Here is a 72,089-nt window from a genome sequence, read left to right as displayed (position 1 = left end):
ATTAACGTATTGAAGTTTACGGAAGACCATTCTCTTTTCTCTTGGATTACTCGGAAGCATTCTCTTACTAGTACTCAACCTCGGGGTTGGTATGACAACTTTCTCTTGTACAGACAACATCGGGTTGTCTAGGAATATTCTCTTTACATGGTCTTACATTCTTTCTGCATTCTCTTTACCTTTTTAGTCAAATAAACAATAACATACACGCATTAATACAAGATCTAACACAAACACACTAAACAGTTTTCAGAAAATATCGGATTTTCTGGTGGTTTTCAAAGTTATACAAATCATTTTCACAAACATGCTTATGAACTCACCAACATTTTTATGTTGACCGTTTTCAAAATAACTTGTATTCTCAGGAAACCGTTGAAGCAGGATGAACGAAACAAACTAATGGATATTGTGTGATATTTTGTTTCATCATACTCTTACTATTTTGGCATGTAATGTTTAAATACAATACTCAATGTAAACAATGAATGTTGTTATATTACATGTGTGATGATGATGATGATGTTATGTTTCAATTATATTCACTGTAATTATATTTCAAGATGAAGTCACGCACAAGCCACGAACGTTTCCGCCATCTGGTTCGGGGGTGTGACAGCATCTCACATATGGAATCATTGCTTCGATTTGAAAGTCAATGAGTTTGGCTTTTCGAAAAGTGAGGATGAGTCCTGTGTATAAGTCACAGCTAGTGGGAGTATAGTTAGCTTTTTTGTACTATATGTGGATGACATACTACTCATAGGAAATGACATCCCAACCTTGTAGGAGGTGAAATCCTGGCTTGGGAAGTGTTTCGCTGTGAAGGACCTTGGAGAAGCTGCCTATATCCTAGGGATTAGGATATTGAGAGACAGGAGTAAGAAACTAATTGGACTTAGTCAAAGTACCTACTTGGATAAAGTGTTGAAAAGGTTCAACATGCATAATTCCATGAAAGGTGACTTACCGATCCAGAGCAATGCCAAACAGATCAAAGCTTAGTGTCCGGGTACAGAGTCTGAGATAGCTGAGATGAGTCGATTACCATATGCTTCCACTGTTGGCCTAGTTATGTATGCTATGACTTGTACTCGCCCGGATGTGGCCTTTGTTTTGAGCATGGTCAACAGATATCAAGGGAATCCTGGCATGGCTCACTAGACTGCGGTGAAAAACATCCTCAAGGACCTGTAGAGGACTAAGCACTAGGTCCTTACCCTCGGTTAGAGTGATGACTTGAGAGTGGTCGGGTATAGTGACGCCATCTTTCAAACTGACTGAGATAATTTCCGCTCTCAGTCAGACTGGGTATTTACCCTTAATGGAGGAGAAATTGCTTGGAAAAGTTCCAAGCAGGAGACTATAGCTGATTCAATATGCGAATCAGAGTACATAGCAGCAAGCGAAGCGAAAAAGGAGGCGATATGTCTGAAAAACTTCATCGGAGATCTTGGAGTTATACCAGCTATAAATGAGCCAACGGAGATCTTTTGTGACTGCGAGAGTGAGGTTGTCTTGGCCAAGGAACCGAGGGGTCATGGCAGGTCGAGACACATCGACAGGAAATATCACTTCATAAGACACAAGATAGAAGAAGGACTCCTCGTGGCAAAGAGGATATCATCAGATGAGAAGGGACTGAGTAGGGTTAAGCATTTACAGCATGCAAGGCGCATTGGGCTGAGGGATGATATTAGTTTTAAGATTAGATAGTATTCGAAACTTGTAATAATTGAAATGTAATTGACATTTGATGCTTAAATAAAAGGTGCTTTTATTTTCTAGTATGGTATTGCCTTGTGTCAATCATTTACTATTGTTTCATTTTGCATGTTTTGACTTCTAGAATAATTATATTATTCAAACTATCCACAGTCGATCATAGGTTGGAAGTAGGTATTGAAGCCATATTGTCATGAATTTGGCTTGTAGATTGTCAGAAATGGTTAGATATTGCTATGACATTCATGAATGCTCATAAGGTCTGAGTATTGGATTAAACCCATGCTCACGTGTATCACTTCATATAATTTATCTCGAGTGATCATGAGACAATAATATCATATAATCTTCAAACCTAGATATATGAGTTGTTGACAATGAGTTGGTCGTACATTGATAGTACGAAAATGCATCGGTAACTCAATGTTATAAAACGTGTTGTTGTGTATGGTTCGGTGAATAGTTAGTAGAAGCATGTACTGTCAAAGTTTATATGTTCCTTTTAGTCCTTGGAGGATTAAAAGCAATATCTTGGGCCCCTAGATGATTCTGTTTTAACTTATGTGTTGGGCCCGGTTAGAACTAAGTTGATGTGTTCGATTAAGTTCAATGTCAAACGAATCAGAAACCGGGAAACAAACTATTGGACAATAAGATTGACTGTTTTCCATGTCTTTGTTCTGCTGATATCTTGAGAACAGAGGATTCTATGATCACTTATCTAAAATGGTATGTCTAAGTTCGACAAAGGCATTTAAGAGCCACGATTGCTAGTCAGATCCTGAAGTTATACTTACAACTATAGTTATTAGACTTATCCAAGTGGGAGACTGCTGGATAATGTGTCTAAGTCCATACCTATATTTGGTATGTACTTGACCCGAGAGTAGCATGGTCCATTTGGGTTGCACTTCACCGGGATAATTTGAAGGAAGGGATTTTGAGAAGAGGATAATTAAGATTTATTAATATATTATAAGTTCTAAAATATTAATATGAAATAATATTATTTAATTAGTATTGATCAAGAATTAATTTGGAATTAATTTTTGTGATCAAAAGAGACTAATTAAATATAAGGGGTTGATTTGGTAAATCATTCGTTCTTATAAAGTAGGCTAATGAACCATAGTTCTTTATGTTGGGCTAAACCCATGTGGTGACCCATGGATACTCGATGGAGGTTTTAACCCATAGAGCATGAGGGATATGGAAGGACATTAAGGTTTACATGGTGTAACCCTAGTTTGGCACACTATATAAGAGACCCTAAGGCTACCAAAATTGGCACCTAAGTGATCTTAGAAGAGTGCTAGCATATTTTGTGAAGCAAGGAATTCTCTATCTAGTTCTTCCATTTGTTGGTGGTGATTTGTGGTTCCATTTGAGGCATTCACACTATTGGTGCTAGGATCTTAAAGCTTCAAGATTTTATACTACACTAAAAGGTATGTCATCTAACTAGAATTTTGTAGTATACATACTTCATTGTATGCTAGTTAGGATGATGTTTTGGAATTTTGAAACTTTGCATGTATATTACAGAAAACATAGATCCAAAGCATCTAGGGTTACATGTACACCATAAGAGTGTTAGAATGCTCAAAACCCATCACCTCAAACACTAGCGCTCAATCCGAAGAGGAAACTCCTGTTGAACCGATTGACAAGCCCTTACCTCTTAGACATTCCAGTAGAGTTAGTGTTCCACCCGTGTTATATGGTTTCCATATAACTACTGAGGGTGATACATTTATTAGTGATAGTACACTAATAAATATGGATGAGCGTAAGAACTACAAGGAAGTCGTGGCAAGCCCGGAGTCTAAAAAGTGGAAAGAGGCGATGGACAGTGAGATTCAGTCCATGTATGACAATCAAGTTTGGAAATTGGTTGACAATGTACCACGTCGTAAGATGGTCGGGTGCAACTGGATCTTCAAAAAGAAGACCGACATGGATGGGAAAGTGCACACATTCAAGGAACGAATGGTTGCAAAGGGTTTCACTCAAACTTCGGGAGTTGACTATGACGAGACCTTCTCACCAGTAGCCAAGATCAAGTCTATAAGGGTTATGCTAGCCATAGCTGCGTTTTATGATTATGAAATATGGCAGATGGACGTCAAAACCGCTTTCCTTAATGGAAAGTTGGCTGAGGATGTTTACATGAATCAACCAGAGGTTTTTGTGGATGCAAAGTACCCGAATAGAGTGTGCAAGCTTGAGAAATCCATCTATGGATTGAAACAAGCATCTCGCAGATGGAATCTTTGTTTCGATGAGAAAGTCAAAGAGTTTGGTTTTTTGAGAAGCAAGGATGAGTCATACGTATATGTCAAAGCTAGTGGGAGTATAGTTAGCTTATTGGTATTGTATGTGGATGACATCATACTCATAGGAAACGACATCCCAACCTTGCAGGAGGTTAAGTCCTGGCTTGGGAAGTGTTTCGCTATGAAGGACCTCGGAGAGGCTGCTTATATTCTAGGGATAAGAATATTGAGAAATAGGGTAAGAGACTAATAGGACATAGTCAAAGTACTTACTTGGATAAAGTGCTAAAACGTTTTGGCATGGAGAATTCCAAGAATGGGGAGTTACCAATCCCGCGCAATACCATATTGAGTAAGACTCAAAGCCCAACTACCGATGCTAAGATAGCAAAAATGAGTCGAGTATCATATGCTTCTACCATTGGCTCGATCCTGTACGTTATGACATGAACATGCCCTGATGTGGCTTTTGCTCTGACCATGGTTAGCTGATATCAAGGGAACCCTGGTAGAGCTCACTGGATAGCAGTAAAGAACATTCTTAAGTATCTACAAAGGATGAAGGACTGGGTCCTCGTACTTGGTGGAAGTGAAGACTTGAGAGTGACAGGGTATAGTGATGCTAGTTTTCAGACCGATAGAGATAACTTCCGTTCTCAGTCGGGCTGGGTATTCACCCTGAATTAAGGAGCAGTGACTTGGAAAAGTTCCAAGCAGGAGACTGTAGCTGATTCAACATGCGAATCATAGTACATAGCAACGAGCGAAGCATCAAAGGAGGGAATATGGTTGAAGAACTTCATCGAAGACCTTGGAGTTATATCAGCCATAAAGGAGCCTATGGAGATTTTCTGCGATAACGAAGGAGCAGTTTCCTTGAGCAAGGAACCAAGGGATCATGGGATATCTAGGCACATCGATAGAAAATACCACTTCATCAGACATTGGGTAGAAGAGGGACTCCTCATAGTAAATTGGGTATCGTCAGAGGAGAACCCAACAGATCCCCTCACAAAGGGTCTGAGCAGGGTTAAAAACTTACAACATGCGAGGAGCATTGGTCTGAAGGACGATATTAGTTTTAGTGATTAGATAGTTATTTAGAAACTTGTAATAGATAAAATGTAATTGACATTTGATGATTGAATAAAGGAGTTTTATTAATGAGTAAAGTTACTATCTTGTGTCAATTGTTTACTATTGTTTCACTTTTGCATGTTTTGACTTCCAGAATAATAGGATTATTCAAATTATCCACAGTCAATCATACTTTGGAAGTAGGCTATGAAGTTAGACTGTCACGAATTGGTTTGTAGATTGTCTAAGCATTTGGACATAGAAAAAGTGTGTTGCAACGTTCATGAGTACGCTTGAAATAAGATTTGAGTATTGGATTAAATCCACACTCATATGAATCACTTCATGGAATTTATCTCAAGTGATTTCGAGACGATAATATCGTATAGTCTTTAAACCGATATATATGAATTGTTGTTTACAAGTTGGTTGTGCATTCATAGTGCGTAAACACATCCGTAACTTGATGTTATAAAACGTATTGGTGTGTACGATTTAATAAGTAAATAGTACAAGCATATAAGTCAAATTTTATATGCTCCTTTTATCCTGAGAGGATTAAAAGCGATATCTTGGGCCCCTCGATAATTTTGTGTTGACTTATGTGTCGGGCCCGGTTAGGACTGAACTGATGTGTTCAATTAAGTTCTATGTCAAGCAAATCAGAAATTGGGAAACAAATTGTTGGACAATGAGTATGACTTTATTCCATGTCTTTGTCCATACAATATCTTGAGAATGGAGGACTACATGATCCCTTATCTAAAGTACGCGTTATTGACTAGGTCAGAGTTTTAAGCGACTTTTAAGAGCTACGGTTGCTAATTGGATTTTGAAGTCATACTTGCAGTTATAGTTATTAGACTTATCCAAGTAGGATACTATTGGATTAGGTATCTAAGCCCATAACTATAACTAGTATGTACTTGACCTGATAGTAGCATGGTCCTTTTGGGTTACCTTCATCAAAGCAACTTGACTAGATAAATTATGGAGAAAGAGGTTAATTGTGATTTATTAATATATTATAAGGATAATATATTAATTGAGAAATCATATTATTTAATTAGTATTGATCAGAAATTAATTTGGTGATCAAAAGAAACTGATTGAATTACGGGGACTGGTATTGCAATTATCTAATAGTTGCAAAGTTGGGCTTGTGGATCCCTAAGAAGGGATTAACGAAATTCTATGTGTAGCCCACATAGAACTCGTCCAAAGGGTGTTCTAGAAGGATCTAACATTTTCTTAAGGCCTAAGCAGAGAATTAGAGTTCCAGTCAGAAACCCTAGCAACTCAACTATATAAGAAACCCTTAGGACTCCCAAAATCGGCCATTTGCTTCCAATAAAATACCCTAGCCGATTTTGAGCCTCCTAACCTCTCTTATATTCTTCCAACTTGCTACTTGCTGTTTGTGACTCACTAGATGTGCAACAATTGAGGCACTAAGATCTTGAAGGTCAAGATCTACAAGCTACAAAAGAAAAGGTATACTTCAAACTTTGTTTTATGTTATGATTTCCGAAAATTGCATGCTAGTTAAGGTTCATGCTTTGGATGATTTTTATTTGCATGTATAACTAGATCTGAAGAATTAGGGTTGCATGTACACCATAGGAATATTTTAGTGCTCCAAAACCCAACAGTAAGAACATAGCAACTTGCTCGTCAACTAACATGTTTTTGCTATTTTTCAACCCCCCCCCCCCCTCTTTGTTCAAGCATGTCACATAGTCTCGTAAATGCATTTCTATTCATTCTTATGTCAACCACACTTTTTTTTTTATCACTTTTATAAATTATATCATGAATACTATCACATCCATTATGGTAACTCATTAAATATTTTCCCGTAATATTGTAGCTTTTTCTAAACGATTCATAGTAAAATCATACAACATCCGCCAACGTATCATGACATACATTGCATAAAATGCTCTTTATGACGCATGTCCTAAAAATTTGTCTATTTCATACAATCCATTGTTGCAAAGGTGTTCGTGTCATCTACGTATATACAAACAAGGAAGAGTTGGGACAAAAAAGCCAAAAAATGCTAGAACTATTGAAAGAAAAATCATAACAGCCACTGTTTAGAGCTGCATAACTCAACCAAAACTAAAGCGAATAAGATATTTCTTCAGCCTAACATGTAGACAAGACAGAGTACTACAGTCTGAAAAAAAAATCACCTCATTCCGAGCCGGAATGAAGATTTTATGATGGTTCAAAGTTGGACAAAAAAGCTAAAAAATTGCTGAAACAGTTCACAAATATCCTAACAGCCCATGTTTACGGCTGCATAACTCAACCAAAACTAAGCCAAATAAGCTATTTCTTGATCCTAAAATGTAGACAATACAGAGCACTCCAATTTGGAAAAAAATTCGCCTTATTCCGAGCTTGTATGGACATTTTATGATAGTTCAAAGTTGAACAAAAAAACTAAAAAATGTTGAAACAGTTTACAAAAATCCAAACAACCATTTTTAGGGCTGCATAACTCCCCCAAAACTAAAACAGATAAGCTATTTCTTAAGCCTAAAATGTAGACAATACAGAGCACTCCAATTTGAAAAAAAAAATCGCCTTATTCCGAGCTTGTATGAAGATTTTATGATGGTTCAAAGTTGAACAAAAAACTAAAAAATCCTGAAACAGTTTACAAAAATCCAAACGGCCATGTTTAGGGCTGCATAAATCCCACAAAACTAAACCAAATAAGCTATTTCTTGAGCCTAAAATGTAGAAAAAATAGAGAACTACAATCTGGAAAAAAATCACCTCATTCCAAGCTAGGATGAGGATTTTACGATGGTCCAAAGTTTGACAAAAACACTAAAAAATGCTGAAACAATTTAGAACAATCATAACAGCCCATGTTTAGGGCTATATATCTCAATCATATCTTAATCAATTAAGTTGTTTTTTGAGGATAAAACATAACCAAGATAGAGGACTAAAATCTAGAAAAACAATCTACTCATTCCGAGATCGTATGAAGATCTAATGGCTGTCCAAATTCAAGAAAAAAAATATAAATAAAAAACTGAAATTGTAAAAAAATTGCTTTATACAAACAACTAACCAGATACAAATAGCTATCGATCATCATTCATCATTATCTACAATTATGGTGACAATAAGAATTTAAAATTAGCTATAATCGCATATAATATGGTCACAATTGACCTTTACACAACACAAATACATAACTAAAACATCAAGAACTGAGTTTCAAGATTGCAAGATTGATCGACATACCTTGAATTGGAAGATAGTGGTGACAAAATCGAATAACAGGAGTAACCCAGAAGTGTGAAATCGTGAGTCTATGATCACAAAAGCAGTCGATCATTGGTAGTAGGGAAAACGAAGAAGAAGGGTTGATTGCATGAAATCCATACGCGATTGACTTTTTTTTTGTTGGAGCGCGGGTTTAATTTTGCATGCAAGGGGGTTCGAATGGAGGCGTAATTGAATTTTCCGCTTTTTTGCTGATTCTCGACCCAACATAACACGTTGTTTTCTGTCATTTTCTCTATTTTAATAGGGAATTGTTTTGATGGAAAAGGAATTGATTTATTTCTCAATTCTTTATTTTTTATATCAACCAAACAAGAGAAAAGGAATCAATTCTTTTTCCATGGATTTATTTCTCTGTACCAAACACCCCCTAATCCTTTGCATGGCTGTGAAAGTCCTAAACCGGAAAACTCTCACTCTTTTCTCCCAAAAATGCTCATATCTCATGCATAGGATGGTTTCCAAGACTCCATTTTTATGAATCCACTCCATTAAAAACACTCAAAGGGACAGATATTAGGCTCTGGAGTTCAACAACTCATAAAGCTTCAAGCTTTGGGACCAAAAACCCTAAAATGGACTATATTATGCACAAATCAAAAAGGATGGGAAAGCTTTGAGCTTTATATCTTCAACTGATGCTCCAACCACAGAATAACTCAAATCTAAAGCCTAGATCCAACTTAATTCTCTTCAATGCTCCTTCTTCACTCAAAGAATACCACAAGAACACTAAGAAGCTCATAAATGGACACTCAAGCTCAAGGGAAGAAAATTAGGGATTTAAGAGGGTTGACGGCTGGAACTGGTGGCCAGAAATGAGACTATCATGTTCCTTAAATAGGGACAAACCCCTCAATTAGGGTTTTCACTCTGAGCCTAGTACGGCCAGCATACCCTCTGGTACGCCCAGCATACCAGGTGGCTTCTACGTCCAAATCACGCACATGAGTACGTTGAGCGTATACACACATACGCCCCGCGTACTCAGCTGCCACCTTTTCTCAAATGAAGGGCCAAACTTGACAATTACAGTAAAACAAGGATTTATAAGCTATATCTGGTCTTGGGATGTTACAATTCTCCCCCACTAGAATCAGTCTTAGCCCTCGAAGTCATCTTCTGGAAATGACTTTGGGTACTGCTCGCACATCTCGGACTTCAGTTCCCAAGTCTACTCGGACCCCTTCCGATGTTGCCACTGGACCTGAACCAAGGGAACCTCTTTATTCCTCAACACCTTCACCTTCCTATCTAATATCGCTATCGACCTCTCAATGTAATTCATGCTCGCATCAACCTGAATGTCCTCTAATACCACTGCCGTCTCTTCGGCTACACATTTCCTCAGCTGGGACACGTGGAAGGTGTTATGAATCTGGCTCAACTCTTTAAGTAGCTCCAACTGATAAGCTACTTTCCCCACTCTGACAGTCACTCTGAAAGGACCGATATATCTAGGACCCAACTTTCCTCGCTTCCTGAATTGGATCACCCCTTTCCACGGGGATACCTTCAGGAGGAAAAAATCTCCCACTTGGAAATCAAGCTTGGATCTTCGCCGGTCTGCGCAAATCTTCTGGTGACTTTGGGCCGTCAGTAGCCTCTGTCTAACCTTTTGAATCTGCTCATTCGTCTTGAGCACTATCTCAGTGCCACCCATCACTCTCTGCCCTACCTCACCCCAATAGATGGGAGTCCAACACCTCCTCCCATATAAGAGCTCAAAGGGAGGCATACCAATACTGGAATGGTGGTTGATGTTGTAAGAAAACTCATCCAAGGGAAAATAGGTGTCCCAACTTCCTCCGAAGTCCATAAAACATGCTCGCGGCATGTTCTCAAGCGTCTGAATCGTCCGCTCACTCTGCCCATCTGTCTGTGGGTGGTATGTGGTACTGAAGTGCAACCGAGTACCCAAATCTTCATGAAACTTCTTCGAGAACCTGGAAGTAAAGCGCACATCTCGCTCTGACATTATCGATGTCGACACTCCAAGCCGTGCTACCACCTCTCTCACATTAATCTTGACTAATTTCTTTGCAGAAGAGTTCTCACTGATAGCCAAAAAGTGAGCACTCTTCGTCAGCCGGTCCACAATCACCCATATCGCGTCGACACCTCGTGCGGTTCTCGCTAATTTGGTGATCAAATCCATGGAAATCTACTCCCACTTCCACTGGAGAATCTCTAGAGGCTGTAACTGGCCATGTGGACGCTGGTGCTCCGCCTTACCCGACGAAAGGTCAAGCACCTCTCAACTACCCATGCAACATCCCTCTTCATACAGAGCCACCAATGATCTCTCTTTAGATCCAAATACATCTTAATGGCTCCTGGATGGATCGAGAATCTCGATCTATGGGCCTCCTCCATCAGTATGCGCCGAGCATCACCTGTATAGCGCACCCAAGTCCGCCCATGGAAATTCATAAGCCCCCGACTATCCGTCTCAAACTCGGAAACCTGTCTGATCCCTCGCTCTCTCTTGAGGTTCTCTGGCCTCACAGCCTCCACCTGAGCCTCTCGGATGGTATCTAGGACTGGAGTCATCACCGTCATCCTCATACAAGCGTCTCAAATTGGAGCACTCTCTGCTCTACGACTCAAGGCATCGACTACCACATTAGCCTTTCCCGGGTGATATATGATCTCGTAGTCATAGTCTTTCACTACATCGACCACCTCCTTTGTCTCATATTCAGGTTGGGCTGATCTATGAGGTACTTCAGACTCTTATGGTCCGTGTATATGGTGCACCGAAATCCATACAGATAGTGGCGACAGATCTTGAGGGCGAACACCACCGTCCCCAGCTCCAATTCGTAGGTGGGATAGCTCGTCTCGTGAGGCTTCAACTGCCTCGATGCATATGCTATCACATGCCCCCTCTGCATCAACACCGCACCCAATCCTGATATAGAAGCATCACAATAAAATACAAACTCCTCCACTCCCTCGGGAAGGGCTAACACTGGAGCTGCACACAATCTCTGGCGAAGAGTCTCAAATGAGGCTTGCTGCTCGGGCCCCCAAGCAAAAGTAACACCCTTCATGTAACAAACCGTTATTTCAAACTTATGTAATAATGTAGGTCAAATCGTACTTCTTTTTAATTAAATAAAGAGAAATTTTGGCATACTATGTATATTTACATAATTAACCCTCAAAAATAAATTATTAAATAATCTCAATTGGGATGAACCAAGTGATAGAGATTGTAACAAGGTTTCCAAAAATATAAAGAACACTAAAATTCGAGTTATAACAAAGAAGTTATGACCAATCGAAAATCCACGACAAAACCGGCAAAACATTGTTTAGTGTAAAAACTGAATATTTGATAAAAAGCTTTCTAGCCTTAACAATCTAAATGAAAGTTATAGTTTATGTTAAACCGAGAACTTTCATAAAAAGAACGCCAAAATCTGACTTCGTATGAGGAAGTTATGACTTTTCTAAGTTTCAGTATAACAGTGTACAGCTAAAAACTCGAAATAAAGATCGAGTGGTTTTTAGCCGACACAACCTAAACGAGAATTGAAGGTCTCGTCATTAGTAGTACAACGGTAAAAAGACAGACAAAAACGGACGTCGTATGAAGAAGTTATGAATTTATAACGGATTCATGTCCCGGCCTGTTTAAAATAATAATATTAAAAATAAATTCAAAATTAGCCGACGAAGTCTAAACGAAAGTCGTAGAGTATAATTTTACCTACGCGTGCATATAAAGAATGACAAAAACGGAGTTCGTATGCAAAAGTTATGAATTTTACAAGTTTTGGCAAAAAAAAAAAATAAAGAAAAATAACAAAAACCGGGAAAATTCACATGAACAGTAACTGCCACGTCACCCCTCGCATACGAGCCTCCACGTGGCATCTTCTGATTGGGTTGCAGCCTCGCGTGTCACCTCCTGATTCGACCAACTTCGCGGTCCAATCCTACTCGGACAGCTTCGCAGGAGACACCCCGGAGACACACCTCGGATGCTGCCTTCGCACATGTCTTCTTTCCATTGGACCGAGGGTTAGACGAATCTGAGCCAGCCAGCAGCGAGCCTCCGGTCCGAAGAACTTCCTTCGCCTCGCCACCTGTCACACGCGTGTCATCCTCGCATTGCTTCGGGTCCGAGCCTTCGGGCTATATATAGCATGCGAGGGTTCCGAAGAATTTTCAATTTTCACCCTAAATTTTATCCTCTTTCACCTTTTCCACTCCCTTAAGCTCATATACAACCCCTAAAGCCCCGGTATCAAGACTCGAGCCCGAAGTAAGCCGTGAAGTCCCAAAATTCTCGAGAATTCATCCTCTCTCCTGTCAAAACTCTGCCCAATTTGAGCCGGTTTCTCGACAAATAAACTCCTTTTCGTGAAATGAAACTCTGTCCGAATTACCACCTATCAAGTGAGTTCATACCCCCGTATTTTCATAATTTCTAGTGTTTTAAGGGGGAAATACAAGTATAACACAACAACTTTGTGTTACAAATAAATGATTTCAAATCACGATAAAATGATTTTAAAGCATCAAAAATACTTCAAATATTGAACTCGTTTATAAACTTATATTTTTCCCAAATATACATATTTGTATATATAATTTAATATAAATAAGATTTAAAAGGCTTAGGACTAATAATTCCTTCTAGGTCCTTTTCCTTGTTTGGATGTGGACTTATAGTACCAGTTATTTGTCCGAAGGTCGTTCAAATTTTACTTATATATAAAATTGTATATGTATATAAAATTAAAAGTTATTTCATCAGTTTAATCACCCTTTGTAACATGTTGAGCAAAGGATTACATGCAAAAATAGTTATTTACCAATTCATAAAGTACATATAAATTATAATAGGTAAAATTTATGATACATAGAGCAATAATTCATATGAATACACTGTTTTACATGCAATAAGGGTTTTAATTCAAAACAAATCAAGGGTTTACACTTATCAAATACATGTTCGGGATACTAAGTCAATAACATACTGTCTATCATTTATTTCAAAATGATTGGGTTTTCATAACTAATATACATGTAACATTTATATGCTTTTTATGCTACATTCAATTCAGGTTGTTTAGATTCAGTTTAGACAACCAAGGTAAAGTCCTGACATTATAACCAGAATCTCCAGTCCGGGGATCAAAACAAGTTGTGTGTAGATCTATATCGGGATTGACAACCCCGCACTCAGGCTGCTAGCTACAGTCAGGCATACACGCCAATGAGTGGCAATTGTTATCAACAGTTTAAGCGCTTAGCAGGCATTAGTTTCAGGCGTTCATGTCATAGTATTGTTATAATAACTCATTAAAAAGATATTAACAACACGTTAGTGTATAACAACTAAACGTAAGTATATCTTCAAAGTACCAGTTTACAAAATGCAAAGTACAATGGTATACTATAGTTTTTAATAACAACTGGTGAAGCCAGGCACACTCTCAAATACAAGTTTTACAAATACAATGGTTTACAAATAAGATGGTTTTATGGGAATAAAACTACTTTTCACATACCATAGAAAATATGGGATTTTCTAGAAGTGTTTTCATATTCAAAATACAAAGACACCCATTCAAACATAAAGACTTATGTACTCACTCAACTTATTGTTGATACTCTCTTTTCAAATTTCTTGTATTACCAGGGAAATAATAACAGGTACTCCCCGAGCTTTTTGAGAAGATGGAGCCATTAGGAGTCTTATCTTCTTCTTTTGTATAACTATTTTGGTTTCAATATACAATGATTGAACACATGTAAATATTATACTTTTAAATACAATGGTTGTTTGTGCTTTGATTACTATGATACATGTGTTGTGATACTACAATTCAAGTCCTCCACCCCCGGATGTTTCCGCCGTCTGGTTTGGGGGTGTGATAGATTGGTATCAGAGCATTGTTTATAGTGAACTCAGTATATCAATCCATAAAAGATATACAAACTATAAATACATTGGGGCTAAGAGCTCTGACTACAAGTATACTTCTAAGAAATTCTAAGTCTTTTTACAAGAAGTATACTAACCCTCATACCTACAAGTACATAGTCAAAAGAACTTAAAATTATTTGGATGTTGAACATTACAGTTAAACCCGAGCGATTATGTAATCATATCTAGAATTAATATAGCCTGATCAACTATATTGATTTCAGACATGACCAACATGTGTTTGGGAGTAATAGTAGTGTTGTGACATGTCTAAAACTTACCAACTACCAAAGAAACACTAAGAACAGAACATAAAGTACTATAAGAACATTATAAACATCGATATGTTTAGTTTTCTTTTCAGGCATTTCTCATAACCTTATTCTCGTACAGACACAATGGCAGGACATCATCTACCAGGGGACCCTTATTTTCCAAATCATGGCAATCAAAGATGGATAGTGGAAGATCCGGAGGAGGATCCAAAAGAAGACTCAGATGAAGAACCATTTGAGGACAACGAATCAAGCGGTACAGATACAGAGCCACAAGTCTGCAACCCGGGGATACGTTCCCCGAAACAAGAGGAAGAAATACCCATACCCGAGTGGGGCCAATACATAAACCATTGGAGTCGACAAGACGGCCAACACCCTCCCTACGGAATGGCACGGGGTTTTTATAACGTCTCGGAAGGAGGAACAGCCGACAGAGCTCTTCCAATTATAGTGAACCGAATTGCCCGACAATTCGATCAATCAAGGATGTCACTCAATCGTATCCTAGAAGTGAATGCGGCTGCGCAGGTTAACGCTGCCGATATCCTTCGTCTTGACGAGACGCAAGATGATACCCAAAACCATACTGAAGCCATTCAAAGGCAACTTAATGATGCCGAATCAGAGATCAGAGGACTGAGGGAGCATCAAGCTGCCCATGAAAGGCGCTGGAAATCGCAAGACGAAGCGGAACCCAGTAACCTTCGTAGCAACCGCCGCAAGTAGTGTTACACTACTTTCTAGTTTAATATACTGAATGTATAGACTACTTTCAGGATATGTATAAATCAAGTATCAATAAAATAATAAGTACTTTACTTCAACAAGAGTTATTACAATTTACATAAACATTCCATTCCAAAGTTTTGGGATTATGGATATGTTCCAGTGTTATTTTTTTATACTTTTCAAATACGACCGCGAAAATTTTTATTTTCGGTAGACCGGTTTGATGTCGATACTTTTGCAATATTGTGGTTTATTAAAGACCTACTTTAGGGTTAAGTATCCAAATTACATATACTTAATATACCAATACAATCGACATGTACTTTCATACTCTTTGAAAAATAACCACTTCATTTCCATCTATCCAGTTGCAAGTTGTACTTACAATGGACATCCATTTTCAATTCTTTACAAGATTCTTGTTGAATTAAGTGTTTAAGTTCAGAGATATCAAATTCATATTCATTCTTGATGTCTCACTATCTTTTTATCTATTGACTTTTATAGAAAAAGATGCCTCCTCGTAGGAATCCAAGACGTAACAATGAAACGGAAGCACCGACGCCACCTCCACCACCACCCCCTCAATTCGATACTGCCATGTTCCAAGCGGCAGTCACAGCAGCTGTAGTGGCTGCCTTATCTCATATCAATACTTCTAGTGCTAGTGGGTCGGGAGCTGGTCCACATCCTTCTAACCTTGCCGAGGGTCATGAGCACTTGAGAGAGTGCACTTATATAGACTTCTCGAATGCCAAACCCATGACCTTTAATGGAACTAGAGGAGTGATGGTTCTAAGGCAGTGGATTGAGAAGATAGAAGCAGTCTTTGAAATCTGCTCCTGTCCAGAGGGTAGCAAAGTTAAATTTTCTGCCTTTACTTTCTTAGATAGGGCCCTAACATGGTGGAATGGCCATGTTAAGTCACTAACTTTGGTAGTGGCTAATTGTCACACCCCAAAACCACGAACGGCGGAAATGTTCAGGGGTGGAGGACGTCATGTACAGTATCACAACAGTGTAATATAATAAACAAGCAACAACATCATCCATTGCATTATAAGTAAAGTTTTAATACATGCGTGTTCTTTCATTATAGTAAGACACCAAAAATATACAATCAAATAAAAGATGAAACTTGTCTGCTCCGTCTTCTCAAAACTTGGCCTCCGTACCTGTCTGCTGATGACATGAGAATACAAGTTATTTTGAAAGAGAGTATCAGCTTTAAAGCTGGTGAATTCATAAGTATATAAGTGTCATTTCCTTGTTTGTGAAAATCTGTTATGAAGGCCATGTAAATCGTTAAATGAAAATGTTGAGGTAAGTATGAAATCCCTAGAAAAACCCTTATTTTCTATAAGTATGAAATGCAGTCTTCTACCAAGACCCGAATGTTCTGTAAGTATGAAGTGTAGTCTTCTACCAAGACCTGAATGTTTTGTAAGTATGATGTGTAGTCTTCTACCAAGACTCGAATGTTCTGTAAGTATGAAGTGTAGTCTTCTACCAAGACCCGAATGTTTTGTAAGTATGATGTGTAGTCTTCTACCAAGACCCGAATGTTCTGTAAGTATGAAGTGTAGTCTTCTACCAAGACCCGAATGTTCTGTTTGTAAAATGATAGTTTTTCCTTTGTTTTGACTAGTACTAAAAGTGCTTAGTCTAACTCGTCGTTTATGTGAGTGTATCACAAAATAAAGTAAACAGGAAAAATGTAATATTGTATGTGTTGTCACTGGGTACTAGGACCAACACAACATCGCATTAAGCGAAATGTATAACCTAATGAACATCCGAAGATTGTCCAATTGTCCTCTGTAGCAGCAGCAGGTGGGTGGAAGGGTTAGTCCCAAATCAATTTCCTAATATAAGTAGTAACCTTAGACCTCCGAAGATGGTCATCGACCACTGGTGCTAATCAGTGGGGTTCGGAATGGTAAGTCCCGTCTAGTTATCCCATTGAACCGGAATAGGAAAGACAATTTACACAGTAAGTACTAATAAATCATCCTCATAGTCCTACGTACAAGTATTCATGTATGTGTGTCCATGTAACAGGTACGTATATGTAAACATATTCATGTATCAGGTAAACATCTGTAAGTACTCATGTATCAGATAATGTACTAGTATAGACTCATGAATGAACTGAATCTTGTGTGATTTCTTGTAATAGAGGTAATGTTTGATATCTTCAAATTATCCCTATGATAATCTACTGTAATATAACTAATTGACCATGTAAGTTTACCCATTCTTACTACTCAAGGGTATGGGAAAACCAAATGAAAGATGCAAACTATAACATCAGTACATATATAAGAATATAAGTGTATATGCATAGTTTAGTTCAAGAATGAAAAATGGTTTCTGTAAGACATCTTATGGGTTTTGAACAATAATTAACAATGACTTGATGTCATTTTAATAAACATTTCAAAGGTAGAACATTTGGTAACAATGTGCTTTTAAGATGTAAAACCATTTCATGCATCACATTTTGTAGCATGTGAAATCTGTTAACTGACAAACACAGTTATAAAATACATATCGATTATTTAATAACATGTTTGTCTCTACTTGTATCCCCCCCCATTAAAGCATTTAAAATCATTTAAAACATTGATTAGGGGTATGAACTCACCTGTAGTTGGTGATTGGAATGAACTGAACGGTATCGGATTGCTAGGTGTCAAGCGAGGACTTGTGCACACACTACGATCCTAATGAACATATAATCACACATATATGTACTCAATTAGACTCAAATGACTAATTGATAATGTTAAGACATCCTAGACATAATAAACACTTTATATAAGTGTTTTAAGCCCTAAGGATTGCATCTAAGCTAATGTGGGACAAGGTACTCGTGTTTAGGGTTTCCAAAGGACCCTATATGAGAGTTTACTCTCCATAAACTACCACACATGGAGTTTACGGTTGTAAACTCTTGAGTTTACGGTCGTAAACTCCCAAACATGTGTGTTTGGTGTGTTTTGAAGTCCCAAATGCTTTCTAGAATTATTCTAACTTAGTGGCTAAGTCCTTGGAAGGGTTTAAGGTCTAGAAATACTCCAAATAGGAGTTTACGGCCTCAAGGCCATTTCCCCTTGGATTTTACGGCCGTAAACTCCCTTGGGGTGTTGTTTTTGTTGCTTTCAAGCCTCTTGCACTTATGGTATATGTTCTAGACTTTTACTCCTAGCATAAGAAGGCATTAGGCACACCTTGGTGCCCTTTTTAGGAGTTTACGGCCCAAGAACCATGTCTTGGCTGTAAACTCACTTTGTTAAGTGATTTTGATGTGGTTTGGTCCTTCCATTAAGTGGGTAACAATTTCTTGTAAAGGTCTAGGGCTTTAGGTGTCATGAAAACACCCCTTTTGTCCATTTCAATGGAGTTTACGACCTAAGATTCACTTGGGACGTAAACTCACCTTTGTTTGTGTCATTTGATGTGTTTAAGACCTTATACTACTTGGGAACATAGTCTAGATACAAGCCTTAAAGTCCTAGAGTCCTTAAATCACCATTTATTGTGTGATTTTGGAGTTTACGGCCTAGGATTATCTAGGGCCGTAAACTCCCAATCTTGGGTGGATTTGGCTGGTTTTTCTTGTCCCTAACATGCATACATAAGTATCTAAGGCCTTATCATAACACATGTGTCGGTTTTGGCTTCGTTTCGGGAGTTTACTGCCCAAGAACACCTTGGGGAGTAAACTCCTAGATCTAATGATTTAGCCATCTAAATAATGTTATAAGCATCAATTAAGTATTCTAATCACTACTAGAAAGAGTTACTCACGTTTTGGTATAAAAACCTGAAGATCCGTCAGAGAGAAAATGGCTTTTCTCTAGTTGGAAATGTGAATAATGAATGAATTTGGTTCAGAAAACTATTTATAGTCCTGAAATATTTTGGCAGAAAATATTTTTATTCCAGAAATGATCTCTAATATAATATAGTGTTGGAATAATAGTGTTGCACAAAACCTTAGTGCACCCACTCTCATGATATTTCCTGAAGTGTAAACCCTGAATTACTCAAACTTATGTGAAAAAGTCTGAAAATTAACAGTGACCACTATAACTTCTATTGAAGTGATATAGATTGTACATAATGGAAATTTCGGGTTGTCACACTAATACTATAAGTTGGGAGAACCTAAAAACCATGTTGATACGGGAATACTGCCCATGAGGGGAAATTCAGAAATTGGAACAAGAACTCTGGGGTATTACTATTGTCGGTGCCGACATAATGACTTACATGAATCGATTCTGTGACTTGGCGATTCTGTGTCCGGAGATGGTTGCTCCAGAGAGCAAAAAGATTGAAAGGTATATTTGGGGACTGTCGCCCCAGATACAAGCAAGTGCCATTGCATCCAAACCTGTCACTTTTGACAGTGCCAAGGAACTGGCACAGTGACTTATTGACCACGGAAACCATCAATACTCTATGGTTACTTCCCCATAACAACCTAGGGAGAACAACAACAACAGCAAGAAGAAGGGTTGGAACAAAAGGAAGGGAAAATCTCCTCTAGAACCTTCAAATAAGCAACAAATAATGGCAGTCCATGCTACTACTGTGCCTGCTACCGTACCTACTACTGCACCTGCTGTTGCCCCCAACTACTCAGCACCAACTAAGCCCTATGTCGGTAGCCTCCCTAAATGCAACAAGTGCAATTTTCACCAGATCGGAAATTGCCCTGAAATGCAGTGTCGTAACTGCAACAGGAAAGAGCATACTGCCCGATTCTATAGAACACCACCTCAACCCTTTAACCAAGTACCTGCCGCTGGAGTAAGTCGAGCATGCTACCAATGCGGTGATGTGGGACATTTCAAGAAAGATTGTCCAAAAGCTGGAAATGCCGGTGGGGTTGGGAGAATTCTAGCACTAGGTCACAAAGAAGCGGTGGCAGACCCTGCCGTGGTCACGGGTACGTTCCTTCTCAACAATACTTATGCATGCATTCTTTTTGATTGTGGTGTCGAGAGGAGCTTCGTGAGCCATAACTTTAAACATCTACTAAATCAGAACTCCCAACCACTAAATAAAACCTTCACAGTAGAAATGGCTAACGGGAAATCCGAATCCACCAATGATATATACATAGGATGTACCCTTACCTTAAATGACTTATCTTTCCCAATAGACCTTATGCCGGTCTCTATCAAAAGTTTTGACATCATAATAGGTATGGATTGGTTGTGCCCCAACCATGCCGACATCCTATGCTATGAAAGAGCTATTCGTTTAAACTTGCCAACTAACGAAACTCTTATTATCTATGGCGACAAACCCGGAACGAACCTTCGGATAATTTCTTGCATCAAGTCACAGAAATACCTTCGCAAGGAGTATTGTGCATTCCTAGCTCATGTGGTAGACAAAAAGCAAGAAGTGAAAGATATCGCAAGCATTCCTGAGGTCTGCAACTTTCCCGATGTATTTCCTGATGATCTTCTAGGGGTGCCTCCCGAGCGACAAGTCGAATTCCGAATCGACTTAATCCCTGGAGCTACCCATGTAGCCAAATCCCCCTATCTTCTGAAATGCAGGAATTATCCATCCAACTTAACGAACTCCTAAGCAAAGGTTTCATAAGACCACGCTTCTCACCTTGGGGAGCACCGGTTTTGTTCGTAAAGAAGAAGGATGGATCATTTCGCATGTGTATAGACTACCGCGAGCTGAATAAACTTACCATCAAGAATCGATACCCTCTGCCTCGCATTGACAATCTGTTCGACCAACTTCAAGGGGCGAACTACTTCTCAAAGATAGACTTAAGATCCGGGTATCACCAGTTACGAATTTTGGAGGAAGACGTTCCCAAAACCGCGTTCAGAACTCGTTATGGTCATTACGAGTTTATAGTGATGCCATTCGGATTGACGAATGCACCTGCAGTGTTCATGGACCTAATGAACAGAGTGTGTCGTCCATTTTTGGACAAATTCGTTATAGTCTTCATTGACGATATCCTTATCTACTCAAATAGCAAAGAAGAACATGGCCAACATCTTCGTCAAATATTACAAACTCTTAGATTGGAGAAGCTCTATGAGAAGTTTTCAAAGTGTGAATTTTGGATCAGGAAGGTAGATTTCCTAGGTCACGTGGTCAGTTGAAGGAATACACGTCGACCCTTCCAAAATAAAGGCAATTGAAAACTGGTCAGCACCCAAAACACCTACAGAAATCCATCAATTCTTAGGTCTTGCTTGCTATTATCGCAGATTCATTCAAAATTTCTCTCGAATAGCTAAGCCTCTTACTACTCTGGCCCAAAAGGGTGTAACTTTTAGCTGGGGAGAAAAGCAAGAAACAGCATTCCAAATGTTGAAGCAAGCCTTGTGTAGTGCACCAATCCTGTCTCTCCCTGAAGGGACAGAGGATTTCGTAGTGTATTGTGATGCTTCTAATCAAGGGCTTGGATGTGTTCTTATGCAAAGAGGAAAGGTTATATCCTATGCCTCAAGACAGCTAAAGACACATGAAGTCAATTATACAACACATGACCTTGAACTAGGAGCAGTGGTGTTTGCCCTGAAGATCTGGAGACATTACTTATATGGCACGAAATGCACAATATTCACGGACCATAAAAGTCTCCAACACATCTTCGATCAGAAAGAGCTGAATATGAGACAACGACGATGGGTAGATCTACTGAACAATTACGAGTGTGAAATTCGTTATCACCCTGGTAAAGCAAACGTAGTAGCTGACGCCCTGAGTAGAAAAGAATACTCAGGACACCGGGTAAAGTCGTTGACCATGACAATCCATTCGCATCTGTCCACGCAGATCAAGGAAGCTCAACTTGAAGCCTTGAAACCCGAAAACGTAGCAGGTGAAACTCTGAGAGGAATGGATAAGAACTTCGAAGTCAGGGATGATGGAGTCTATTATTTCATGAACCGGATCTGGACACCAAAGTTCGGTGGTTACAGAGATGTGGTTATGAATGAAGCACACAAAACCCGATACTCCATCCACCCAGGTTCAGACAAGATGTATCTGGACCTTAAGAAGCTATATTGGTGGCCTAACATGAAGGCCGAAATCGCTACCTTTGTAGGCAAGTGCCTTACTTGCGCCAAAATTAAGGTAGAGTACCAGAAACCTTCAGGCTTATTACAACAACCTGAAATCCCTGAATGGAAGTGGGAGCGGATTACAATGGATTTCATAACCAAGTTACCCAAGACATCAAGTGGTTATGATACTATTTGGGTAATCGTCGATAGATTAACCAAATCCACACACTTCTTACCAATCAAGGAGGCCGACAAGATGGAAAAGCTAACCAGAACATACCTCAAGGAGATTGTTAGACTACATGGTGTACCAATATCTATTATTTCAGACCGAGATAGTAGATTCACCTCTCATTTTTGGCAATCTTTACAAAACGCTCTGGGAACTAAGCTAGACATGAGCACAGCCTACCATCTTCAAACCGATGGACAAAGTGAAAGGATGATTCAAACGTTAGAAGATATGTTACGAGCTTGTGTGATAGACTTTGGGAAGGCATGGGATATTCATTTACCCCTTGCTGAGTTCTCTTATAACAACAGTTATCACACTAGCATAAAAGCTGCTCCATTCGAAGCCCTCTATGGCTGCAAGTGCAGATCCCCTCTGTGCTGGGCTGAAGTGGGTGACACGCAGCTAGCTAGAGGTCAAACTCCTGACAATGCTCTCACTGGTCCAGAAATTATTCGAGAAACTACCGAAAAGATCATACAAATTCGGGAACGACTTAAAGCTTCCATAGATAGACAAAAAAGCTATGCTGACAAGAGGAGAAAACCCTTGGAATTCCAGGTCGGTGATCGCGTTTTTTTAAAGGTCTCACCCTGGAAAGGCATGATACGCTTTGGAAATCGTGACAAACTAAATTCAAGGTATATAGGACCATTCGAGATTCTTGCCCGAATCGCCCCTGTAGCTTACAAACTTCAATTACCCCAAGAACTAAGTAACATTCATCCTACCTTCCACGTTTCGAACTTGAAAAAGTGTCTTTCCGACGAGACTCTTGTGATACCACTTGAGGAAATCGAGTTAAACGAGAGCCTCAATTTTTTGGAAGAACCCGTAGAGATACTAGATAGGGAAGTTAAGAAAACCAAACAAAGCTACATCCAGATAGTGAAGGTTCGCTGGAATGCAAAGCGGGGACCTGAATTCACATGGGAGCGGGAGGATCAAATGCAACAAAAATACGCACATCCTTTTCCCTAGTCTATCTGTAAAGTAAATTTCGAGACGAAATTCTCTCTAATGGGGGGATAACGTAACAAACCGTTATTTCAAACTTATGTAATAATGTAGGTCAAATTGTACTTCTTTTTAATTAAATAAAGAGAAATTTTGGCATACTATGTATATTTACATAATTGACCCTCAAAAATAAATTATTAAATAATCTCAATTGGGATGAACCAAGTGATAGAGATTGTAACAAGGTTTCCAAAAATATAAAGAACACTAAAATCCGAGTTATAACGAAGAAGTTATGACCAATCGAAAATCCACGACAAAACCGGCAAAACACTGTTCAGTGTAAAAACTGAATATTTGATAAAAAGCTTTCTAGCCTTGACAATCTAAATGAAAGTTATAGTTTATGTTAAACCGAGAACTTTCATAAAAAGAACGCCAAAATTTGACTTCGTATGAGGAAGTTATGATTTTTCTAAGTTTTAGTATAGCAGTGTACAGCTAAAAACTCGAAATAAAGATCGAGTGGTTTTTAGCCGTCACAACCTAAACGAGAATTGAAGGTCTCGTCATTAGTAGTACAACGGTAAAAAGACAGACAAAAACAGACGTCGTATGAAGAAGTTATGAATTTATAACGGATTCACGTCCCGGTTTGTTTAAAATAATAATATTAAAAATAAATTCAAAATTAGCCAACGAAGTCTAAACGAAAGTTTTAGAGTATAATTTTACCTACGCGTGCATATAAAGAACGTCAAAAACGGAGTTCGTATGCAAAAGTTATGAATTTTACAAGTTTTGGCAAAAAAATAAAGAAACATAACAAAAACCGGGAAAATTCGCATGAACAGTAACTGCCACGTCACCCCTCGCATACGAGCCTCCACGTGGCATCTTCTGATTGGCCCGCAGCCTCGTGTGTCACCTCCTGATTCGACCAACTCCGCGGTCCAATCCTACTCGGACAGCTTCGCAAGAGACATCCCGGAGACACCCCGGAGACACACCTCGGATGCTGCCTTCGCACGTGTCTTCTTTCCATTGGACCGAGGGTTAGACCAATCCGAGCCAGCCAGCAGCGAGCCTCCGGTCCGAAGAACTTCCTTCGCCTCGCCACCTGTCACACGTGTGTCATCCTCGCATTGCTTCGGGTCCGAGCCTTCGGGCTATATATAGCATGCGAGGGTTCCGAAGAATTTTCAATTTTCACCCTAAATTTTATCCTCTTTCACCTTTTCCACTCCCTTAAGCTCATATACAACCCCTAAAGCCCCGGTATCAAGACTCGAGCCCGAAGTAAGCCGTGAAGTCCCGAAATTCTCGAGAATTCATCCTCTCTCCTGTCAAAACTCTGCCCGATTTGAGCCGGTTTCTCGACAAATAAACTCCTTTTCGTGAAACGAAACTCTGTCCGAATTACCACCTATCAAGTGAGTTCATACCCCCGTATTTTCATAATTTCTAGTGTTTTAAGGGGGAAATACAAGTATAACACAACAACTTTGTGTTATAAATAAATGATTTCAAATCACGATAAAATGATTTTAAAGCATCAAAAATACTTCAAATATTGAACTCTTTTATTAACTTATAGTTTTCCCAAATATACATATTTGTATATATAATTTAATATAAATAAGATTTAAAAGGCTTAGGACTAATAATTCCTTCTAGGTCCTTTTCCTTGTTTGGATGTGGACTTATAGTACCAGTTATTTGTCCGAAGGTCGTTCAAATTTTACTTATATATAAAATTGTATATGTATATAAAATTAAAAGTTATTTCATCAGTTTAATCACCCTTTGTAACATGTTGAGCAAAGGATTACATGCAAAAATAGTTATTTACCAATTCATAAAGTACATATAAATTATAATAGGTATAATTTATGATACATAGAGCAATAATTCATATGAATACACTGTTTTACATGCAACAAGGGTTTTAATTCAAAACAAATCAAGGGTTTACACTTATCAAATACATGTTCGGGATACTAAGTCAATAACATACTGTCAATCATTTATTTCAGAATGATTGGGTTTTCATAACTAATATACATGTAACGTTTATATGTTTTTTTATGAGACATTCAATTCAGGTTGTTTAGATTCAGTTTAGACAACCAAGGTAAAGTCCTGACATTATAACCAGAATCTCCAGTCCGGTGATCGAAACAACTTGTGTGTAGATCTATATCGGGATTGACAACCCCGCACTCAGGCTGCTAGCTACAGTCAGGCATACACGCCAATGAGTGGCAATTGTTATCAACAGTTTAAGCGCTCATCAGGCGTTTGTTTCAGGCGTTCATGTCATAGTATGGTTATAATAACTCATTAAAAAGATATTAACAACACGTTAGTGTATAACAAATAAAGGTAAGTATATCTTCAAAGTACCAGTTTACAAAATGCAAAGTACAATGCTCTACTATAGTTTTCAATAACAGCTGGTGAAGCCAGGCACACTCTCAAATACAAGTTTTACAAATACAATGGTTTACAAATAAGACGGTTTTATGGGAATAAAACTACTTTTCACATACCACAGAAAATATGGGATTTTCTAGAAGTGTTTTCATATTCAAAATACAAAGACACCCATTCAAACATAAAGACTTATGTACTCACTCAACTTATCGTTGATACTCTCTTTTCAAATTTCTTGTATTATCAGGGAAATAATAACAGGTACTCCCCGAGCTTTTTGAGAAGATGGAGCCATTAGGAGTCTTATCTTCTTCTTTTGTATAACTATTTTGGTTTCAATATACAATGATTGAACACATGTAAATATTATACTTTTAAATACAATGGTTGTTTGTGCTTTGATTACTATGATACATGTGTTGTGATACTACAATTCAAGTCCTCCACCCCCGGACGTTTCCGCCGTCTGGTTTGGGGGTGTGACACTTCAGGGTTAATCTGGTAAGAGGAACAACAATCTTGGAGAAATCTCTTATAAATCTCTAATAGTGGCCGACCAAACCCAGACAACTCCTGATCTCAGAAGGGGATCTCGGCACCTCCCATCTCATGACTGCCTCAATCTTGGCCGGGTCGACCAATATCCCATTCTGATTAACAAGATGTCCCAGGAACTGGACCCGTAACCAGAAATCACACTTGGAGAATTTGGCATAAAGCCTCTCAGCCCACAATACTCCAAGAATCTCTCACAGATGCTCCTCATGCTGCTCTTTGGACCTCAATTACACCAGAATATCGTCGATGAACACGATCATCGATTGATCAAACATGGTCCTGCACACCCGGTTCATGAGATCCATGAACGTTGTCGGTGCGTTGGTGAGCCCGAAAGGCATCACCACAAACTCGTAATGCCAATAACGAGTTCTGAAGGTCGTCTTCTGGATATCCTCCTCGCAAACTCTCATATAATGATATCCAGATCTTAAATCAATCTTGGAGAACCAAGATGCTCCCTGCAACTGATCGAATAAATCGTCGATCCTTAGTAGCGCATAACGGTTCTTGACCGTCAACTTGTTCAACTCTCGATAATCAATGCACATCCGGTGTGAAACAACCTTCTTCTTAACAAAAAGGGTAGGTTCTCCCCACGGCGAGCTACTCGGTCTGATGAAACCCTTCCCCAACAGCTCCTGGAGCTGTGAGGATGACTCCTGCATCTCTGGTGGCCCAAGGTGATAAGGTGCCTTGACAATAGGCGCCACACCCAGAACCAAATCAATCCGGAACTCCACCTGCCTCTTGGGAGGCACACCCGGCAAATCCAGGGGAAAAACATCCAGAAACTCACACACTATCAAAACCTCAAAGATAGAACTCGGCCTCTCTATAGTAACCCGCGTATCCATCACGTATGCCAAAAACCCATACATCCCTGGTGTAGACTTTGTCTTGCCCTGGAAGCAAAGCAAAAAGCGGATCCAGATCTAGTACCCTCGCCATACACCGTAAGCACTCCCCCACTAGGGTCTCGTATGGTCACCATCTGACGCTCACATTCAATCATAGCTCCAAACCGACTCAACCAGTCCATGCCCACTATGACATAGACATCACCCATTGTGATTGGTACCGAGTCTATCGGGAACTCAACACCAAAAATTTCTAGTACACAACCTACGAATACATCAATAGCGAAAACCGCATGCTCGTCGGCTATAGAAACCCATAGAGGTCGACTCAACGCCTCACGTTGGATAATGATGTGATGACTAAAATCTAAAGACACGAAGGATCGACTCACACCCGAGTCAAATAACACCAAGGCAGGTACAGAACTCACAAGAAAAGTACCTATATACAACACAAAATAAGCACAACAAATCTCAAAATAATATAAATAAGGAAATACATACCAGCCACGACATCAGGTGTTGCGCGGACCTCCTCTGCTGTCAGATGAAAAGCTCTCCCACGAGCCCTTGGAGCCTCGCCTTCACCGGACGACTATCAGTAGCACGCAACGTAGTAGGAGCGGAATCCTGAGTTGATCCCTGAATGAGTTGAGGGCACTCGGCCTTCCGATGGCCAGTCTAGTTGCAGTGAAAGCAAACTAGAAACCCCTTGGGGCAATCCTTCGCCATGTTCCCCTCCTTGCCACATTTGTAGCAAATCCTTGCCCGACATGATCCCTCGTAACTCTTGTCGCACTTTCCACAAGTGCGGCCCTTCTGGCCCCCAACTCTCGTATCAGCGGGTTTAGCTCTCTTTGTCGCCGACTGCGACTGTACTGGTCTGCGGTACCTTCACTGGGACTCTCCCTCCTCCCTGGCCTGTAACTCTAGCTCAATCTCCCTCCGCCTGGAATTGGTCTAAAGCTCAGCTAATGTCTGTTATGACGAGTTCACCACGAACTCCCCGACTTGTAACACTGTAAATTTTCAAAAAAAAAAAATTTCATTTTAAAATCACATGAATCTCATCAACACATTTCATAACTCCCTAAAATGTCAATTTATCAAAACACATATTCTGAATTGTTAAAACAAAATCCAGGATCCTCAAACATAACTCTGTCTCGTGTGTACAATCAAGTCAGCGCCTTTTCGTGATCCTGAGAAGTACCTGAAACATATAACACATAACACGGTAAGCACGAAGCTTAGTGAGTTCCCCAAAATACCACACACATCTCATTAGCATCTCATGGATATACTCAATAAGACCCTCTGGTCAATGTGTCTCAGTGGAACCCTCCGGTCCCACAACTCGGGTGGACCCTACGGTCCTAACTCAGTAAGCTCAGAATAATCCACAACATAAATCATATAGACATAATGCAGGATATCAAAATACTCAATATAAACATACAAGACCCTCAGGTCACACAAGTTACCACTCATGGTAAGTATAGTGAAAAGACTCACCTCGAAGCAAGTAAATAAACCTCGTACACAAACCACCGGTCTAGCCTCCGCCTAACACATACGTTAATTATCTCTAATTAATAAACGACCCTCAAAAAAGCTAGGCTAAACCCTGTATAAACTCACAGAAGGATAAAAGACCATTTTACCCCTTTCATGGTCTCTATAGTACATAATTAACCAAACCCTAAAAGTCAACAAAATTCAACTGCAACGCGTACGCTAGCCGTACAGCCCCTCTACGTTGGGCGTACTGCCTCGCCATGCATTAGGGATCCTTGACCCTATGTTGAACGTCCTGGGATTACGCTTGGCGTAGGTCCCATACTTGTTATTCCCACTCTCTTGGTCTTAATTTGTTAAGACCATAGCTTTACTCTTAGATCTGGACTCCCTAAAGGCTCATACTCCATAAAATTCGTGACTTTAATCCTTTGCATGGCTGAGAAAGTCCCAAACCCGAAAACTCTTACTCTTTTCTCCCAAAAATGCTCATATCTCATGCATAGGATGGTTTTGACGTCCAAGACTCCATTTTTATGAATCCACTCCATTAAAAACACTCAAAGGGAAAGATATTAGGCTCTAGAGTTCAACAACTCATAAAGCTTCAAGCTTTGGGACCAAAAACCCTACTATTGACCAGATTATGCACAAATCAAAAAGGATGGGAAATATTTGAGCTTTATACCTTCAACTGATGCTCTAACCACAGAAAAGCTCAGATCAAAAGCCTGGACTCCAAGTCTATTCTCTTTAATGCTCCTTCTTCACTCTAAGGATACCACAAGAACACTAAGAAGCTCACAAATGGACACTCAAGCTCAAGGGACGAAAATTAAGGTTTTGAGAGGGTTGAGAGCTGGAAATGGTGGCCAAAAATGAGGCCATCATGTTCCTTAAATAGGGACACACCCCTCAATTATGGTTTTCACTCTGAGCCTAGTACGCCCAACGTACCCTCTGGTACGGCCAGCGTACCAGGAGGCTTCCACGTCCAAATCACGCACATGAGTACGCTGAGCATACACACGTGTACACCCCGCGTACTCAGCTGCCACCTTTTCTCAAATGAAGGGACAAACTTTTCAGATACAATAAAACAAGGGTTTATAAGCTATACATGGTCTTCGGATGTTACACATGGTCTGAAATCCAAGTGTCATGGGCTACCCACATGATCTTTCCTTGAAATGTCATGGGCTACCCCCATGGTCTGACACCTATATGTTATGGGCTACCCCCATGATCTTTCATACAAATGCCACGGGAAACCCCAATGTCTTCCAGGCCAATATAACAAAGACAACTAGCATTCCACATAAAAAGTAATGGGTCGTCATTGGTGCCTTTGACCCAAGGATATAGTGAGAAAAGTCACCTCGCAGTGCTGAACCACACTGATAACTCACTGGCTACTAGTTCGACAAATCCTCGAGCTATCAATATCAAATAACATCCAATTAGCAATTAGATTCCAATCCATAACCATCAGAACATACTTAGGGTAAATGACCAATTTACCCCTTACCTAATTTGGAACGAGACTTAAGCCCAAACCAAATAATCCAAAAGCCCTACATACCAAATAATCATACAAGGCTCAAACAAGGCCCAATTTTCCAAACTGTGGTCAAACCCTTCCATAGGTCTTAATTCAACGTGCAAAAACATTCTTAGCCTGAAACACTTAAATTCTGATGGCCCAATAAGTCCCTAAACATCTAAGACCAAACTATGGCCCAAACCGAAGACCAAAAGATCTAATTCCCACTCTGTTTAGTACACGGGGCATACTCAGCTCGTATGTGCAACGTACCTGCCTTAGGGCTTGTACGCTAAGCGTACCTCCTTTCATGCCCAATGTACCCTCGCATATAGCCAACTTCCATGTTAAGCTCTTATTCCATAAAGACTTCACTCCATAACCTAGATCTGACTTCTTTGGACTGGTTTATCACGTAAAGTTGCTAACTTTACATTCATGCATGGCTAAATGAAGCTCTTAAGCTTAAAAGGACTTTATATGTGACTTAATTCATGAATGAGACCCAATACTCCATAAAGTTGGCACCGTTATGTTTAAGGAACTCCCAACAAGCTCAGATCTAAAAGAATATGTCCTTCAAATGTCTTAACTCAACACCCAACAAAAAAGGGAACCAAGAACAGAACAAATCGATCCATAAAGAGATTTAAACATCTATAAGCCAAGGTATGAACTTGATACCTCCAAAGTTTTACAACAAGGGTGATGATTCTAGATCTAAAGGCTCGTCACCAAGCAAAGCACATACAATCTTCTTTACTTCATTCACAACGGGCAAAATTGACACCAAAATCTTCTCAAGTGCTCAAAACATCACATAGAAGGCTTAAGGGTCGATTTAGGGTTTTAGGAGGTTTGGTGGCTGGTAGAGAGGCCAGCCCTAAAGACTTAAGATCCTTAAATAGGGTACAACATACTTAAGTTAGTGTTTCCTTCACTCCTCGTACGCCCAACGTATGAGGCAGAGGCTTCACGATCCATCCTTCTTGGTACGCTTAGCGTACACCAGTGTATGCCCCGCGTACTTCAGTTTCAACTCGTACGGCCCGCGTACTCCCTATGTACACCCCACATACTAGGGGTTCCCTTTAACCCTAAAATACTCCGAAGGCTATAACTTCTTCATTATGAAACCGATTTCGACGATCCTTATATCCACGAAAATATAATGTGAAGCTCTACGCTTTTATCAACCCATACGCGCCTTAAGATTTCCCGAACAAAATGTAATTTCCGTAAAAGTCCGAGCTGGCACGTTACTGAATACCCCTTGGCTCCAAAACACAAACCGAACACCCAGAACGTTTAATTTGTGTCACCCACACCCAAATGGGAAATGATATGGGACAGGACATTACAAGCAACCTCCAAGTGTTCCTCTTCTTCTTCTTCTTCACCACAAAACACCAACAAACACACTTTCAAGCTCAAAACTCACCAAAAGCACTTAAGGTTTCGTTTTTAGGGTAGAGAGTGATGGAGGCTGATCAATAGAATGTTCAAAGGTGGTATAAGTTGCTTAAATAGGGTGCAAACACTAAAAATTAGGGTTTGCCCCTTCACCACATACGTCATGCATACTCTACGTATGCCACGCGTACGTGGAAGAGTCCTGCGTCCAGAAAAGAGCTAGTATGCTAAGCGTACTCATAGAGTACGCCCCGCTGATGTGTGATTTTTATATAAATAATGTAAATGCTCAAGTTTTAAATTTATAAAACTGAATTTATCGCAACTGGACTAATACACACAATAGGAAGTGAATCTAATCGTGTAATAGTAAAGTTGTGGTAAGAACGGGTGTCGAACACAAGGGGAACGGTGGTGAATTAATTTGGAGTCTTTGATTATAGGTTACTCTAAAAATACTAAAACAATAAAGAAATGTTTTATTAAATACTTTAAAATACCACTTAATATCAAATATCGATAAATTGACTGGAAGACAAATTTCTTTAGGTACTTTGGTTTAGATAAATTACATCTCAAATTCATGGCTAATTACTGTTACAATGGATATTTATTCATTATTCACCAATTCCTAATATGACTAGTGTCATGGTCATGACACCTAATCCTTTGATTTCAACACAACTATTAATTCATTGATCAGGTGAACAAACAATCATGCAAAATAGTATTCAGTTCTTATTAAGTAAGACTTGATCTTATTTAACTCTAATGGTAATAAGAGTTAAATCATTCATAGAATGGTCATCTACTCATGCATACACATTAAAGTTCATTACTTTATTTCCTAACCTTAGGTTTTGGTCAAAACTCTAGTAAGAATCAGCAATGGTCGTTAGACAACTATGATTCAAATTAACATAGCTAGATGGTCATCAAAATTCTATTAATTCAGCAATAGGAAGCAAAACAACAATCTTTAACACATGTGGATCTCCAATCAAACTTGACAAAATAAATTAAATAAGAATAAACAATCGAAATAGCAATTAAACCATAAATTCAAAGATTTATTCAATCATAAACACAAAGTAAAAGGTTTTTACACCTAAATCAGAATGTAAACACATAATGGAATCACAATGGAATGCTAAACATGGTCACGATAACAAACCACATGATTATCGACATGAATCCGCTCTCCAATCCCTTAGATCTTTGCTCTTGTCAGCTTAATGGCCTTCCAACCGCCTTCTAGACCCTCAAAACAGCTTCTTTGAGGTTTCTTGTCGACCAAGTATCAATAAAAGTCGTAAATCCCCTCTAAAAATCATCCAGATGCTCGAAATATATAGATTCTCGAAAATTTGATAACAGTGATGTGGTAATGGCACCACATCGTGATCCTCATGTGTATCCCGTATTCTCTAAGTCAGTCTTAACGATCGTGGAGTTTCAATTTACCACGTCATGGTAATTGGGAATCAATATTTTCTCAAAACATGAAAATCGTCCAAAATTGTGTCTAGTTTTCAGATCATTTTGAATCTTATCAATCGAAGTTGCGGTTCATGAGATATGGTCAAAATAATGATACAGGGTCAAGTTGTCCAACAACATCCTTTTTGCGTCTTTTTAGCTCCTTTCTCCTCCTTTTGCATTTCAGTTCTCATTTTAACTGTAATTGAACATTTCAAAGCGTATTAAGTATCTTTTAGTTTTTAATAACATAAAAACATAATATAAAATAATAATAAAAATGTCATAAATATGTGCATAAAATAGACGTTATCACCCGCGTACTAGCTAGGGACCAAAAACATATAGATTTTTCATTAAGGACTAAAAGGAAACATACCAAGTTACGAATGTTACGCTTTCAGACTAGAATATAGATTGGAGGACAGGAGGAGAAGTCAGCAAGAATGAAGAAGAACAGTAGAACAAATGTGTTTGTGTGGAAGTCGAATGGTCGCTTTGATAGTTGATTGTGACGTCAAGTCAATCGTATGACGTGCGTAACAATCAAATGATGGATTCTTAGTTTTCTAGACTACAATTAGTGAATAAGCTTTAAAATTAATGGCCCTTTAGAATTGGGGGCCCTAAGCCCTTGCTTAGTTTTGCAAAAGAAAGAGCCGGTCTACCATTTTTATTTCAACAATGCTCCAAATGCCACATGTGTTTATCAAAATGTCGATTCTCCAATGTCATAAATGATCATGCAAAATATATCATTCCAAAAACACTTTACCCTTATATTTTTTTTATATGTAGAAAAACTCTTATATTTTTATTTACCTTTCATATTTACCAAAATATTTGGTTTTTAGAAGTTATCAGTAGTTTTGTGACATAACATTTATCTTGTACATTTTTAGATTGACATGGAAAAAATAAGCAATGTTACTAATTTTGGTTTGAGTAAATAGTTGTTGAGTAAAAGATATATTCCTCACGTTTTACCTTAGACAAAAGACAATGTCCCTTATTTTATTTCCATGTTAACCTAAAAACGCAAAAGATAAATGTCATGTCACAAAACAAGCGGTAATTTCTATTATAAAAAAAAAACCCGAAAATTTTGGTTATATGACAGATAACTAAAAATATAAGGGTTTTTCTATATGTAAACGAAATATAAGAGTTTTTGAATGTTAATAGATAAATGGTTGTTTTTTTTCTACATTTTGTCATTTAATTTATTAGAAACACATAATAGATAATATGTATTAGAGTCATCACAAAATGTAGTTTACGCTTTTATATTTTATTTTTTTAATCAATCGGTAGTCATGAAAAAGAGATCTTATTACAACTAGTAATAATAATAAATTATGAGAGAAATGAATACAAATGTAACATTTGAGTGACATATATAAAGGTAACCGATAAAAAATCATCACTAAACTAATCCTAAATAAAGGCACCGTATACTTTGTTCTATTACTAATTACATTCGATATGGACATTAAACTAACCAGCTACATTTGACAAAATTTAACCAAAAAAGAAAATCACAGTACCTTCAGTCAAAAAAATCATCATGACTCTTTCAAAGAAAAATATCAACAACCTGAACTTGTTATTTTTTATCACTTCATGTTGTCCAAGTTCTACAACAACCATCCGTAATGATAGGGTCGTACATGCCGTAAAGTTTGGTTGGCTATTTCACCATTAAAATCACACACATAAATTATTCCAAAAACTGTATAAATTTTACTGAAAACGGCAAGAGAGAAACAACAGAAAGTGGTAAACCCGAAGAGGAAATTTTGGAATTCTCTGAGATTTAAGGTAAAATGTTGTACGAAATTATTATTATTATTATAGTGTTCGTTTGGTTGATTTTAGTTCCCTATATTGACCAAAAATCGAATTTATTTATTGATTGATTTATGTATGTTAAAATCTTGGATTTGTACATAGTTATTGCATCCCGTTTTTCTTGAGTAAACCGAGTTGGTTGTTGCTATAGATATTACTAGGGTCTAGGAATGGAGATATGTAATGTGATTTTTAATAAAGTTGTTTAGTATGAATTAGAGACAACCTGAGCTTGGAACTCGTTAAGAATGGAGGGTGTAATCTCAAAGATGACAGGACTCAGGATGTGTCAAGGATCATACGAGTTTTAATATGGGGCGTAATTCTAAATATAATATATCCCTTGTTCCCATATATGGTTTAAAAATTATATTTGACTCTAAATCTCACAACTTGTGATATTAGCAACCAGTCTTTACTCTTAATCTTTTTTTTTTCTTTTCTTTTTGCAGTTTTTCAGTTTTTATGGACATTACTGATGATGTTAAAGAAGAGATTTTGTTGTGAGTTATTTGAAATTTATTTTTGTAAGCGTATATGTCTATAAATTATGTAATTAGTTGTTATGTGTGAGTGTCTAATTTTGTTTTTATTTTTCAGGTTGACAAGATACCTTCTTGATTTCTTTAGGGGACTTGGGTTAATAAAAGCCGCCGATAAATTTGCCAAGGAAGCAAACATTGATGAACAAAATCGTATATATATCTTCACTTTTCTCAATTAATTTCTTCTGCTTTTTGTTTATGTTAATTATGTTTCTGGTTGACATAGTGAAGTGATCTTGATTAATCATGTTTTTCGTAATTCTTTATTGGTCTTTTAGGATTGGTGTTTTCTTTGTTTATGAATATTATGTTTATTTCATTCCTAAATAACCAAGAAAGTTCATTACATACTCTTTTTTGGTCTCATCGTGTTATTTTATTGAAATGGTTGGTCTCTTTCTTTTGTATTTCATAGAGGGTATCTGATTCTATGATTTTCGTTTTTATAGCGCTTGATGGGTCATACATGGAATATTGGGACTTTTGGTTGCATGGACGCACTCAAATGTGTTATTGGACCTTTTTTTGTAATAAAAAATTGAAAACACTCAAAGAACACAATTTACATGTGATCCCTTAGATAAAAAAATACTATATTTTTTGTTAGTTATATTTTGTGGATTTTGTGCTTCTAAAATCTCATATTTCTTATGTCTTCTACTTCATTGTAGGGTAAAGCCTTAACTATTACAACTTCAAATCAGCTACCACTGAGTGTTGATCAATCAAGCTGTGGACAATTATATACGAGCACTCCTAGGTGATTTGTTGTGCATATTTGATGTTAATAATGTTGTAAAAAATTGATGAATTAATTGATTCTATTGTTGTTAAGAGTGCCAATAAGATGATATTGCTTTTATCTGTTGCAGAATGCATCTTTCCCCTCAACAAGGTGGTCAAGATAATGGCCATGCCATGCATTCAAAACTAGACACTTCAGATTCAGGTTTGCTAAATTTAATTCATATGATCAAGATTTTTAGGACTATTTTGAGGAGCGTATTCATGACTCTTTATCCAAATTTTTAGGTGGGAAAAAACATTGTGATTATGTCCCTTTGACATCACTTCTTTTGGCGGTGCTATTTTATTTTAGAGTAAATTACATTAATGGTCCCCATGGTTTGGGATAATTTGTGTGTTTGGTCCCTAACTAATTTTTTAACTCGGAAAGTCTCTCCTGTTTGTTTTTGTTACGCGCTTGTTCCCTACTGTTTTTTTGTTACGCGATTGGTCCCTGTCTTACCTAAAAATACTATTATTTAAATACAAAAAAAAATATGTGATAGGTAAGGTAAGGTAAGGGGGGTTGGGGTTGGGGTGTGTTTATTTAAATATTTTAAAAAATCAATGACAAAATGGTTTTTTAGGTAAGACAAGGACCAAGCATGTAACAAAACAAATAATAGGGACCTTCCGAGTTAAAAAAATAAGTTAGGGACTAAACGCGTAAATTATCCTAAACCATAGGGACCATTAGTGTAATTTACTTTTTTTTTTTTACAATTATGAGAATCTTTGGTGCACAGAGGTTGCATATTATCGTGCTATTGATGATTTCCGCGTAATACTTAATAATTTTACTTTACAGGCATGATCTCCGGACCAAAAATGACTTTATTTTTCATGTGAGTCATTTGAATTTTATTATTGATGATCTATGCATTCAACTTGATTTTATTGCTAAAGATAAAATTTTGATGAGTCATCTGAATTTTTATTTTGAAGCACATTCGTCTATTGATTATGTAGTTAGTTTATATTTATGTGTGTGGCTTTGTTTTTGACAGGCTGAAAGGATACATTGTGAATTACTTCAAAAGAAATGGGAATAAAATATCAAATGGTTGTATTGTTATAGACTCAGACATTAATGAAGAACAACCGTGTGGTATATATATCTTGGCCTATTGCACTTTTAATTTCTTAATCTTCCTCTTGTTAATTTTGTTTACATTTGGCATGTAAACAAACTTTTTGGGCTTTGGCATCTTTGATTAATCGTGGTTTTCATGGATCTTTATTGGTCCTTTTGGGTTTGCTTTTTCTTGGTTTATGAATTTTATGCTCATATTCCTAAAATAACCAAGAAATTTTAATTTTTAGTACGCCTACGTTGCATAGTATCATGCTAATTTAAAGTATGTACAAAATGATGAATTATGCATAACGTTTTTCCTTTTCAGCCAGTCCATCAGGAAGTACAAGTTCTAAATGTGAATCAAGTAAGTACTGAATTGTTAAAAGTGATAGCTGACTGCTTTAATATTGACTTGTAAATAATATGAGAATTGTTCATTGTATATTTTTTTAGTTGCATCAAGAGTAAAGAAAAGACGCAGATCAAGTGGTGAACAATGTAATGATTGAAAGATGAGGGTACACATAATTTGAGGAAAAAGGGTAGTGAAGTAGTATTTAATAGTTCTGGAAGGATGGAATGGAAGATATGAAAATAAGAGTCTAATATGATGTTATTCTTGTTCTCTCGTATTTAGTCTAGAATTTGAAGTCTTTTTGTTTTTCAAAACATTTTTTAAACCTGGTCCATGTATTTGTTTTTTTTTTAATATTCTTCTAGATTTTAGAGTACATTGTTATTTTTTGCATTTGTTTTCTCTTCGAATTTTCATATAAAAAAAAAAAGAAAACAAAAAAAACAAATATATGACAGATAATCGTAGGGTGAAAACTCTTGACAAAGACAACCGACAAAATATTTCCATTGGTGGAACTAAATTTATTGTAATGCCCATACTATCCAGCTACAACAAAGTATAAAACCTATTGGTGAATCATGTAATGTTGTAGTTTTATTCCCATTATAGCATGCTACTTTCATTTTATTCCCATTAAAATGTTGTAGTTTGAAAATTGTACCTGGTTATAGAAATGTCATCAGATTAAAAAAGAAATTTTCATTGACATAATTGTGTAGATTTTTTAAAGTAAGGTGCCTTAATAAGGAAAAAGTTGGAAGTATGATGTTATAGTTTGGTAGGTCTTTCAAAGTAAGGTATCTTAATTGTTCGATTTGAAACTAACTCTTATCATAAGAACAATTCACGAACATGAGATGAAGATAGAACAAATAGGTAACAAAAGAAATTTATGGAACTTAATTGTTTGCCAAGCTTTTATTAAGAAACAAGAATCAAAACTTGATTAAAACTACTTTTAAATAACCTCCTATTTATACTGAATGGAAACAAACTCTGATTCTAACTCAAATACTTAATATAAGGAAATTTCCCCTGGGACCAATTTGTCCTAGTTCCTGAGTTATCCTAACACCCCCCTCCCATTCAGAATCTATTCCTTCCTTCACTCCTAACAGTCCCCTCATCACCTTCTTTTGAAACCATCTCGATTCTCGATCTTTCCTGGACGCCCGACCTCCAGTTCGGTCACATTTAAATTCGTATATCAACCCCTTTTGATTGTTTACAACATATGTAACATGTAACATCTCATCAACCACATCCAAAGCCACCCGATTTGAACTTCCACTACCATAATATCCACATCATGTTGTTTCTCCATTGCCTATTGTTTTGATAGTCGTAGCTTTTCCGATCAATCCTATTCTAAGAGACAATTCAACCGATCAAGAAAACGAGGTCACCACCACCTTTATTGTCTTTTATCACTTGCAACACGGACCAAACTCAAAGCCACCTGCTTTGATTTCCTTTTGATCGTCTTTTTTGCACCTTTGTTTAATTATTCTCCCTTTATCACACAAACAAGTTGATTAAGGATGGAACTTGGTTTCAAGATTTCAACCTGTAATCATAACATCACAGTCCCTTTAAAATAAAATCTAGTTCCTTGATGTGTCTGCCCTACAACGAAGGCTACACCTTTTCTTGAAACCAACTCTTAAACCGGCCTTTTACGTCTTTACAAGCCCTGAGCTCTTATACCAAATGTTAGATTTGAAACTTTCTATGATCACATGAACAATTCAAGAACCGGGGGGGGGGGGGGGGGGGGGAGGAGACAAAGAACAAAAAGGGAACAAAATAATTTTTTGGAAAGTACAAAACTTAATCCATTCCTAAATTGCCCCTGGGACCAATTTGTCCCACATTCTGAATTATCCTAACATTAATAATAACAAAATTGAAAGTACAATGTTGTATCAGAAATAAATAAAAGTGGGATGTTATACTAAACTAAATAATTCAAAATACATTGTTATTTCTTGAATTTAGCCTAATATTGGACATATTAACCATTTTCCTTATTCCAAAACTAACCTAATATTTCCTCCTAATTTTAACATTGAGAACCACTAAAAACACCATAAACAACGCCACGAGTCGGTAAATTATGAGCCAAAATAAATAAGTTAGCATAATGAAAAATTGTCAAATGGGTTTCCTTGTTTCTACCGAATGAGTGATTGTTGGAGTTGACAAAAATCAACCCAACCCATTAACTGAAACTGAACCCAACCCTAAATTAGCATGTTGGCTTGAGAATTTCAACTCATTTAAGTTAAATGGATGTAACGACCGAAAAATACAACCAATTTTAAATTTTTCAAAAACAACTCGATTCCATTAAATCATTACAAAAAGGTTTTCAATACAAAACATTTAGCGTATTCCCAGAATCACATTACTACAAAATCATGAGGAGCGGTACGATCACGCCTTCACCTTGCCACGGTCTCCTGAAGAACCTGAAAAACATAAAACCACAACTGTAAGCCTGAAAGCTTAGTGAGATATCCCCAAAATACCAACCACTTATACCATACACGCATAACATGCCACAACATATCTGATCACAGAACAACCATGCACTTCGGGTCTACTGTGTGACTGGTCCGCCGCACCGGCCTACAGTCCACCTGGTCCACCCTCTGAGTCTAGCCATAAACCTCGAGTCTACAGTGTGATTGGTCCGCCCGCACCGGGCCTTCAATCCACCTGGTCCACTCTCCGAATCTAACCACATACATCGAGTCTGCAGTGTGATTGGTCCGCCCGCACCGGGCCTTCAATCCACCTAGTCCACTCTCTGAGTCTACAGTATGACTGGTCCGTGTCACACCCCCGAACCAGACGGCGGAAACGTCCGGGGGCTGTCGTGACTCAATTGAATACCATAACATTGAATATATATGAAACGTAACAACATTCGTCACCATGCATTAATATAGTACAACCAGTAAAGTTTACATGAAATACATTGTTTAAACATTACATTCCCAAAAATAAATTGTTCGATTCGTACATAAATAAACTGCAAGCCATCACTGAATATGATTTCCTTTGATTCACTGATTCCCTGAGAATACAAGTATTTTGAAAAACGTCAACATATGAAATGTTGGTGAGTTCATAAGTAGTGTTTGAAATCCAATGTTTTGTATTGTTTGAAAACCACCAGAAAATCCGATATTTTCTGAAAATAGTATAGTCAAAAAAAGTGTGAAGATCCATAGGTATGCTTGTTTGTTTCTATACTTGTAAAAATTGTTCATTAAAATTGTATGCATTTCGAATCCGTATGTATTGAAAACCCTAGGAAAACCCGATGTTTTCCTGATTTCTTGAATTCCATGAAGTTACATTGAAACCATTGCATAGCGTGTAGTGTCAGTCCCAGGCGACGTTGGATTATTTTTGAGCATGATTATTTGCTACAAACACGCATTACACAAACGACCAGTTTATAGCTATACTAACGATCCCGTTGGTGTCGTCCGTATTAATCACGTTATCCAATCGCCCTGACTATGTGTAGTCCCACATCCGAAGAGAAAGAGGACACGAAGACCTCGATGACTCCATTAACCGGTTGGGGATAAAAAAATGTACGAGGGGTCCCCGACCCGCCTCGCATGAAATGTAGACTTTACTAGCTATACCAAAGGTCCCTTGGGGACCAGTAGTATACAAGGCATTGAAAGTCCTTTTACGTTGTGTTAGATCGGTAAAACCCAACACTTCGTAAGATAGAGGTCTTCGGGCCTTAAGATCAGGTCATTGGGCTAGCTAGGCTCAACGAACAAGATTTTACACTTTTGGGGCCCAAAGATGGTGCGTAGACGTCTGTGCACACTCGCATGTATATTGAATTCCCAAACGTTATTTGTATGAATCGTAGTGTCGTAGTGTCGTAGTGTCGTAGTGTCATAGTGTCGTCGTGTTAGTAGTTTCGGATTTTATTTGTTCGAGACCGAACAAATTTGTTTAACAACGACTTTTGGTATTGTAGTGTATTGTATTTCGTCGATAGTCGCGGTGCCATTATTTGATCAAATTGCGTGTATTGAATTAGCCTTGAAAGTTTTCTGTTTTCAGCCCCTCATTGTTTGTAAAATTTACTTTTTCAACCCTTTAATTAAATACTTTCCGGTTTGGTCCTTAAATCAATTTTCTTGACATTTTAACACCAAAAATTATTGAAATTAATATTTTTCAGCATATTTTTCATAGAAAACAGTTTTAGTCCATGAAATTGCAGTTTTCTCGGTAATAGCCCTTCTTTTTCGCAACTTTGACAATTTTGGCCCAAATTGTAAATTTTTTGCAACTTTGGTCCTTTTTAAATTCAAAAAGCATTTTAAACCTTTGAAAAGGACTTGGAACACTTATAGTCCACTGTTTTACAGAAAAACACAGTTTTGGCCCTCCAAAACAGAAAATCTCGCATAATGGGCCTCATTGGGCCGAAAATGTCATTTTTAGCCCATTAAGCTTGAAGTTTATGTTTTTAATCCTCTAAATGAGTATATTTCCAGAAATTGTTTTATTGAAACTGTTTTGACACACCTCATCCATCAGAATTTGTGATATGTCAATTTGGGCCCTTAATTTTGTATTTTTCACATTTTAGGTCCAAAAATTTGTGTTTTTAGCCCAAAGAAGTTGTTACTAAACCATTTAGCCATTTTTCTAGAAATACTTTGTATGAAGAAATATATTTGATGCTAAAATCATTTAACATAAGGTATATCTCGGTTTTGAGGGGTTTTATGGCTAGATTCAACATTATAACACACAAAAGCATACATATAAGCATGGAAATCATACAAGGCATACAAAACACATATAGATCTACACTTTCACTTGTATTCCCCCCCCCCCCCCCCCCCACAAAACTCATAAAAACAGAAAATAGGGGGTATGAAGCTCACCTTGGGTGTGGGTTCGGTTTTGCAAAGAAAATGGAAGAAAAATGGAGTGATTTTTGGCCTTAGCACCCTTCCTTGGTAGATCTCGAGTTTTGGTGACTTCTAAGGTGTATGATCACAAGTTGGAATAGATTTAGAAGAGGTTTTTGATGGAATGAAATAGCTAGATCATATATATAAGTAAATACTTACCTAAGATGGTGATTAGCTTGAAAGATCCTCTTGAAAGCTTCTTAGAATCTCGAAATTATGGGGAGGAAAGGAGAGAGTTTTCTTGAATGTTCTTTGAGAGAATTTGTGAAATGTGTGTGTGTTTGAGATGTGGCCGAGAGTGAGAGAGAGGAGAGGATAGAAGTGATTTTGAAGTGATGCTTGCTTGGAAACATGAGTTGCGTGCATGGAAACCCAACAAATAAAAGTGAGGTGGCAACCCAAGGTCAACTCTCCCTTTTTCCTTGGGCTTGGGCCGAGAATGGAGAGGGAAGAAAGGATTTTTGGGCTTTTTGCCCCTAAGCCCAATATTAGAGTTAGTTTGGGTGTTTATTGGCCTTATAAAATAAAATTGTGATTTTTATGCTTTAATAAGCTAGATTAGGTTAATCATGGATCAAAGCTTTCAATTTATTTCATTCTAGGCCCAATATGGCCCATAATATTGAAATAAATGAATGTGGGTCCAATTAGAGCCCAATTAGGGTTCTAAGCCCATGATAGTCTAATTGGTAGCTTATTGGTCCATTTGGATCCAATAAGGGAGTCCTAGTCCAAAATGGACTTAAACAAGGACTTCTAGGGTTTCCAATTGTTTGATGACTATTTGTAGTACTTGTATGATGTATTTGATTGAAGTTTTTTTTTTTGATGTCATAATAGTAGGTGTCAATCATGTTCTTAAGTTTTTGATTCACATTAGTTTGAATGTATGGATTACATGACACAAAATTTCCAGTTGTGACAGTCCGCCCGCACCGGGCCTTCAGTCGGCCTGGTCCACTCTCCGAGCCTCGGCACGTCTGGTCCGCCCTCATGGGGCCTACAGCCTATCCGGACCGCTCGCTGGGCCCTCGGCACAACCGGTCCGCCCTGGGTATCTTGGCCTACCGCACAAAGCAGGACCCACCTCAACCCAACTCTAGTCCAAAAAACTATGTGCACATATACATACAATCATATAGCAATTCACAGTCAACAAGCAGATCAAACAGATCACATAACATATCATCATCCTAACCAGGATACCGACCTAACAGTCACTAGCATAGCATCTCCCTATCTCTCAAGATATCGATCTCAATCAGGTCTCTAACATATACCATCCTAGCTCTCAGGATGCAAACATATCAAAGCAGTAACATAACAACAACTACCCGGATCTCAATTCGATAAGGGTCGGCCTTGGTGCCTTAGACCCTGTTGATATAGTGAGGATAACTCACCTCGAAACTGCCGGCTGAAAGGATAAGATCCCGCTGCTCCAAACTCAAAACACTCAACTCAATAAATACCCTTAATTACCAAAATACCCCTGAAAGACAATTGGTCAACCCTTGGACAAGGTCAAAGTCAACCCCTAACTGACTCTACTCGCCGAGTCAACCCAATGACTCACCAAGTCCCCAAGCTCAGGACTTCCCTCAATCCGCGACCTAACTCGCCGAGTCACCCCGAGACTCGCAGAGTCCAACAACTCTGAGTCCACTCGCACACAACTCACCGAGTCATCCCTTGACTCATCGATTCTCGACTCGACCAGAAAAATATTGGGACTCTTCGACAAGACTCGCCGAGTCCAAGAACAGACTCGTCGAGTCTAAGGCTATCTTCAACCTACTCGCTGAGTTGTTCATACAACTCGCCGAGTTCCAGGCCATCTTCATCCAACTCGTCGAGTTCCAGCTCATCTTCAAGCAACTCATCGAGTCCACCCATGTGACTCGCCGAGTTCCACCGGTCTTAATCCATACAGAAGCACTCCAGGCCATGCAATTGATCCAAAACATAGATCTAGCCTCCTACAACCCATCCATCACGTAAAGTGGCAAACTTTACGTGAATCCAAAGAGATCTAGGCCTTTAACACTTTAGGGCTAGGGTTTGGGACATGATAGCTTCAATACACACTCAAACACAGGGACTTTCAGGCATTCCAACCCTTTTCCATTCCAGATCTGAGGTAGCAACCTCAGATCTAACCTCTAAACTCCAAAACACCAAAAGATAAGCTCCCCACAAACCCCATAATGATGAATCCATAAGAATAACAGCCCACAGACAAGATATTACCTCAAAAGAACGCCCCAACTGCAATGGAACTCGAATCCAAGCAAAGCCCCTTGCTCCAAGCCTCCTATCCTTCAAGATCTCCTCAACAATTGCTTCTCCAAGCTTCCCAATGCAATATGATCACTCACACACGAAGGCTAAGGGTTTCTGTACTTGAGGATGAGTAAAGAGGCTGGGGGAATGAATGTTATGTTCTTTATATAGGGCTCAACCCTGAGAATTAGGGTTTTCTCCACTCAGTGCCTACTCGCCGAGTCCACCTTACTGACTCGCCGAGTCGGCCACTTAACACGCGACCAAGTCACGACTCTACTCGCCGAGTCCACCCATGGACTCGCCGAGTTCCCTTCCAATTTTACTCTTTTAGCCCTTCAACTATACTCTTTGCTATTCAGGGATGTTACAATGGATCAACATATCTAACTCGTTTAATTAAATAGGTTGGGTTGGGTAAAAGTTATCAACTTGTTTGCAACCCGCCAACCGAATTAACTTTAATATATACTTAAATTAATAATTAATTAAATATTATCAAGTATTAATTTATAAATTATAAGGTTATATTAGTATTAATGTTTTATAAAGCTATGCAATCCTAATTCGCATCTTTATTCTTAGTACCTACAACACTAGCCACTCTCCAAAATCTCTTCAAAATTAAACACTTTTACATGTTATTTGAACAATTTATTTGTATTATTTAATTGGGTTTGTGCTTCTGTCATACTTTGGAATATTATTTAAGTTAGGAACTAATTTAAGTGATGTAATCTCCAATTAATTTATTTATTATTTTGATTTTAAATGAGTTAACCAAGGTTTAACCCAATTTATTTATTGAGTTGGAAAATACATAAACATGTTAAGACAGTGACAACCCATTTATCTGAAAGGCTGGGCTAAGGTGGAAATATCAACCATTTAAATAAATAGGTCGGGTTAGGTTAAAATCTTCAATCCAGTTAGTAAATGGGTTGAAGCTAAACCTAACCTAAGTTGACCCATTGCCAGCTTTAGCGATCGCAATGCTGAAACGAATTATATTTAAGGAGTTCTTCAATCATCTAATATAGGTTTCTAAGAGTTCATTGAATAAGTTATGATTTATGTAACGTCCGGAATATATCAGGTATGGTATTATTTTATTCAAGTTTTAATTGTTAAATAATGGGATTTTTTAGTCGAAAGTGTACGTTGGGCGTACAAGGTGTATGCACGGTGTACGCTGTAACAACCATCAAATTCAAGTCAAAGTCAACAGGTCAAAGTCAAAGTCAAAGTCAAACCGGTCTAACTTAACTAGTACTTGTATGATAAAAGTTATTCTATGTATAAAAATGTGCATTGTATGTCAAGAATTCAAGTGTCTCGGAAAATCTACGTGTTTATCAATGTGAAACCCCATGAAGGGAGTTAAAAGCATAAAAACACGACTATGGACCCTTTTGGGGACTTAAAACAATCATAAACGAAGCATATCGGAGTTCACAAACCTTGCATTACGAGGTTATAAAAGAATAATGGCTAAAATTAAATCTCTCCCAAATCTCTCCTAAATCTCTCTCAACTTTTTATAGTCATCCGGGTCATCCCGACCCTTAACTTGGCCAAAAACCGCTTGAATCAGGAGTTATATCAAAAAACAGCTAAATAGGGCCGAAACCCTCTTAGGAACCGAACCTCTTAGGAACCGAACGTCTTAGAGCCGAACCCTCCTATTAGGACTGAAGGTCCCTCATAACCGAACTGTCAGAACCGAACTTAGCCATCTCGGACCGAACCTCTTGCACCCGAAATGAACCGAGCCTTTGGTCCATTTTGGTCCTCTACACCTTCGGACCCGAGACCCTCCCTTCGGACCCAAGCCTCCCCCTTCGGTTCCTCTTTCTCCCTTCTCTCGGTTCTCACGTCCTAAGGACCGAACCTCGCAGGTTCGCTTCTATTGTCTGGTTTTCGACCACTTTCCCGTTTTTGATGTTTTTGACGAGGATTTTTTTACCAAATTCATATTTTTATCATTTTAAACTCCGTAAACTCATATTTTATTCATTTCTCAAGGATTTAATAATTATAAATCATTATTTTACATTAAGAAGAGTATCCTACACCACAAGTGGGTCAAGTGTGCCCACTTGTATCCATGTGTCATCTTCTCATTGGTCCAACCCTATCCACATCACACAAACCAAGGTAAACATCCTTTCAACTTTGCAAATTGCTCCAGCAACATCTATATAAAGAAATCCCTGGAGGATTTCTTGGTTCACTTTGATCATTCTCAAACACTTATACACTTCTCAAACCATCAAGAGAGCCTCTTTTTCTCTCTACTTCCAGCCACTTTTTGGAAGTGTTCTTGAGCTATTACATCACTTTTTGGTAAGTATTCCATCTAAACTCAAGTGTTATTCCATGTTTTCATAACACCCTTGAATCATCTACACACATTTAACACCAAAATCGTTCTTAGGATCATCCAACACTTCACGTATTCATCAAGTGTTCTTGACTTGATACTCCTCGTCTTCGACCTTCCACTCTTCAAGAAATCACTCAAGGTGAGTTCATACCCCTACATTTTCCAGTTTTCTTTAGTTTTCAGGGGGGGGGGGGGGAATACAAGTTAAAACACCAAAACATATTTGAAACTTAACTTAACAACTTACAACAGAAAAGTTGTGATCTGTTCACGAACTGTTTTACCCAATTTAAACTTAATATTTTTCAAAACTGTTTAATATGAAAATATCTCAGGTTTATACCTTTAAAATGACTACTTGCACATCTCCATACGATTTTTCTACAATTTATGGTGATTTTTACAAACATGCCTATCACTGCAACAACAAAATCGGACCAGGTTGTGAAGATGAACATTTTCACACTGGTTTGAGACCACCAAAAATTATAGGAAATTTTATAAACACAGTAGAATCTTTTTCCAAACTCTCGGAGTTTACGGATTCAGTTTTCGACTTACGATGATTTTTCTATAAATATTCTGAAACAGTGACAATTAAGGGTAAAACTGTCAAAACGAGTTTAAGAGTTATTCACACCTTGTAACATGCTGAGCAAGGTGTGTAAGATTTTATACTTAGTATTTTCAATTTAAATTTATTGAAATACAAAGCCATGCATAACAAGGATTCATTTAAAACATAAAACACTCCTGATAAACTATAATAGGTATAGTTTGGACACTTCATTTAACAAAGAAACGGTAATACAATCGATTTACAAAGCGGGTATTTCATTACAAACTATGTGAACATGATAATGAATAAATTTGTGAGACATTCACATTCAGGGTACCCTTGAGTACAACAGAAAAGTCCTGTAGTTATAGCCAGAATCTCTTGTAGGGAGAGCGTGATAGTTGTGTATAGATCTATATTGGGTCTGACAAACCCACACCTAAGCTACTTGCAATAGCTAGACCAGCAGGTCTGGGGTGACAAGTGTCATAACATTCCGACACTTGAAAAACGTCGAGTACGAGTTCTTCAAGTCTTAGCGTGGTTATAACAACTCACATGAGGAATTAACAAAACACACAGTTCACGAGAATTTAAGGATCTCACAAAAAAGAGTTTTATTTAAATATAAGACCAAACATAAGTATGACGATTTACTTACATATACTAAGTCTTGGTTCAATTAAGACTACAACAAACCTTTTAGAAAATATTAGATTTTCTGGAAGCGAACTTGTAACAAACTTTAAGGAACGACATCCATTTTTCATTCATAAATTGCTTATGAACTCACCAGCTTTAATGTTGATACTTTTTCAAAAACAACTTGTATTCTCAGGTATTCAGTAATACAGGTAACCACAAGATCTGTGAAGGCAAGACACTAAGGCGCAGATTTCTTTTGGACTATTTTGACATCATATGTAATTTATCTGGAAACATGTATTTTTGCAACGATGTAACCTTTTAAATTATATTTATGATGGTTGTGTTTACTTTCTTCACTATGGTTATGATACTGAGCATGACGTCCTCCGCCCCTGAACTGGGGGTGTGACAGATTGGTATTAGAGCTTTGTTTATAGTGAACTAAGTATATCGAACCACGTAAGATATACAAACTATAAATACAATGGGACAAAATTCTCTAACATAGATTTTCAAAAATACTTTAAAAATAGAAATTAGTATTTTTATAAAAGTATTCGTACAATCGCACTCATTAATTCAGTATCATAATGACACTAACATAAAAATAGAAGACAAGTTGGACACCATGATTCAACTTCGGGGTATGTAGTCAGATCTTGGATGAATATAGCTTGATCAACTATATTTAGGGGGTGTTTGGCTTAGCTTTTCAAGCCCAAAAGTCCTTTTTGGAAAAGAAAAAAAGCAAAAGATGTTTGGTAAAACTAGTTTTAAAAGCTACTTTTGGAGTTTTATACAAGGAAAAGTAACTTTTTGGAAAAGTCAGGAAACCCTGACTTTTTGTAACTTTTCCAAAAAGGACTTTTGGGCTGTGAAAAGCTAAGCCAAACACCCCCTTAGCCAATGTAGGACCAATTTATGCCGAAGAAGGATCATGATGAGCAACAAGTCTTCAAACTTACCAAAAACTTCAAGAATTAAACATAAAAATACTATAGGAGTATTTTAACACACACAAAAACCGTAATAATCACATTATAAATTGCGATAACTATCTTCTTGTACCAAAATTCTTGCGCTATCCTTCTTATCCCTATTCTCGTATAAGCACAATGGCAGGATTTCACTTACCGGGTAACCCCTACTTCCCCAACCAAGGGAATGCCGGTTGGATAGTGGAAGACCCAAAGGAAAATTTTGAAGAGGAACCCATGGAGGATGAGGAACCCATAGAGGATGAAGAAGCCATGGAGGAGGAAGAATCAGTGTACGGTGAAGAGGAAGAAGACTCAGATGGAACCAACTCCGAACCCGAAGTCTACGATCCACACCCTACCCCTATCCCTCCGCAACACTTCCAAGGCCCGATGTCCCAATGGGCCGAAACTATACATCGATGGAGTCAAGAGCAAGGCCAACGACCTCCCTATGGCATGGAACGAAGTTTCTACGACATCAGCAGAGGAGGGTCAGTCGACCGAGCCTTTCCTATCATGGTTCACCGTATCGTACACCACGAGGAGCAAACAAGGATAAACACCCACCACCTCATGGAAGTTGGTGCCACCAGCCAAGTCAAATCTGTTCGCCTTCGCCGGTTGGATGATGACCACGATCGAACTCGAGACCGCACTGAGCTTCTTCGACAGGAAATGACCGCAACCCGAGCCAAAGTACAAGAACTCCGAGAACACCGAGCCGCTCTAGAAGGACATCTGGAAGACGCAGAATGACAGGCGGCTGAATACCGAGCCGAAATGAGGAACTTCATGCCTTCACTTCGTGATCATCAGAGCTTCAACCGCCACAAGTAGTGTTTTCACTGCTTGCTTCAGCTTAATCAAGTTTTGCGGATAAATATTACTATTATTTTCTAGTATTTTATGTCCGATCTCATGATTTAAGTGTTTACGCTTCCGGGATCAGTTAGGCGGTCAAAATTTTCCCATACATTGATGTAGCATAGACCCCTTGTCGGGTCAAAATTTTCCCCAATATTGTATACTAAGTTATATCAATGAAATTGACATGCTATTTGCTTTATTACATCAAGTTCATGGCAAGGATTGTTTTCAGATTAAATTTACTGGTGTCCGATTTATGATTGTTTGATGTATAAATAAAAGTTATTTATAATTCAGACCATGTCGACCTAGAAATGGTAGTTCCGCCTTGGATCATGTTCCTTGTTTGGTTGTGGGCCCATGGCAGACCCATTAGATTCGAAAGTTTATTTAATCTTAATTATATATAAATATTATACCTCAAACAATCGATGGATGGGCCCGATATGGATTCTATTACAGACATTTTCATGTGAATCTAAACTATTAGCATTCATAAAGTCTATATTTCATTATCTATAGACTTCTATTATGAATGGATTCATACAAAATCTTTACAAGTCGGAATCATGATGCATATAAAGAACTAATAATGTTTAGTTTTAACTCTCGACTTGTGAGTCTTATCAAAGACTTATTGTCTTTTCATTCTTGATATGGCAGAATATGCCACCTCGTAGAAATCCTAGACGCGGCGGCTTCACAGGAGCTGCAGCGCCACCACCACCTCCACCACCCCCTCAATTCGACCCAATAATGTTCCAGGCGGCTGTAACAGCCGCAGTAGCAGCCGCAATATCCCAAATCAGCACCAACAATGCGGGTGGTGTGGGTAATGTTGCCACAAATTCTAACCACGGGGACAGTCAGGGACACTCGAGAGAGTGTACCTACAAATACTTTATAAATGCCAAACCCAAAACCTTCAATGGAAGCGGGGGTGTCATAGCATTGCTGCAATGGTTCGAGAAAACCGAATCCGTCTTCGAAATATGTGCATGCCCTGAAGCAAACAAGGTCAAATTTGCAGCATGCAAATTCTCTGAAAGGGCCCTCCCCTGGTGGAATGGCCACGTCAAGGCATTGACACTTCCGGTGGCTAACTCGATAACGTGGGAAGACCTGAAAACCATGTTGATGAAGGAGTAATGCCCAATGGGCGAGATACAGAAGTTGGAAGAGGAACTTTGAGGTCTCAAAATGACAGGCTCTGACATCCTGTCTTATACCTCAAGGTTCAGCGGTCTAGCCATGCTGTGTCCCGGGATGGTTCCGTCGGAAAGCAAAAAGGTGGAAACATACATATGGGGACTATCTCCCCAACTTCAAGGAAACATATTGGCATCAAATCCAACTACATTTGACAGTGCCAAGGAACTGGCACAACAACTCATCGATCATAAATCCATCCATGTCACTATGACAGCCACCCCCGAGCAAGCTAAAGGGGGGAAACAACAAAAGGAAATTCTAGAATAAGAAGAAGGGTCAACCTGCTCAAGACCCTGCCAAAAAGCAACTAGTGGTTTCTATGCACACCGCCACAACCACTGCCAACCCAACTCCGATAAGGCAATACGCTGGGAACCTACCAAAGTGAAACAAGTGCAACTTTCACCACAATGGCGCATGCCGTGAAATGCATTGCACCAACTATAACAAAAAGGGGCACACCGCTCGATTTTGTAAAACTCCAGTCCAACAAAACGCACAAGCTACCAACATCGGAGCAAGTCGAACCTGCTATGGTTGTGGAGAGGTAGGACGCTTCAAGCGGAACTGCCCGAAGGCAAGGAACCCCAACCTTGGTGAAGTGGGCAAAGTTCTGGCGATAGGTCATGATGAAGCAGTTGCAGATCCAACTGTGGCCACCGGTACGTTTCCCCTCAATAATACATACGCATGCATTCTTTTAGATAGTGGTGCGGAGAAAAGCTTCGTGAGCCATCAATTTAAATGCTTGCTTAAACAAAAACCACAAACGCTAAAAGACAAATTGACCATAGAAATGGCTAACGGAAAAACAGAGAACACTAACGACATTTACACAGGGTGTACCCTCACCTTAAACAATCACTCTTTCCAAATCGACCTTATGCCGGTCACCATAAAAGTTTTGATGTCATCATTGGCATGGATTGGTTGTGCCTTCACCATGCTGAAATCCTATGTCACGAAAAGGCCGTTCGCCTTAATCAGCCAAATGGCGAAACTCTCATCGTCTATGGCGACAAACCTAGCTCAAACTTTCAGATCATTTCTTGTGTCAAGGCTCAAAAGTATCTCCGCAAGGAGTACCACGCCTTCGTAGCCCACGTCGTAGACGAGAAACAAGAAGCGAAAAACATAAAAGACATTTCGGAGGTCTGTAACTTCCCCGACGTATTCCCGGACCTTCCTGGAGTGCCCCCTGCTAGACAAGTCGAATTCCGAATCGACCTAATTCCTGGAGCTACCCCCGTAGCCAAATCGCCATACCGTCTTGCCCCAGCCGAAATACAGGAATTGTCTAGTCAATTTAATGAACTACTAAGCAAAGGTTTCATAAGGCCAAGCTTCTCTCCTTGGGGAGCACTGGTCTTGTTTGTCAAGAAAAAGGATGGAGCACTACCATGAATTAAACAAACTCACCATTAAAAACCGATACCTTTTGCCTCAAATCGATGACCTCTTCGACCAGCTACAAGGAGCAAGTTTCTTCTCAAAGATTGACCTTAGATCAGGGTACCATCAAATACGAGTTCAAGAGGAGGATATTCCCAAGACAACCTTCAGAACGCGCTATGGTCACTACGAGTTTGTAGTGATGCCTTTCGGTCTAACAAATGCACCCGCGACATTTATGGACCTGATGAATCGGGTGTGTCGACCTTACTTAGACAAGTTCATGATTGTTTTCATCGATGATATACTAGTCTACTCCCGAAGTAAGGAAGAACACAACCAGCATTTATGTCAAGTCTTGGAGACACTGAGGGTGGAGAAATTGTACGCAAAATTCTCAAAGTGCGAGTTCTGGATTCAAGAAGTGAATTTCCTCGGACATGTAGTCAGCAAGGAAGTAATTCATATGGACCCTTCAAAGATCAAGGAAATTGAAAGCTGGGCAGCACCAAGAACACCCACAAAAATCCGACAATTTTTAGAACTCGCCGGTTACTATCGAGGATTCATTCAAAACTTCTCCAAAATTGCAAAATCACTCACCACCTTGACTCAAAAAGGGGTGACTTTCATCTTGGGGGATAAGCAAGTGGCTGCATTCCAAACGCTGAAGCGAACTCTATGCAGTGCTCTTATCTTGTCCTTACAAGATGGAATAGAGGACTTTGTGGTTTATTACGATGCATCAAACCAAGGTCTAGGATGTGTGTTGATGCAACGAGGAAAGGTCATTGCCTACGCCTCAAGAAAGTTGAAGAAGCACGAGGTAAATTACACGACGCACGATCTCGAATTGGGAGCAGTAGTTTTTGCCCTAAAAATCTGGAGACATTACCTCTACGGTACCAAGTGCACTATCTTCACCGATCACAAAAGCCTTCAACATATCCTCAATCAAAAAGAACTCAAAATGAGTCAAAGAAGATGGGTGGAATTACTAAATGATTACAAATGTGAGATTCGTTATCACCACGGAAAAGCCAACATGGTTGCGGACGCCTTGAGCAGAAAGGAATACTCAGGCCGCCAAGTAAAAGTGTTAACCATGACCATCCATTCACACCTGTCCGCACAGATCAGAGAGGCATAGGAAGAAGCCTTAAAACCAGAGAACGTGGTAGGAGACGCGTTGAGATGAATGGACAAAAATCTTGAATTCAGGGACGACGGAGTTCGTTGTCTCATGAAGCGGATCTGGACACCAAAATTTGGTGGATTCAGGGACGTTGTCATGAACGAAGTGTTGGATTAGTGTCTAAGCCCATAACTATATTTGGTAAGCAATTGACCCGGTTGTGCATGGTCCTTTTGGGTTGCCTTCACCAGAGCAACATGATAGGATGATTTATGAATAAAGAGGTTATTATGATTTATTAATATATTATATGATTAATATATTAAAAGAGAAATCATATAGTTTAATTAATATTAGACAAGAATTAATTAAGAATTAATTTTGTGGCTAAAAGAGATTAATTAAATAAAGGGGACTAGAACTGTCAATTGTGTGATAGTTGGTTTTTGGGTTGTGGATCCTTATGGATCATGGGGTGGATGAAAATAAGGTACATGGGCTCCTTGAAATCGTCCAAGCCCTAAATCTAGAAGGATCCTGGAATGCTTAAGGCCTAAGTAATCCAATTAGGGTTTCAGGTTGTAACCCTAGCAGCTCATGTATTTAAAGGACCCAATGGCTATAGAAATCGGCTACTAGAAACCCTAAGGAGTTCCTAGAGCCGATTTTGTGCCCTCAACCTCTCTCCATATCATCCTCTTGTTTCTTGGTGTTTGTAAGCCATTAGAGGAGTGACAATTGTGACTCTAAGCTCCAAGGATAAAAAGATTCAAGCTTCCAAGAAAGAGGTAATCATCTAGATCTAGTTTGTCTTATCAATTTTGAATTGTATATCATAGATCTATGGTTTCCAAGTCTTGGATGAAAAGCATGTTAATTAGAGAAACCTAGATCCAAGCATTAGGGTTTGCATGTGCACATAGGAATGTTCTTATGGCTCAAACCCATCAATGGTATCAGAGCCTTGATTGGCTTCTCTTGAATTTGATGCATTGTGTTTTGATCCTTGCTAAAAATCTATTTTTCTTGCTCTCTGCCTGATGAACTCGGCGAGTCCCATTGTGGCCTCGTCGAGTCCATATGGGAACTCGGCGAGTCGGAGTGTCAGACAGAGGGAATTTCGGGATTTCTTGTTGTTTTGCTTAAGGATAATTACCTAAATTGTTTTAGACTAATAAAATCAGAATTTTATTACTTTTTTATCGTTAGTAGGCCTCATTCACGAAGCTGGTCTATAAGGTGGGTGTAAGGTTGCTGCCTATAAAATAGCGCTTAATGGGTGTACACTCACACCCACCGTTTGCTTGACTGATGGAGGGTCGTTAGCCAAACAGATAGGATAGGGCAATCCTCTCCTCATTAATAAGTATAATGAATCAATATAAAGTAACTAAACATTTTTACAAAATTCCCAATCTTAGTTACTATAGGCAAAGTGAATTGATGCAATCCCATGAAATTACACTTTGTACCCTTGCTAAGAAGTTAGTGGAGCGTGTGTGGTTAACCGGCACACTAATTGGTTCTAAGAAAAGGTGGAAAAGGGTGAATCATTGTTTGTCATAGTTCTATGGAGCGTATGTGGTTAACCGGCATATTAAATAGGTGACTATAACAATGAGGGCACCATGTATATTTTCATGGTTATTCACACCCGCTTTGTGATCCTCGATATCCCAGTCACAAACTAGAGGGGCATATCAAGATTTAAACATGCCATTGAAAAGTTCAATGAATCTCAAAGGAATCTAGGAGTTTTTCAACACATTTAAAACTTAATTTTTTGTTTTGTTTTTCATGGTGGAGAATTAGTGAATCGTCATTCACTTACCTTCAAATTATTTGCGTGTTAGATTACGGCATCCCTTTTCTAATGTGTAAATAATGTTGTTGGGTCCTAGCCCTAATTTCTCTTTTTGGGTGTTTAATTAGGGATTCATTTCTAATCAAACTTTGTTCTTTTCTGTTTCAGATGTCGAACTCAAACAACAACAATGCTTCCGGCTCGTTCTCACTCATGAATTTGTGTGGGAGAGTGATATTCGATGGGTCCAATTTCAATGATTGGATCCGTAACATCCGAATGGTCACTCGTTACGAGGACAAAGAATATGTCCTCAACAAGAAGCCGAAGGAGGTGAACATCAACACTGCTACTCCCGAAGAGATCACTGCCTTTGAGGCCCATGAGCGTGATGCTACGAAAGTCCATTGCATCATGCTAGCGACCATGAATGTTGAACTTCAAAAGTCCTATGAGGACTATTATCCCTATGATATGCATCAAGACTTAGTGGACCGTTACCATCAAAGTGCGAGGAAAGAGAGGTATGAGATCATCACTTCAATGATAACTGCCAAATGGGCAGTGGAGAGTCCCTTACCGCTCATTTGCAAAAGATGTAGAGATATGTCGATCGTCTGCTGAAGTTGAATGTTAACTTCGATGAAGAGTTGGCAATTGACATTATCCTTCACTCCTTGCCTCCCTGCTACAACCAGTTCCGCATGACCTATCACATGAATAAGGAAGAGGTCACCTTGAGCAAGCTCCAAGGATTGGTGAGAACTAGATCAATCTCAAAGACAAGTCTATTGCATCAACTCCCACTCCAACCGCTGCTCTTGTTTTGGCCATAGGGCAAGGGAGGGGCAAGAAGATGAAGGCTCCCTCCAAGAGCCACCACAAAGGTAAATCCCAAGATGGTACCTCTTCTAGTGGAACCAAAGTTGGTTCTGCTAAGCCAAACTCTAACCCAAAGGAAGCAGAGTGCCACCACTGCCACAAAATAGGGCATTGGAAAAGAAGCTGCCCGGAATATCTGCAAGCCATCAAGGATGGGAAGATCAAGTCGTCTTTCACAGGTATTTACACAATTAAATCTAATGATTCATCACATGCTATTTATTGGGTTCTTGATACAGGATGTGGTTTTCACATATGTTCTGATTTGCAGGGACTAAGAAGAGATAGGGATGTAGATCGTGGAAGTATAAATCTAATCATGGGGAACAGAAGATCGTCGCCTGTCACCAAGATTGGAGTGTATTCTTTAGCGCTTAGTAATGGATTAAGTTTAAATTTACATAATTGCTGCTATTCGCCAGATATGGCAAGAAACATCATTTCATTTCATGGTTTGTTTAGACAAGGATTTGGATATTCGTTTGATAATGAGAAAGGTTCGATTTATGCTTATCTAAATGGTGTTTTATATTTTGAAGCATTGCCTTGTAATGGAATTTATGAATCTGTTATGGTTGTAGATAACCTAGGAAATGATGTATTGTGTGTGGATTCTTCCAATAGTGTGGATAAAGCATGCTTGTGGCATTATCGTCTTGGACATGTCAACAAGAAACACATAGCCCAACTCCAAAAAGATGGAGTGTTGGAGTCATTCGACCTTAGGGATGATGACGTGTGCGAGTCTTGTTTACTTGGAAAGATGACAAAGTCACCCTTCACTGGCACTTGTGATAGGGGTAAGGGTCTATTGGATCTCATACACACCGATGTGTGTGGGCCCTTTAGATCCACCACAAGGGATGCAAACCGCTTCTATGTGACTTTCACCGATGACTATAGTAGATATGGGCATATCTATTTAATCAAGCACAAGTCAGAAACCTTTGAAAAGTTCAAAGAGTTTAAACAAGAAGTGGAGAATCAATTGGGCAGGAAAATCAAGATGCTTCGATCCGATCGATGAGGAGAGTACCTAAGTCTTGAATTCCACGACTACCTCAAGGAATGCGGAATAGTTTCGCAATTGACGCCACCTAGGACACCACAATTTAATGGTGTGGCTAAGAGGCATAATCGAACCTTGTTAGAAATCGTTCGTTCCATGACGAGTTGTGCTTCACTACCTATCTCATTCTAGGGGTACTCCTTAGAGACTGTCGCCCATATCCTTAACTTAGTCCCTACAAAGAAGGTTGCCAAAACACCTCACGAGATGTGGACAGGGAAAGCTCCCTCGTTGGCACATATCAAGGTTTGGGGTTGAGAGGCTTTCATAAGACGAGAGACTCACGACAAGCTTGAACCTCGTAGTGAAAGGTGTATTTTCATCGGCTACCCGCAGAAATCCTTTGGATATCTCTTTTATAGACCGAGTGACAATGTTGTCTTCGTTGCGAGGAGAGGGGTTTTCCGAGAGCGAGAACTCATAAGCCAAGGGGACAGTGGGAGGAAAATCGATCTTGAAGAGATTCAAGAGTCGAGCGATGAAGGAACCTCTAATGCTGGCGCTCAACCCGAGGAGGAAACTCCGGTTGAACCGATTGACGAGTCCTTACCTCTTAGACGTTCCGAAAGAGTTAGAGTTTAACCCCAGTTATATTGTTTTCTTATTACTACAGAAGGTGACACGTATATTAGTGATAGTACACTAATAAATTTACATGAACCTAACAACTATAAGGAAGCCATGGCAGGCCCGGAGTCTGAAAAATGGAAAGAGGCGATGGACAGCGAGATTCAGTCCATGTATGACAACCAAGTTTGGAATTTGGTTGACCATGTGCCCGGACATAAGACGGTTGGGTGCAAGTGGATCTTCAAGAAGAAGACCGACATGGATGGGAAGGTACACACATATAAGGAGCGATTGGTTGCAAAGGGTTTTACTCAAACTCCTGGAGTTAACTATGATGAGACCTTCTCACCAGTTGCCAAAATAAAGTCTATTAGGGTGATGCTGGCCATTGCTGCATTTCATGATTATGAAATATGACAAATGGATGTCAAAACTGCTTTCCTTAATGGGAAGTTGGCTGAGGATGTTTACATGGCTCAGCCAGAGGGTTTTGTCAATGCGAAGCATCCCAATAGGGTGTGCAAGCTTGAGAAGTCCATTTATGGACATAAGCAAGCGTCTCGCAAATGGAATCTTTGCTTCGATGAGAAAGTCAAAGAGTTTGGGTTTGTACGAAGCGAGGATGAATCATGTGTACATGTCAAAGCCAGTGGGAGTATAGTTAGCTTCCTCGTATTGTATGTCGATGACATACTGCTCATAGGAAATGACATCCCGACACTGTAGGAAGTTAGGTCTTGGCTCAGGAAGTGCTTCGCTATGAAGGACCTCGAAGAGGCTTCCTATATTCTGGGAATAAGGATAGTGAGATACCGAAGTAAGAGACTAATAGGACTTAGTCAGAATACTTACTTGGAGAAAGTACTAAAACGTTTTAGTATGGAAAACTCAAAGAATGGAGAGTTACCAATCCAAAGTAATGCCAAGTTGAGTAAGACTTAATGCCCAAGTACCGAAGTCGAGATAGCAGAAATGAGTCGAGTACCATACGCTTCCGCAGTTGGCTCGATTATGTATGCTATGGCTTGTACTCGCCCTGATGTGGCCTTTTCTTTGAGCATGGTCAGTAGATATCAAGGGAACCCTAGCGGAGCACATTGGACCGTAGTCAAGAACATTCTTAAGTACCTTCAGAGGACCAAGGAATGGTTTCTAGTCCTCAGTGGGAGTGATGGCTTAAAGGTGCGAGGGTATAGTGACGCCAGCTTTCAAACCAACAGGGACAACTACCGTTCGCAGTCGGGCTGGGTTTTTACCCTTAATGTAGGAGCAATGACTTGGAAAAGTTCCAAGCATGAAACCATAGTTGATTCAATGTGCAAATCAGGGTACATTGCAGCGAGCGAATCGTCAATGGAGGCAATATGGTTGAAGAACTTCATTGGAGACCTTGGAGTTGTACCTGCCATAAAGGAGCCTATGGAAATTTTCTGTGATAATGAAGGAGCAGTTGCCTTGACCAAGGAACCGAGGGATCATGGTAGATCTCGACATATCGATAGAAAATATCACTTTATTCGACATCGGGTAGAAGAAGGACTCCTCATAGTAAAGAGGGTATCGTCGGAGGATAACCCAGTAGATCCGCTTACGAAGGGACTGAGTAGGGTTAAGCACTTGCAGCACGCTAGGAGCATTGGGCTGAAGGACGATATTAGTTTAGATTAGATAGTTCACAAACGTCTAATAGATAAATGTAATTGACATTTGATGATTAAATAAAGGAGTATTATTTATAAGTAAAGCTACTGTCTTATGTTAATTGTTTAACTATTTTTTCACTTTGCATGTTTTGACTTCATGAATAATTAAGTTATTAAGAATAATCGAATTATTCGAACGGTCCACAGTCGTTCATATGTTGGAAGTAGGTATGAATGAAGACTGTCATGAATAGGTGTGTAGATTGTCTAAAAGGTATTAGACATAGCAAAGGTTTGCTACAATGTTCATGAGTGCTTATGAACAAGTTTTGAGCATTGGAATAAACTCGCGCTTTCTGGAATCACCTCATTGAATTTATCGCGAGTGATCGCAAGACAATAATATCATATGGTCTTAAAACCAAGATATATGGTTTATTGTTTGCTGATTGGTTGTACATTGATAGTGCGAAAACGCATCAGTAACTTGATGTTATAAAACACATTGTTGTGTATGATTTGATTAGTGAATAGTAAATGCATATAAGTCGAAGTTTATATGTTCCTTTTATCCTAAGAGGGTAAAAGCGATATCAGGGCCCCTCGATGATTTGATTTGACTTGTGTGTCGGGCCCGGTCAGGACTGAATTGATGTGTTCAATTAAGTTCTATGTCAAATGAATCTGGGATCGAGAAAACAAACTGCTGGACAATAAGTATGACTATGTTCCATGTGATTGTCCACACGATATCTAGAACAGAGGACTGTACGATCCCTTATCTAAAGGATAGGTTACTGATAAGATCCGATTTTGACAGCGTCTTTGAGAGCTACGATTGCTAATCGGAATATACATACAATATAGTTACTAGACTTCTCCAAGTGGGAGACTGTTGCATTAGTGTCTAAGCCCGTAACTATATTTGGTAAGCAATTGAGCCAGTTGTGCATGGTCCTTTTGGGTTGCATTCACCAGAGCAACATGATAGGATGATTTATGAATACAAAGGTTATTATGATTTATTAATATATTATATGATTAATATATTAAAAGAGAAATCATATAGTTTAATTAATATTAGACAAGAATTAATTAAGAATTAATTTTGTGGCTAAAAGAGATTAATTAAATAAAGGGGACTAGAACTGTCAATTGTGTGATAGTTGGTTTTTGGGCTGTGGATCCTTATGGATCATGGGGTGGACCAAAATAAGGTACATGGGCTCCTTGAAATCGTCCAAGCCCTAAATCTAGAAGGATCCTGGACTGCTTAAGGCCTAAGTAATCCAATCAGGGTTTTAGGCTGTAACCCTAGCAGGTCATGTATTTAAAGGACCCAAGGGCTATAGAAATCGGATACTAGAAACCCTAAGGAGTTCCTAGAGCCGATTTTGTGCCCTCAACCTCTCTCCATATCATCCTTTTGCTTCTTGGTGTTTGTACGCCGTTAGAGGAGTGACAATTGTGACTCTAAGATCCAAGGATAACAAGATTCAAGCTTCCAAGAAAGAGGTAATCATCTAGATCTACTTTGTCTTATCAATTTCGAATTGTATATCATAGATCTAGGGTTTTCAAGTCTTGAATGAAAAGCATGTTCATTAGAGAAACCTAGATCCAAGCATTAGGGTTTGCATGTGCACATAGGAATGTTCTTATGGATCAAACCCATCAAGAAGCTCATAAAACTCGTTACTCGGTGCATCCCAGCTCAGACAAGATGTATTTAGACCTCAAGAAGATGTATTGGTGGCCGAACATGAAAGCCGAAATAGCTACCTTTGTGGGCGAGTGCCTGACTTGTGCCAAGGTTAAGGTGGAGTTTCAGTAGCCCTCGTGACTACTTCAACAGCCAGAAATACCCGAGTGGAAGTAGGAGCGGATTACGATGGATTTCATTACCAAGTTACCTATGAAGACGGGTGGATTTGATACCATTTGGATAATCGTCGACAGATTAACCAAATCCGCACACTTCCTACCGATAAAAGAGACAGAAAAAATGGAGAAACTGACAAGGCTCTACATTAAAGAAGTCGTGCGACTTCACGGAGTACCAATATCCATTATCTCCGATAGAGATAGTCGGTTCACGTCACGATTCTGGCAATCACTGCAGAAAGATATGGGAACTAGGTTGTACATTAGTAGAGCCTACCACCCACAGACTGGCGGGCAGAGTGAAAGGACCATTCAGATGTTAGAGGACACGCTAAGAGTTTGTGTGATAGACTTTGGTAAAGCTTGGGATGCTCATTTACCCCTTATCGAATTCTCATACAATAATAGTTATCACACTAGCATCAAAGTTGCTCCGTTCGAAGCCCTTTATGGCCGTAAGTGCAGATCACCCCTGTGTTGGGCTGAGGTGGGCGATACGCAACTAGCAAGAGGGCAAGTTCCTAACAGCACATTCACTGGCCCAGAGATCATCAGGGAAACATGTTATATGCCATTTTATGCATCTTATAGGGTAATTTTTATCATCATTTTAGCATCATATTTTATACATTTGCATGTCATTTATTTAAATAATGTTCAGCTCATGTATTTTGTTAGAATTCCCATACTACTCATGTTTTTATGTCAATTTCAGATAGTTCGAGTGGAGCAATGCTTTGGGAGTAGTTGGATGCATGTTTGGAGCTTAAAGTGAAGCTTGGAACTTTTAGAGTATGTTGATGATTGCTTCCAAGATGCTTTGGTCAAGAAACATTCAATTGAATTGATCACACGAAGATAGAATATGCAATCTAAAGTTAAAGGATGCTGGTGGCAGCTTTGAACCCCTGTCAGTATTTTGAACATATCTCGAGAACCGTAACTCCAATTGACACGATTCAAAATGATCTAAAAAGTAGATGAAATTTCAGACGTCATAAGTACAACCTGCGATCGCAAGGTGTCTCCTTGCGATCGCAGGTGACCCTTTTTGCCATTGCAAGTTTGGTCGCAGGTTGCCTTCCAGGTTCGTTTGTGCCCAAAATTCATCTGGGAGTGAAAACTCAATACCTGCGATCACAGGTTGTGTACATGTGATCGCAGGTTGTCCAAAAAGTGTCAAAATAGCATCCTACTTCATTAAAAAGGCACCAGACGCATTTATTTGAAAACCTGCGATCGCAGGTTGTGTACATGCGATCACAGGTGTGCCGTTTTTGCTGCTGGATGTGTAAATTGACCCTGATAACATTCATGTTACCTAAGTTGGCGATTCCAGAGGTACCAGACGACGAAAATATGATTTTGGAGGTGTTTCTTCTCCGATTTCATCAATTTCTGAAGATCTGAAGACTGTGGATCATCTCCTTCAAGTAGATTAGTAAGATTAGTTGTTTGATGTCTCTTTTCATCTGTTTTCATCAGATTTTGGCCATGTCTGGCTAAACCCTAGTTTTCAGTTCTGCAAAGACAAGTACTTTTCATGTGATTGATCATTAGATCTAGTTTTTGATTTGTGTTTCTATCTAGATTCTTCAGTTTTGATCTTAATGAATGTTTGATTTGAATTCTTGTTAGTCTGATCACCTAGCTAGGGTTTTATCATTCTAGTTAATCAATTAATAGAATCTGTAATTGTTCTAATAAATTGGTAAAAGTAACAAGTATCAGATTGGTTCCGTTTTCGGATTTAACTCTGGTACAAACTGAAAATATCATACCTTTACGCTTCCGAGCTTGTGAGAAGTAGTGGGTGTTGTTGGGAATTTTACAAAGAACTTAATGCAACTTTTCTGATCTTAATTAAGAGCTTGTTTGATTAGATAGTAAAAAGTTAGGGTTAATTGAAGAGCTTGTTTTGATTAACTAATTTAGGTAAAAGAGAAATTACTAGAGCTTGTTAGTTTTTCTCAGTACCAGCTTAGATAGAATGCATCTCAAATAATCAGATCTAGGTTGATTGCATGATTAGGAAAGTCACAACAGAGCTGAAACCGTTTTTATTATTGATTTTCGTTTACTTTATTATCACTGCAATTTTAGTTTTTAGTTTAACTCAAATCCCCCTTTTAATAATTTCTGTCTTGACTAGATTGTGCCTGATGCAAAAAGGCATTGACCATTAGGCTGTGTCCCTGGGGATTCGACCCTGCTTCTCTGTACTATATTTTTAGTGCAACTAGCAGTGATAAATTTATTTGTTTAATACGTGCGCGAAAGCGTGTTAACAAAACAACAGAAAAGATCGTCCAAATTCAAGAACGAATGACGGCTTTGCAAGACTGACAAAAGAGCTACGCGAATAAGAGACGGAAACCTTTGGAATTCCATGTTGGAGATCTAGTACTACTAAACGTATCACCTTGGAAGGGATTAATATGTGACATCCCCATTTTCACGGCCAGAAAAGACCGATTTGTTTATGCTTTGTTTTATAAAATTAGAGTAATCTTTTAAAGAAAACGGTTGCGGAATTTGTTCCCAAAACAAGATATGATAATAACTTATCAAAACATTTCTCAAAGAGAATGTATTTTCATTTAATAATAAAACCTCGGGATGTCATGTTCCGATACAGACATATAAGCATAAACAAAACTTACATTCAATTACACTAATGATTTATATCTCCTTTAAATCTCTCTGTGAAATATGTCTTCATATCGATACCTGCGATATAAAGAAAACTGAGTGGGTCAGGCTTGGGAGCCTGGTGAGCATATAGGGTTTTCATCCCATAATGTTATATCATATATTTATAAATATAGAACATTCAAACTTGTACAATTTCACCATATAAAGGCAACTCTTATCCCACCCCATCGATCCTCACAACGACACGATCTAAACTCTCGTATCTAAAATTTACCTCTTTACCTGATCCCTACTCACAGATCTAAAACTATCCTCCTTACCCGATCCATACTCACGGATCTAAAACTAACCTTTTCACCTGATCCATACTCATGGATCTAAAACTACCTGATCCATACTCACGGATCTAAAACTAACCTCCTGATCTGATCCATACTCCCGGATCAATAATTGTACCCAATCCATACTCCCGGAATAGGGACAATTAACTATACCTTAATCCTGATCTGATCCATACTCCCGGATCTATAACTGTGCCCAATCCATACTCCCGGACTAGGGACAATTAACTTAATCTTAATCCATATCTGATCCATACTCCCGGATCTATAACTGTGCCCAATCCATACTCCCGGACTAGGGACAATTAACTTAGTCTTAATCCATACTCCCGGACTAATAGCAAGTTTATCTCTTTACCTGATCCATACTCATGGATCTAAAACTAACCTCTTGATCTGATCCCAACTCATGGATCTAAAACTAACCTCTTGATCTGATCCCTACTCACGAATCTAAAACTAACCTCTTGATCTGATCCATACTCACGGATCTCATCTACCCATGTCCTATCCAACATATTTGTGGATATAAAATACATATATAGTTTAACTCATTAAAAATCTATATAGATCATCCATTCCACCAATACCTCCAATAAACAACAATATATAAACACATAGCACGTATTTCGTAGCAAATACTTCATACTTATGTGTTAGAAGAAAGTAACCACACACTCACACATATAAACAACAATATACTTAATATACTCAAACCATACTTGTATTATTATCTTGTTTATGAAAGGTAGTATACACTCACACCAAACATATACTTAATACATTCAAACAATACTTGTATTATAATCGTGTTTATGAAAGGGACTATACACTCACTTGATCAGAAGATGATCGGACAGCACTACGGCTTGTAGAAGTAGTATTCTTCGGTGAAACCGGGATCACTTCACACACCGGGTTTCTCGCGGGCAGAGCTTCGACTCGGAAACTCTTTTCTTCTTGGGATATTCGGGCTTCGGGACTTGCTTTGGGTCTCGGGGTTGATACCGGGGCTTCAGGGGTACTTCTTTGCACGTAAATCGATGTAATATGGGAGAGAGATGAGAGATTGAGCAACCAAACTCGGCTGGCCCTTCAAATCTATTTATAGGGAAAATTTGGCCCTTGCCAGGTCGTGGGATCCTTTTTCCACGTCGTGGCACTGCTTGCCACGTCGTGGTCTCTAACAGTTTTGGGGTTTCGTGCCCCGAACTTCATAACTTCATAACTTTTGCATGCGAACTCCGTTTTCGACGTTCTTTATATCGATGCGAAGGTGAGATTATGCTCTACAACTCTCGTTTAGACTCCATTGGCTAATTTTGACTTTATTTTTAATATATTATAATTATATTACCTATATATTATTTTTAGTAGGCCGGGACAGGAAAACTCCATTATAAACTCATAACTCCTTCATCTGAACTCCGTTTTCGTCTGTCTTTTTATCGTTGGACTACTATCGAAGACATCTTCGACTCTCGTTTAGATCACTAAGGATAGATATCTATCTACCTTAAATTCACTATTTACGTCGCGCTGGGTCGCGCTGGGTCATGCCGGTTCTGTCGCGAAACTTCGACAGGTCATAACTTCTTCGTTATAACTCGGATTTTGGCGTTCTTTATATGCACGGAAACCTTGTGACATATACTAAAACTTGTTTAAGATTAATCCCTCTAAATAATCTTCCATCAAAAAGTCATTTTTGATGCTTATCGTCTCTAATTTGACTATCCCGGATCTACGGGCGTTACATAATATGATTTGGAAAACATAGGAAATTAAATCCAAGGTATATCGGACCATTCGAAATCCTCACCAGGATTGGCGCTCAATCACGTTCATCCTACCTTTCATGTGTCTAACTTAAAGAAATGTTTGTCTGATGAGACCCTTGTCATTCCTTTGGAAGAAATTGAGATCAATGAGAGCCTCCACTTCGTAGAGGAACCTGTTGAAATCATGGATCGAGAGGTAAAATCGACGAAACAAAGCCGCATTCCCATCGTAAAGGTCCGCTGGAACGGGAAGCGAGGACCCGAATTTACTTGGGAACGTGAGGACCAAATAAAACAAAAGTACCCACATCTATTCCCCAACCCTTGAAATCCCACTCAAAATGCAAATTTCGGGACAAAATTCCTTCTAACGGGGGGATAATGTAACAACCGTCAAATTCAAGTCAAAGTCAAAGTCAACAAATCAAAGTCAAAGGCAAACCGGTCTAAATTAACTAGTACTTGTATGATAAAAGTTATTCTATGTATAAAAATGTGCATTGTATGTCAAGAATTCAAGTGTCTCGGAGAATCTATGTGTTTATCAATGTGAAACCCTAAGAAGGGAGTTACACGCATCAAAACACAACTATGGACCCTTTTGGGGACTTAAAACAATCATAAACGAAGCATAACGGAGTTCACGAAACTTGCATTATGAGGTTATACAATAATAATGACTAAAATTAAATCTCTCCCAAATCTCTCTCAAAATCTCTCTAAACTTTTTATGGTCATCCAGGTCATCCCGAACCTTAACTTGGCCAAAAACCACTTGAATCAGGGAGTTATATCGAAAAACTTCTAACTAGGGCCGAAACCCTCTTAGGAACCGAACCTTTTAGGAACCGAACCTCTTAGAGCTGAACCCTCCTATTAGGACCGAAGGTCCCTCAGAACCGAACTTAGCCATCTCGGACCGAACCTCTTGCACCCGGAATGAACCGAGCCTTCGGTCCATTTCGCTCCTCTCGCACCTTCGGACCCAAGACCCTCCCTTCAGACCCAAGCCTCCCCTTCGGTTCCTCTTTCTCCCTTCTCTCGGTTCTCACCTCCTAAGGACCGAACCTCGCAGGTTCGCTTCTATTGTCCGGTTTTCGACCACTTTCGCTTCTTAAGCCCGTTTTTAACAGGGATTTTTCACCAAATTCATGTTTTTATCATTTTAAACTCCCTAAACTCATATTTTATTCATTTCTCAAGGATTTATTAATTATAAATCATTATTTTACACTAAGAAGAGTATCCTACACCACAATTGGGTCAAGTGTTCCCACTTGTATCCATGTGTCATCTTCTCATTGGTCCAACCCTATCCACATCACACAAACCACTCAAGGTGAGTTCATACCCCTACATTTTCCATTTTTCTTTAGTTTTCAAGGCGGGCGGGGGGGAGGGGGGAAATACAAGTTAAAACACCAAAACATATTTGAAACTTAACTTGACAGCTTACAACAGAAAAGTTGTGACCTGTTCACGAACTATTTTACCCAACTTAAACTTAATATTTTTCAAAACTTCTTAACATGCAAATATTTCAGGTTTATACCTTTAAAATAACTACTTGAAAATCTCCATACGATTTTTCTACAATTTATGGTGATTTTTACAAAACTGCCTATCACTGCAGCAACAAAGTTGGACCAGGTTGTGAAGATGAGCATTTTCACACTGGTTTGAGACCACTAAAAATTAAAAGGAAAATTTATACACACAGTAGACTCTTTTTACAAACTCTCGGAGTTTACGGATTCAGTTTTCGACTTACGATGATTTTTCTATAAATATTCTAAAACAGTGACAATTAAGGGTAAAACTGTCAAAACGAGTTTAAGAGTTATTCACACCTTTTAACATGCTGAGCAAGGTGTGTAAGATTTTATACTTAGTATTTTCAATTTAATTTTATTGAAATACAAAGCCATGCGTAACAAGGATTCATTTAAAACACAAAACAATCCTGATAAACTATAATAGGTATAGTTTGGATACTTCATTTAACAAAGAAATGGTAATACAATCGATTTACAAAGCGGGTATTTCATTACAAACTATGTGAGCATGTTAATGAATAAATTTGTGAGACATTCAAATTCAGGGTACACTTGAGTACAACAGAAAAGTCTTGTAGTTATAGCCAGAATCTCCTATAAGGAGAGCGTGATAGTTATGTATAGATCTATATTGGGATGACAAACTCGCACCTAAGCTGCTTGCAACAGCTAGACCGGCAGGTCTGGGGTGACAAGTGTCATAACATTCCGACGCTTGAAGAACATCGAGTATGAGGTCTTCAAGTCTTAGCATGGTTATAGCAACTCACATGAGGAATTAACAAAACACACAGTTCACGGGAATTTAACGATCTCACAAAAAGGAGTTTTATTTAAATATAAGACCACACATAAGTATGACGATTTACATACATATACTAAGTCTTGGTTCAATTAAGACTACAACAAACCTTTGAGAAAATATTGGATTTTCTGGAAACAAACTTGTAACAAACTTTAAGGAACATATCCATTTTTCATTCATAAATTGCTAATGAACTCACCAGCTTTAATGTTGATACTCTTTCAAAAACGTGTATTCTCAGGTATTCAGTAATACATGTAACCACAAGATTTGGGTTAACTTGATTCCATTGTTGAGGTATCTTGTGTCTTGGTAGTTCCAGACCATAAGAGTTGTCCTTTTGTGCTCTTGGAAGCATTTAGAGTAATAAAAATTGGCCCTTGATGGTTTAGCCACAACCTGTTGGATTAATGTCTAAGTCCATAACTATATTTGGTATGTACTTGACCCGAACTGGCATGGTCCATTTGGGTTACATGGCATCGGGACAATTGGATAGACAAGATGAGGAAAAAAGGATACTAGTAATTTATATTAATATATTATAATTTCTAATATATTAATATATAATCATATTATTTAATTAGTATTGATCAAGAATTAATTTATAATTAATTAAGTAATCAAAAGGAACTAATTAAATATGGACTTTTAGATATATATGTGTGATGGACCAAGTTCATTTAGGTTGGGATAAGCTTTCATGGATAGTCCATGGAGTGTTTAACCTATGGATCATATGAAATGAAGGGTCATGGGTTTAACCCTAATCTCCACACTATATAAAGATCTCCTTGGTTGGTGAAATTGGCACTAGTGTGGGTACACTAAGAGGGATAGTCGATTTCACTAGAGAGAACCAAGTATCCTTATTCTCAAGGTTATTCCAAGTGTTCATGGTGTTTTGTGAACCATTTGAGGTGTCACACTTGGGGCACTAGGCACTCAAGCTTCATGAAGACAAGCTACATCAACACGGTATGTATTCTAACTTGTTTTATTACCCAAGTATCATAGATTGTATGCTAGATAGGGTAATACCTTGGAATATTCATATTTGGATGTATAATAGAGAAAACATAGATCCAAGGTATTTAGGGTTGCATGTACACTTAGGAGTGTTAGAATGCTCATAACCCAACAGTGGTATCAGAGCCATGGGTTGTTTTATGTTATATTCATGCAAATGTTTGATTTTCAAAGTTGAAAAAAAAACAAAAAAAAACATGAAGATTGTCAAATTTTAAGATAATTACTTGTTTTATGAAAAACTAATTATTTGTAAAATTTGAATCATTTTCTATATGAGTTGAATTAGGTGAAATTTAGTAAAAGATAAAATGATATGATTATTTTATTAGTTTTAAAAGTTTGATCTAAGTGTTTTAAAGAGTTACAAATTTTGTCATAAAATTTTGGAGCTCAAAAGTTTTTTTTTAAAGTTGTGATCTTAAGTGTTTTGAAACCTCCATAAGTTATGGATATGAAAAGGTTTTAAAAAAAATGATTCAAAGTTTTTATGGAGTTACAAAATTTGGTGTTAATGTTTTAAAGAATTCCATAACTTATTCTTAAGTTATGGAACACGAAGAGTTTCATCATAAAACAAGCATTTAACTCCATAAGTTATTGGTAATAGTTATGGATTACCAAAAGTTTTATGTTTCCTTGATTTATGAGTTAGTTTAGACTAATGAAAAAAAAAATTGTGTTTTAATTGTTTTCAATCCTAATTAATCTAGAGGTAGTTCATAAAATGTGTTTTTTTAATTGTCCTCAAGTTACATAAAAGGTCACATTTATTAATCTTAAAACTCATAAAAGTGTCATAGGTTACATAAAAAAATGAAGAGTCTTTTTCATTAAATAGTATTATGACTCCATAACTTTTCCTCATAAAAGTGTCATAGGTTACATAAAAAAAATGAAGAGTCTTTTTCATTAAATAGTATTATGACTCCATAACTTGTCCTCAAGTTATGGATGTTTAAGAGTCACTTCTTTAAAAGTGTTATGAAAGAATAAGAGGTTAAATAAAAAAATGAAGAGTCTTCCTTTTAATGAACCATTAAACTCATAAGTTATGAAATGAAAAGTTTTGAATAGATTCAAAAACTTGCACTCAAGTTTTGGAATTTGTAAAGTTTTCACTTATGAATACTTTAATTCCAAGTTAAGCCCTTAGAATTTTAAAAGTTAAAATTCAACCCTTATACTTTATAATATTATAAGTTAATAATAATAATAATAATAATAATAATAATAATAATAATAATAATAATAGTAATAATAATATATATATATATATATATATATATATATATATATATATATATATATATATATATATATATATATAAGAGTAAAGTCGTCTTACCATTAGTAGGCCTCATTCACGAAGTCGGTCTATAAGGTGGGGTATAAGGTTACTGCCTATAAAATGGCAGTTTAATGGGTGTCCGCTCTCACCCACCGCTTCCTTGACCGGTGGAGGGTCGTTAGCCAAACCGGTAGGAAATGGACTATAATTCTCCCTTCGTTAAGAGTATTAATGATAAATACTAAGTAACAAAACTCTTATTAATACCCAATCTTAGTTACTTAGGAAAATGTGAATTTGGTGCTAACCCATGAAATTACAC

General features: G+C 38.4%; 1 protein-coding gene across 1 annotated transcript; it reads left to right on the top strand.

Moving 5' to 3' along the window:
- Positions 1-19,613: 19,613 nt before the first annotated feature.
- LOC145066099 (uncharacterized) lies at positions 19,614-38,349 on the top strand. The gene is made up of 10 exons (XM_079013280.1): positions 19,614-19,693; positions 35,714-35,764; positions 35,862-35,956; positions 36,085-36,089; positions 36,478-36,566; positions 36,679-36,755; positions 37,401-37,437; positions 37,600-37,700; positions 37,996-38,034; positions 38,124-38,349. Exons 1-10 carry the CDS (start codon positions 19,614-19,616, stop codon positions 38,177-38,179), a joined length of 630 nt encoding a protein of 209 aa, XP_078869406.1. The 3' UTR covers positions 38,180-38,349.
- The last annotated feature ends 33,740 nt before the right edge of the window (positions 38,350-72,089 follow it).

Source organism: Lactuca serriola, chromosome 1, assembly GCF_051521515.1.
Source record: "Lactuca serriola cultivar US96UC23 chromosome 1, Lser_US96UC23_V15, whole genome shotgun sequence".
Lineage (NCBI taxonomy): Eukaryota > Viridiplantae > Streptophyta > Magnoliopsida > Asterales > Asteraceae > Lactuca > Lactuca serriola.
The sequence above is the reverse complement of the archived record's forward strand: the minus strand, read 5'-3'. Positions and strand labels throughout refer to the sequence as shown.

Coding starts and splice junctions, on each gene's coding strand:
- LOC145066099 (XM_079013280.1), top strand. CDS start 19,614: ATGACTTACATGAATCGATTCTGTGACTTGGCGATTCTGTGTCCGGAG. Junction 19,694..35,713: donor GAGAGCAAAAAGATTGAAAG/GTATATTTGGGG, acceptor TTCTTTTTGCAG/TTTTTCAGTTTTTATGGACA. Junction 37,701..37,995: donor TAATGAAGAACAACCGTGTG/GTATATATATCT, acceptor TTTCCTTTTCAG/CCAGTCCATCAGGAAGTACA.